The 72,089-nt window shown below is 37.0% G+C and overlaps 1 protein-coding gene across 1 annotated transcript; it reads right to left on the bottom strand.

Moving 5' to 3' along the window:
• Positions 1-12,646: 12,646 nt before the first annotated feature.
• On the bottom strand, positions 12,647-70,696 carry LOC145777569 (uncharacterized). The gene is made up of 7 exons (XM_082589023.1): positions 70,564-70,696; positions 67,262-67,450; positions 63,337-63,381; positions 62,749-62,856; positions 57,935-58,103; positions 41,562-41,672; positions 12,647-12,878 (listed from the first exon to the last, which is right to left on the bottom strand). The coding sequence occupies exons 1-7, from the start codon at positions 70,694-70,696 to the stop codon at positions 12,647-12,649; spliced, it is 987 nt and encodes a 328-aa protein (XP_082445149.1).
• Between the last annotated feature and the right edge of the window lie 1,393 nt (positions 70,697-72,089).

The following is a 72,089-nucleotide window of genomic DNA, read 5'->3' as shown; positions in this document are numbered from 1 at the left end:
TTTTCCAGTTGTTCGACAACTTCGCTTGCAGAAAATTGTTGTCGAGCCATGTTGCGCGTTTGAAGTGTGGTTGTATGTCATGCACAAATTTTTCTCACAAATGAATGTACATGTTAGGTTTTCTGAGTATTTATGTGGAAATTGGTTGCACCATACTGTTTGTAAAAACCAATTAGCCTAGAAACAATTGTAACTTTGCTGGCATTGTTATAGCACAGACAAAGGAATGCATGCAATCAATATGTTCTGAAAACAGCGATGTTTGCACAGCAGCTTGAGCGTTTCTTTTACCTAACCTAATTTTATGCTGGATGTTTGTTCTAAATCATTTCTGAGGAGACTTTGTAACAATTTTATTTTGTTCAAACTGCTGTTTTGCGTGCAGAATAATAAAGAGTGAAGCTTCAAGATTACAAAACAAAGCGATGTTGACTAATCTCGATTGGGTTATTTTGTAGGCTACAGCTTGATGTTACTATTTCATGAAACTCTATTATTACGTTAGGCTGCAATCCTGCTTGCATAAAAAAAAACAAAAAAAAAACAGTTCTATTCAGTGTTTGTAATTTGCAAATTTATATATTAGATAACCTATTAGCATTAGACACAATTGTAACTTCAAACTTCTATTGAAGTTTCAACCCAGGCAGCAAAACCCGTCATTTTTCAATTGATTCAACGTCAACAGACGTTGAATCAACGTAAAAATGACAGATTTTGTTGTTTGGGAACCTCTGTCATTTTCGGTAAAAAAAGCTCCAACAGCTAATGAAACTAACCTTTTCTGTTTTTGTGTAAACTAAAATGTACAGAGCATACTTGAAGACAAGTCACAAAAATGACAAGTTTGACATGACATAAAAGTCTTCTTTTTGACCTTCGTAAAGCCATAAAAATAAACTAAAAGTATGCAGTAAAATTATGGTTACATTTAATCTTTGTATTTATTTATTATACCAACGTTATATTTCTTTACATTTTTATATTATTTATCAACCATGTTGTTTATCATAAAATTTAGAGGTTTTTTTGTTCTGTAGCCTAATTTTTTACATAGAGAAATTGTTGCTAGAAACCGATTACAAAATTGTGACAAAGTTGAGTTGTAAACTTCATGCACTTTTGTTTGCGAAAACACAATTCCCACGAGATCAACTACATTTGTTCATAAATGCAAGTCTACTTGTCATGGTTCACTGATTTTTCTGAACAATACATTGCAACACATCTGATATCAAGCAGAGCGAAGATTTGACGTCGTGACCTATTTTCTTTCGACAACTGCTGACGCAAAATCCAGCAGTGGAGTTAATCCCTCTTAATCCCTCTTCAATTTCACGCTGATTAATTTTTTACTAGTTTTGCAGATAATTTTGGGAGTAGGGTGTCAAAAACTGCTGATAACTAAAAAACTATATTACACAAAAATGTCATTCTTTTACTAAATCAAAGATGAATAATTTTTAGGAAAAGTCATAAAATTTCAGTTAATTTGAGCCAGTAGCTTTTATGTAATCGATGAAAGTTATAGGTATGGATGGAACCCGTCCACCCGTTAGTCCGAATAGGGTTAATATTTATATCTAAACAAATAATATATCTAAAAAAATAAAAAAATAAAAAATACTGTGCTTTTGGTTTATTTGAAGATTTGTTAAAAAAAACTCTAGAATTTATAACTAGGCTTATACAATTTTAAACAAATTCCGCAGCGCCATCCATCTATCACGCAATTAGCAGTTTATTGCACAGAAAGAGGAACAGTAGGCTGCATGGTTGAAATGTGCAGATTATACTTTGACAAAGAGACAATATAACAACTATTCAGTCATGAAGGACATAAATGATACAGGTCATGGCGAGTAGGCTACCAGCAAATTAAACACATGCGCTTTAACGTTTCAGATATAACTTAGTTAAGCTTTTAAGAAGTGACATAATTTTCCATGATGTCAAAGAAATTTTTGTATAACTCACCACTAAACACGGCCATAAAAGGCAAATTATAATCATCTTTTTGCTCGTTTTTTTGCAAGACTTAGATGTGGTCGTAACACATTAAATTTCGAAATTTTCCAAGTTGAGATGAGTTGACTTACAATTATGTCATTGAGGAGTTGGATATGTTAATAGCCGTTAGTTACTCGCAAGTGATCCATTTATTGCGTTTTATATTAACTTAATCTCAAGCAATTGACTTTGAAAAGTTGGCTTATCAATGTTTAAAATGCTTTCTTTACTCTATGGAGTAAAGAAATGAAAATATATTATTGCAAATTTTCAATTAGGCCTTACTAGGGTTTTTTTCTGTAATGGCTGTGAATCAATAATACAAAATTCGAAAAAACTTATTTCAACACGAATCAACTGAATGCCAACACAAAATAATCTATTCGTGCGCTTTTAGTGATTTATGTATTTGGAATAAACGAATTGAAAATAAACTTTGAAAATTAATTATCCAAAGATACGAAAACTAATTAATCATTTGCATGTAAACTTCTTTTTCAATTAAGCTCTGTTTATCTCTCATTCAGTCATTATACAAAGAATATTTAAAATAACGTTGAATTACTGTCACCTGTTTCAAGAACGACTGAACTGACACAGCAGCAGAGAGGCCGAGGTTAAGGGATACTTCAAAAACTTTCAATTCCGAACAAATGCATTATCGAAAAATATTTATCTTACTCTCCTACAAATTAGGGTGATAGACATACTTCAACAACAGCCCCAGAGTATTTTGAGTCTTGCAGAAGGTAGTTCACGAAGGATTGCCAAGTAAGCTTAGGGAAGATATAAGCTAGTCTACTTGCCCAGTGGGTTACCCGTTCAAAACGAAATTTTTATTCCAAAAAATAAGGACCTTGAAAACAACAAGTAGAACACGAATTAGGCATTTTAGTTTAAATTATAAAGTTTTGTCAATTTCATCACCGAATGATCGAAAAACGCACTAAACGGAGAACTCATATGCAGTGCCGGATTATGGGTCTGCTGGCCTGTAGACACATTTTATAAGTGGCTCGAAAATCAGGGTTGTCAACTAAAAAAAGTTAGAATTATCAGTGTTGCCAAATCATTGTCACAAAGATCGTTGTTGCAACTATAACACAGGGTAGCTTACCGTGCAAAAACTTGGTCATGTGCCTAGTTAAATAACACCTTTGCGTGTTTTTGCGATTGAAACGCGTTAACTAGTTTTTGGAGGCCAATCGAACGGAGTAGGTCGCTTTCAATGCACTAAAGTTCCAGTCCACCAAGACGTTGTTGACACATTGTTGAACGTTCAACGTCTTTAATGCGTTTCAGTTGTGAAAACGAACGTTCCACGAGCAATTCGCAGCCATTAGAGACAAGTACATTCTAAGTGCTACTTCAGTGTTCGGAAATGTATCATAAACACCAGTAGTGTGTAGCATTTTAAACATCTTCTGGGCACTTTTTGTTGCTGCTGTTTCATCGCGTCTTTGCTCTTTGTAGTCTTTATACCTGTCATAAACTGACGAAATTTGCAACATTTAATTCATCTGGAAAAACAGAGCTATTAAGATAAATACTTATTAGTTCGATGACATTATCAAGATATTCCACAAAATTGAAAAGTTTTAGATATGTCCCGTTGCCTTGATGGCGGTAATGGTGGGCTGAGACATCCAAATATAGAGGAAGTTGCAAGGATGCAGACCGCTTTAGATGCGTTCGACAATGAGGTGAACGTTTTTTTGAGTGTGTCTTGAAGGATTGTGTTGATGCCATCTAAGGCACATTTGTTAAACTCGAAAGCATTTCAAACTGTATAGGCTTACTTGAATTGTTTGCCAGGAATGTATTCTCGCATTTTATAATGAAATTAATAATTATCTTGTAGCTTCGTCTGAACGAGCAAGACTTTTTGTTTTGTTGATTTTGCATTAAAATGCTAAGCTAGTCAAGCGTTAAATGTAAAACTATCGTCATTGCACAAGTAAACTTGTGCTTTCTTTTATAGAAGTTGAAGATCAAAGTTAGTTTCGAAAGCTGGCTCACGCACAAAGAGTGTTGATTACAGACATTCCTGCCCATTCGCTGTCATGTTGCATTTTGTATGTTATTGTGACGTAAGCTTATTGTGCACTATCATAGAACCTGATTGGCAAAAAAAGTTAAATAAGTGAAATACACATGCTGACAATTATTTTTTGTTTACCACACACGCGCATAAATTGTTAATAACGAATCTTGTCATCCTTTTAAATGGACGTCAATAGCTTAACCTTTGTTTTACCGCGCATAGTTTTACTCATTGAAGTTTAATGAATTTTATTCTGTTGTGATAAAAAGTTGATTTGTGAAGTTTTAGGGTCGTGACATGTCTCATGCGGAAGTTAGGTCATGTTCCCTTTATGGAACATTAGCAGTTTCCAGTACAAAATTTTCAACGTTTTACTCCAGTGATTTAGTAATACGTCTCTCTAATAAGCATCAGTGGAAAAACATCCATTTATTTGTGATTATGCACTGACGAGTGTGAAAATCTTTCAAACAAATTTTACCACGCTCATTGGTTTGGTTTGGTTTTGAATAATTTTTATTCTCGGACTAGCAAAGCCTTGATTGGTTATTCATGGTAGTTTTCGCATACTTGTAGAAGTTTTTGACGCAGGGCCGGTTATCGAGAATGACAGAGTGAAGTTTTCCGATTACTGAAGTCTTGTTACTGGAAAATTATTCCATTTATTAGGTGCCGCTAAACGGAGAGCAGTCCTTAGAATGCGTTGCTTGAGCGCACCCCGACATCGAGTCGAACCAGTGCCGCTAAATCTTGAAGCTTCTTCGTTCACAACGTCACGCGCAAACCGACTGAACTATCATGAAATTGGCGTTTGTAGAAATTTTTGCATAAGCAAGATCGCATAATTTTTAAGCCTTTAAATCAACGTCTGAAAGTTTGGGTGCTCAATGCCGTCTACTTAGTTAATAACTTGTGAATGAGCGAGCAACAAAACTTTGCAAAAAGGTAAAAAAGCACATGCTTTATCCTAAATTTTTTGGGACGCACATGACCAAGTGCCCTCCTGGATCTCTTCCTGTTTATGTGAGCCAATTTAACTGGGCCACCTGCTTCACTTTATTGCAAAAGCTTGTTATGTTGGCAGTTGTCTTAAACTATAGCTGTGTTTCACTTTAAGCTATCTGGGATTTGTGATAGCCTATGTTCTTTTTCATGTCAAAAATGCAACTATTTTGTAGGTTTTGTTGTACACGTGTGTATCTAGTGTGTTACACGTGTGCATCTAGGAACATTCGCATAGGTCTTGCATTGCTATGGGCGAAGTCACCAATATGATGACACAAAGAGAACAAAAAACAAATACTTTTTGAAACGACTTTCAGAAACAAACTCCAAGCAATTAATACAAAAAAAAACAAAATATTGCAAAAATAAACATTTTTCAGAAAAACATAAGTTGCAGCATAAAAACCTGATGTACAGTAATAGGCAAAAACTCTGAATCAGCGCCCCAAAATTATCTCAAATCAAGTGACAAGTTCAATTCAACCAAACTTGTGTCGACCAGTGTAATTATGAAACGATTGTTTATAGAAGTTCCTGATTCAGCATTTCTGAGATCTGTCACTTGGTTTGATTCTTTTATTGCCAAGACGTGTAAGGTAGGTTTTGTTGTTTTTGATGCCACGATCACCGATGCCAAAACAACCACATGAAACGTTTATTGATTAAAACTTCGTGTGTATCAAATAGGAACTAAACGACAAAAATACTACATACTCTACATAAGCTACTTGTAAACTTACATCAAAAACAAATGTTTTAAAAATATGCAGAATTCCGGGCATCACCTGTTTTGTTGAAACTTTTTGACAATTGTTTCCTTCTAACAACGTTGATTGCAAGGGGAACAAACATTTTACTTCGAACTTGCTAATCTAGAAGAGAATAAATTCTTTTCCTCTGATAAAGAATGATTATGATGCAGACCAATGCAATGTTTTATACTTTACAGTCTGTTAATTATAAATTGTTTTCATTCTGCGCTTAAGGTTTAACCCTATCTTAAAACGAGCTGTTTTCGTACGCGGAAAACACGTCACGGGCTATCTTAGCCCCGGGCTAATTAATCGTTTATAACGAGAGCTATGAAAATCGCAGAGCCAAAATATTTCACAAGATAATAGCCATGTGTATTGTGCGTAGCCTATAGACATCAAATTTTTCGTGACGCGACAATTTATCGAAAGACAATTTATCGAACGACAGTTCATCGAACGACAGTTTATCGAAAAACAGTTCATCGAACGACAATTCATCGAAACGACAGTTTATCGAAACGACAGTTCATCGAAACGACAGCTCATCGAACGACAGTTTATCGAAACGACAGTTCATCGACAATTCATCGAAGGGGCTAGGGGCTAGAGGCTGGGGGTTAGGGGCTAGGGTTAGGGTTACAATTAGGGGTTAGAGGTTGGGGGGTAGGGGTTAAGGATTGGGGGTTAGGGGTAGGGGGTTGGGGGTTTAGGGATAGGGTTAGGGGTAGGGTTAGGGGTAGGGTTAGGGTTAGGGATAGGGATAGGGTTAGGGGTAGGGGTAGGGGTAGGGTTAGGGGTAGGGTTAGGGGTAGGGTTAGGGGTAGGGTTAGGGGTAGGGTTAGGGGTAGGGTTAGGGGTAGGGTTAGGGGTAGGGTTAGGGGTAGGGTTAGGGGTAGGGTTAGGGGTAGGGTTAGGGTTAGGGGTAGGATTAGGGGTAGGGTTAGGGGTAGGGTTAGGGGTAGGGTTAGGGGTAGGGTTAGGGGTAGGGTTAGGGGTAGGGTTAGGGGTAAGGTTAGGGTTTAGTGGTTAGGGGTTAGTGGTTAGGGGTTAGTGGTTAGGGGTTAGTGGTTAAGGGTTAGTGGTTAGGGGTTAGTGGTTAGGGGTTAGTGGTTAGTGGTTGGGGTTAAGGGTTAGGGGTAGGGTTACGGTAGGGGTTAGTGGTTAGGGGTTAGGGGTTGGGGGTTAGGGTTAGGTTTTAGGTTAGGGGTTAGGTTTTCGATTAACTGTCGTTCAAGGCCCGTAGCCAGCCGGGGGCCAGGGGGGGCCTCGCCCCCCTTGAAAAAAATTTTGCCCTTCCTGGTAAAATCCCAACAATTCAAGAGCAACAGCTTCAATTATAATGATTTTACCCATTTACATTTTTTCGGCCCCCCCCTAAAAAAAGGTACCCCCCCTTGCTCTGCGGTCTGGCTACGGCCCTGTGTCGTTCGATAAATTGTCGTTCGATAAACTGTCGTTCGATAAACTGTCGTTTCGATAAACTGTCGTTTCGATAAACTGTCTTTCGATGAATTGTCGTTCGATAAACTGTCGTTTCGATAAACTGTCGTTCGAAAAACTGTCGTTCGATAAACTGTCGTTCGATAAACTGTCGTAGTACCAAATTTTTACCCAACAAAATTATTGGAATAAAGTGTTTGAGATGAAAAGACCTCAGACAGTCGGTTTTTATTCTACTTTCCTAAAAATAGCTTCAAAATTGAAATTTTTGAATTATATCATAAACTAATACTAAACTAAACAAAAAGTTACTTTTGCTCATATATATCAGGCATTTTTGGGCGTTTTTACATTTCAAAGTAATTGCACTAACATTAATATTGCACTTAGGCCTACATTAAATTATAATATACGATTATCGTATCTAGCATTGCACGAAAATGTTTAGCTACCTGAGACGAAATGCTTATTGTGAAGGGCAGGAAGGTAAAAAAATGACCAGTGTGGTTTTAGAAAATTGGCAAAGACCAAAACTAAAAGTCAAGAAATTTCACATTTTAGCATATTTCCTTCTGAGAAATATTTCACTATTAGAGTGGGGCGTCCTCATAAAGCCCCGTGTCGCTACAGATAGGGTTAACTGCATTTCATTTATTGTACTTTGTCACGTTTGTTGTGTTTTACTCTGCGCGTCATTGAGGGAGCGTCAGACACACAATTATTGCGTTTCCATGACCAGTTTTTCTTTGCTGTGGCACCCAGGGCCGTCGAGAGGATAATTAGGGCCCGGTACCAATCAGATCATTGGGGCTCAAATCAAAACACTTTAAAGTTTAAGGAAAAACGCAAAATCCAAAGAATACCCGGTGATTTCTTGATTCCTGGCCCTTTTTTTTTAAAGGCAGGGGCTCCTAAAATAATCCCGGGACTGGGTCCAAAAGTAGGCTACCTCCTGGACCTCTGTCAACGTACTGGTGGTCCGTAGCAACACAAACGTTGAGCGAGTTATTCACTGATACGGAGTCAGTGGACAAAATAAATAAATAAAGGGCCTTTGAAAAGATGAAAAGAATTTTAACGCTTCAGCACAACTTCAAAGACATGTCTTGTTGGGATTTCTATGCATTCTTGAAGTTAAAGAAACATTAAATCTTCGGAAAAATATGAGCAAAGAGAGAGTAGGCTATTGCTTATAAACTGTACAATTTTCTTGGAGCGTGTTACAAAATAATCCTTTGACATTTTGTTTTTCATAACTGTTAATGTTTAGCTGAAAACTGGCATTTGGTGTAGGCTAGTAAAATGCAACAATTTTTGCTGTATTTGTAGTGCTTTTTTTTTTCCTTTCACAAAAACGATGGCGACAATGTGGTTTGGAAGTATTCAAAATTTATACCACAATAAACGTGTTTGGCAAGCAAAATTTCGTCAATGCGATTGAGACGAATTTGTCAGGGATTGTGCATCATCAAATATAGTAACTCTAAGTTAGACTCCTGACTTCACAAACGAAAAAATTGTAAGATCAAACTGCGCTGATTCGACTCTCCGGGTGTGTGCAATGCATTTTAAGGACTCTTCTCCATTCTGCGGCTACTAATGGATGAAATAATTTACAGACAACAACAAAAATATTTCAACAATCGAAAACATCATTCTGTTAAACTCAGCAGCCTAACCGGGCACGCGTCAGCGGTTCAAGGCCTCAACAATTGCGCGAAACTACCATGATTAAACTCTCAAAAGCTTCCTCATTTCGAAAATACAAATTCCTACAATCAATCAACCTATGACGTTGTGAAGGAAACCATACTAAACTACCGGTTGGTGAAGGACAACCCAGCTTGCCACTTAACATCTGCGTTCTCGTCAGGTAAATGTCATGACTATAGGGTAGACATTCAAGGAACATATCTGTCAATGTTTAGTGTGTGTATTTGTGCTTAAGATCGTGCATCGAAAGAGAGTGTGAGAATTAGAAAGTTGTGAGACTGTTCTTAGATTTAGATCAGTGGTTTCCAACTTTTTTTGCACTCCGACCCCCTTAGAGCAATCCAATGTAGCCTCGCGACCGTCCATAAAAGTATTCAATAAAAGTATATTAGGCTAAATGAAAAATTTAACCAAATTTGATTCATGCCGGCATCCAGTCCAAGGATATCTAGAGAAGGGGATACGGAGGCTAGCAGCGATTGCCTTGTTCTCATGACACTACCAGGGCGATAGTTTGTAGTGCTTTAAACATGTGGTTCTTTTTAAAGTCGTAGAAAGTTTTGTAGTGCAGCTGGTACAAATGAGCTACAGAAGGCAGTTAGCAAATGTTACGTAGAGCATATTTAAAGAATACTTGTTAAAAAAGTTAGTTGAAAAGTTACCAGTAAGCTGTTTTTTTAACAAAGCCTTTGTGGTAGGCTAGATGTAAAGCAAGTATATAGATAGTTGAATCAACAAGCAGCCATGAGCATGCTTTGATTATCCAGGCCTGATGCTAATAGCGCAATGCAAGTTGTCATAACAAGATTTATTAAACTACCATAGGTGCCAATTGTCATTTTACGATAAACACAGATTATTTACGATAAACAAAAGCCCTTCTATAAAAAATAAAAGCCTTCATATCCCCTTCTTTAAATACCCCTGATCCAGTGTATGTCGCCTTTGGCTGTTTTAATGTAAACTTCTGAAATTAAAAACGTCTTTTGCGTTGTTATCACTGCTTTTATTAAATTTCTTTCAATTACAGTTTCCATTTTCTATCCAATTTGGCTAGATCACAGAAAAAAAATATTGAATAAAAGCTACACTTTCGCATTTTCACCAGCTGAATTTATGACAATCTTTTAGGTATCTATGAATTTATAAAAATCAGTTTCAATGAGGTGGTTGGTGGTATACATCCTTTTAACAAGCTTGCCAATGCGTAGAACTGTTGTTGAAAGAACTTGCATACAAAGCACACACTGAGGTTTTTCTATGCCATTGGAAACGATACTGACAAATCTATATTTGATATAGAGCCTATATGTCATATAGGACTATTGTCTGTGAGGCCTATATGTCATATAGACTGTATATCCAGCGGCTACGGCCACTTTTTTACTTTTACTCATAATTTTGGTAGATTATTCATGTTTGTGGACTCGCTTTGTTTGACAAACAAAGATTTTGCAGTAAATGGAATTTAGTGTTGTGTTAGCCTATCTATATGTTTATGTACTTCAAACTCTTAAATAAATACGCAGCAAACAAACTAACCATGGTAAAAGTTACTTGTGGAATCTATGTCTATTTCCAAAAGCAGATACGGTACTCACGTTATGCCCGTTTGCTCAGTGGTTTAGCGCCGGACTCAAGATCAATCGGCGCAAGTGCGACACTCAGCGTGTGCGCTTAAGCAACGCATGTCAGGACTGTTTTCCATTCAGCGGCACCTAGTGGACGAAATAATTTCCCGGCAGCAACACTTCAACAATAGGAAAACGTCACTCTATCAATTTCGGTGACCAGGCCTGCGTCAGTGGTTCAAACCATCTACATGTCTGCAATTATGCGAAACTTCCAGGATTAAGCTCTTAAAGAAGCTTTCCAGTCCGAGGATAAATATCAAATCCATCAATCATTCAATAATTGTGTTTGCATAAACATACCGACATTGTTAGCATATTTTTGATCAATGATTCTCAATGTAATATTTCCGTCCCTTAGTGGTCAGTAAAGGAGTTTTTATGACAATAGGAATGTGCTTAAAAGTATCTATAAAGTCTTTTTTTGTTGGTGCTACATCGATTAACATTTTAATTGTAACGTTAAATGAGCTCTTAGCAACGCTCCTCGCAACACCACAATGCCTAAATACTGAAAACTACTTAAGAAAGGTGTCAAACAAAATTACTTTTTATAACCCAATCGGCAGTGCTGTATTCGTAAAAAAAGCACAGGGTATACTATCAGATTTGCCAAAATGATAAATAATACACAACTTGCAAAATACTAATCTTTATTTTACCATAACATGAATTATTATCAACATCAAAATTGGCCGAGAGGTACAAAATTGTTTTTGTACCTTGGTACAGAATCAAGTTCATGGTACACCACACCCGCGTGCCATTGGTCCTCAAATGGGTATTTAGTTAGTAGTTGTCAAGAATCAGTAAGGATAGCATAGGCACTCTCTTTGGAAAACCAGAGGGTATACTATAGTTGCTCAATACAGCACTGCCAATCGGCCAGATCAATCTATCAAGGTGAGTGATAGGATAAACTGCTTCATCAAAATCTGTTCTGGTTTGCGCTTCCTTCTTCAGTTACTTTTCGACTATTAAGTATGTGAGTGTGAAAAATTATATTTTGTAACGGAACTTGATTTTGGTGATAACCTTTTACCTTGGCTTAGTTTTACTTCTCAATTTAAAAATTATTTTCATGAATTTTGTTTTAAAATCTCCACTCGCTATCAATCCATTGTTACAAAAGAGGCTGAGTTTATCTTATGATAATAATTTCCCAATAACAATATATTTTATTTACATGATACCTATTTGAAATGAGAAGAAATTAAAAGAAGAATTACACTTGGTTGGCAGGCATTTGGAAGAGCGAGTTCAATATTTAAAAGTAAATTACCGATCTCAATGAAAAGAAAAGTATATAATCAATGCATTCTCCCAACAATGACATACGGAGCAGAAACATGGAACTTATCGAAAGCAGTCACACTCAAACTACGCACTGCACAAAGATCACATGAAAAAGTACTCTTAGGCATTACATGGAAAGACAGGAAACCAGCCAAATGGATACGACAACAAACACAAATCAAAGATATTATTGAAACAATAAAAAGTTTAATGTGGAATTGGGCAGGACATATCATGCGAACAACCGACAACAGATGGACAAGAAAAGCTACTGACTGGATACCGCTTGACAGTAAACGCAAACGAGGGAAACAGAAAACAAGATGGCGAGACGAACTCTACCAATTCGACAAACACTGGACACAAACATGCAAAGACAGACAAAATTATAAAGATATGGGGAAGGCCTTCATCCTGCAGTGGAATAAAAATGGCTGACAATGATGATGATTTGAAATGATAGATATGCAAATTTGGGCCAACCAATCAAGTTGGCGGCAAACAAAATGTAACATTCTGATCATTCGTTTCAAATTTTTCAAAAATCCAAAATTCACAAAACTTTCAAGTCACTGAACTTTTAAGAAAAAACTTGATTTCTAGCTGTAGTTATTCGAATATTGTTACATCCGTTACATTTGGTAACAATTGTTTCGTAACAAGAACTACACATGATTTAAGTTAAAATGGATAAGATATTCGAATCTGGATTTTTAGCATTTTCCATGAATAGTTCGTAGTAGGTGACTTGTTTACATCCATCGCTTTTCGCATAATGCGTATGCGATAAAATAGCATGGCACGTCATAACTGAACAGCTTGTCTCTACGCAAGACAGCACAATCATCTCCATCTGGTTCTACACCTCCCCACAAGGCATCAGTTACAGGATCACCATTAATCCATCTCCATGTTCCCTCTACGTCGATATCATTCATTCCAATGTACATATAATTGTTGGGATTCAAAGCTTTTTTTAAGATCCTGAAAACACAGTTAACAATCATTTACATTAACTACGTCTATATCATTCATTCTGATGTGCACATGGTTCTTACTTGATTTCAAAGAATTTGCGATGATCCTGAAAACACAGTAAACAAAAGACATTCATCGCAAAAACATTATTTATGTAATTAACTAATGGTTTTCAAATACTGCTTTCAGGGTTGCATGGTCATAAAGTACATTTTGTGATTTCAGACAAATTGGTAAAAAGAATCCTCTCAATGACGTTATCTGCTACAATAAAAGCGAAATACTTTTCGACAATTTTTTGAATCGACACTTGACAATAGTTTTTAATCATATAACGGTATCTCTTTACTACCCAATTGGACGAATTTGTCCAGTAATATAAATTTTGCATTTACATTAGTTTCGACCACTTTTTTTCCAACTTATTAATTTTATCCGGGAACCAGTTTTCCGCTTTCGAAAAATTATATATTTGCCGTTTTTCCGCATTGCTGGTGTTTTTTGCGACGTTGAAGTTCGGTCTTCAGCTGCGTATAATTTTGCTCAAAGTTATCTTCTTTGGGAAGTCATGGAAAAATATCTAGGTAAGTTATACTTTTGAAATAATTGTACGGATGAACAATGTGCTAGAGTATCTTCAGTCAAATTTTAGTTGATTTTTTTTTCAGGTACAAAATTTGGCTACGTTTTATGGACTCAACGTATTCGTCTATTCGTAGAGTAGCGGCTTGCATATTTTGAGTGATTTTGGATGTTTGTGACGTCATTGCAATTACAATATAAGCCATGCAACTTGTCGAAACTTATGTAACAGAAATATTTCTATCAATATTGGATAGTTTGGTATTATCATTTTTGGTTGTTTGATTCCATAAGCTAGGGTAAAAGTGGTTCATGCACCCTAATTATAAACAAGTTCGGTTTAGCTTAGGCTTTTTAATAAACATTACCAATGGTCAATATTTGACAACATCAAAGTAATAAATGCTAATTACTTGTCAAAAATATTACATTTATACAGGTTATAGGGCTTTTACATTTTATAAAAAAGGGTTTAAACAACTTATTACCCAGCAAGGCAATGGTTTTGATGCAGTTTACCTTGGTAATATAAACAAATACAGTATGATTCAGTCATTGATCATACCAAAATTTTGCGCTTCAGACGCTGAATGGTTAGATTTAAAAGATCAAAAGCTTTAACCCATTTGTGCCGAAAGTGAAAATACTTAAAAAAAAATTTTGAAAATTTAAGTATTGCATAATCATGACCTAAAAAACATTTCACAATTAATTTTTTTTTAATTATGTTAGTACCGGACGAGAAAAAGACCGTCCTACATATAGGACGCTAGGCAAATCCGCTATCAAATTTCGCAAGTTTCTTGTGCGTAATGCGTAGGCCTAATCGTTATCGCTCAAAGTGATAAATAGGAAATCTCTTGCCATCGAGCATTTTACTGAAACGAAAGTTCACAAAATACGAAACTGAAAATTAGCAAAGCAACACATCACTGAAATAAGTCATTTAGCGGATCGAAATCACTTTGAGGCCGAATTCGCCTACGTCAAGATGCCCTCGATGTAAAAACGCAAAGAGAAAACTAAAAAATTATCAAAAATTTTAGTAAATTACGATAATTATGTTATTGTTCTAAAAACAAACACAACTACTTTGTTATACAGCATAGAAATCATAGGGAATCGCTGTTTGGTACCACTTGATGCGTGGGAACCGATTGTCGCTTTTGCTTCATTTTGCTAACACGTGTGCCTGGCGACCTATATATAGGACACCAATCTTTTGAACCAATTTTCTCGAAAATGTTGCTGCCAATTAAATTTAAACATTTGCTGTAAAATATGTTGATACATAACGAATAAAGACAATTATAAATATTTTTGGAAGCTTATTTGCATATATAATTCGACATGATATAATTCGACATGCATCTTCAAAATTTCAGATTTAGCAAAATCGGGAAAATTGAAAATGATGTCAGGTCTCAACAAAAAAAGCAATTTTCGAAAAAAGTTGTGATATATGCTGCAAAAACACTCATAAACGTATTTTGACTTCATCTAAATCTAAAAACTGAACGTGCGAAGAAAATTTTGATTTGATTAGGTGTCCTACATATAGGACGCTAGGCATAAATGGGTTAAAGTCAAAGCTTTCCATAACTTAATTTACAATTGCATGAATACAACGCGATAACCTGTGCCATAACATCCGCAGTGAAAGAAAAATTTTCAGCATCTAGGGCAGGGCTACCCAACTGGTGGACCGCGGTCCGAATCCGGACCTTCTGGGTGTTGATGATGGACCTTGAGGTTTTTGAAGAATAACCTCATTGCTACTCTTCAGGGCTTTTTTTAAACCGGTTTCTACTGGGAGGAAGCAATTTTTGCTGTGGTTATCCTAGTTGCTGTGGGCAAAGACTTCCCAACACTTTCTCAGTAATCCAAGTCGAGTTACATTTAACCTAAAAGTGGTTTGGTACAGATAGTTTAACTTTCATGGTTTGTGTGAAATAACTTATTCACCTGACCGCTAAAAATATTCAACTTGACAAACTGGACCTTTGTTAACATTAGTTGAGTAACCCTGATCCAGGATCTAGGCCTACATTCAATTCAGAAAAAAATAAAAGCTAAAATAAAAAGAAATTTGTTTTCACACGAGTCAGTTCAATCGTAATTATATAGCTAATATATTTTAGCTATATATGATTGAACTGATTCGTGTGAAAATAAATTTATTTGCATTACAAGACATGTAACGTTCATATCAAGCATTGTTATGTGTTTGACACCGGTCAGAAGATACTTCATTTTGTTGAAGCTAAAATGCATTAACTTTTACAACAACGAAAATATAAAGACATTGAAACAGTGCAACTGTAGTGTGTTTCTTTCGTGAGTGGTAAAAGCGAAATCAAACTGTTTGTAGCAGTGAGAAACTATGACGTCACACATAGTCCATTGTGACGCGATATGTATATTTTTGACAGGATACATAGTCTGGCCATAGATGACTTGGCGTTGTCTTGCGACTTGCGGCGAGTGGGAGTTTCCAAGTAAAAACCTCAATAGTTGTGCGACAAAATAAAAACATAAAAATAAAACACAAAAGTAAAAAATAAATTAAATGAAATTTTTATCTCTACATTAGTGGGGGGTGGGGTAATTTTGCATTAGTTACCCTCCCACTCCGACTGGTGGAGGTAATCACCCCCCGCGGCCCCCTCTAACGGAGCCCATGATGAATGATGATTCGTACGATTTCTTAATTTTTCACTTCAAGAATATTTTAGGTTTTAAAGGAACGTATCCAGTGCAGTTTTAGTAAACTGCAAAAAACAATAAATCTTTGAAAAAAGCAACCGCTTGTACCAACTCCGACCAAACTTTGATCCACCAATTGCATCTAGGAAGCATTTGGTGTCATCCGTAACTAACGACGCCCACCCAGGATGACGTAACACCACTAAAGTCGTCCCAAAGTAGTGAAATATGGACTTTCGCCCGTGCTGGCGCTGCGGAGCGGTCGTTGATATAAATTTCGCCCTAACCAGTCAATCTTCGAGGTTAAGATTAAAAAGTTCACTAAGCATAATTCTGCGCTAGGAAATATTTAAAAAAGTTACTATACTTGGATCCAACCTGTCATGGGCACTGTTTAAGAACTCTTGATCGTAAGATGGCCTAATCGCATTCTGGCAAGTGCTGCATAGCAGTGGCTTATCCTGGTGAGTTGAGCAAGGGAAGCAATGAAAGTCGCGGGGGTTAAGGTCGTATTGTAGGGGGTCCGGGAGCGTGCCCCACGGATTTTTTTATGAAAAATTACACTCAAGTAATGGATTATAGTGCTTTCTGGAAACGCTTTTAGGGTAATATTTGTATGAAATTTATTAGCAGATAAACAGCTATTAATTTATTAAAGGTAGCTCTTACACATAAACGGGCATAAAGTGCGGCTAAAAGTAGAGAAACACCAAAAAATCAGCTATAAACTGCGAAGCTACAGCTACCTACTGGTGTGGTAGCTTAAGCCAGCATTCATTTCAGTCAAGTTTAGCCTAGACCTCACATATCCTGTCTTATGCCAAAGTATATCCAGCCAGGATACCAGTGTAAAGCCAACATTAGGCTCAAACTTTTCTTTATGAAGCCGATTTAACCCTAACAATACCTTAGATTTTCTGATTACGTGGCCTACTGGTACAATGCGGCAGGATGGCGGAGCGGATAAGGCGCTCGATTTCCAAATATACAATCCTGGTTCGACTCCCGGCTTAAGCTGGTTATTGAAAACACCGCTCACCTCTATCCAGGGTGTAAGATCAAGTGCTAGATCAAGTAGATCAAGATGAGGTTGATTGAACATCCAATCAAATTTATTCTTCATATACGGAGAATATAGTTTACCTTCTGCTTTTGTAAAGCTGTAGGCTACAGTGTACACCAGGAACAAGCTTGCTGGCAAACACTACTTTGGATATGAAGTTGGTGATGAAACAAAAGTTGTACTCTACATATTGCAACAGATATAGCGCAGAGCTTCTGTTGTGGCTTGACGAAAACAAAAGGCAATGCCTTCTGTTCTGTAGATGGTATGGCACGAGTAAACTTCTATCAATAAGAATAGTTGTTTTTGCATGACAAAAGTAAGAGATTTGTCAGCAGAAAGAAATCTGAATTTGAATGTCCAGCTTGCCTTTTAATTCTTCATCCCATATCCATGGTTCTGAATTATTTAGGTTCCTTAATCTAGAGATGAAAAGGTCTTTGATTGCTAAACCGGCAAGTTTCGTGCAATGCTGTAAAAAATTTGCCATCAAGGGAAAATCCTACAATCAGAAGGAAGAGTAGGCTACAGTACAGGTCTACTGTAATTTGCCGAAAAATGGAAACCTGCCTTCGATTCTTCTTGAGGTTGGCTTGATGAAACAATTGTGAAAACTATGAGTTTAGAAGGAGAGAGGTTTGTTTATTTGTAAGAAATCTTTGTTGCTAGCAAAACTGATGTCAAACTGTTTTGATAAAGTATTTATTAGACCAGGGGTCACCAAACTACGGCCCGCGAACTGATTTCATCCTGCCCGCCACCGCCACGTGCTGAGGAAATAACAGCTGCACTACAACTGTTAAGGAAAAAAGTTACCAAACTTTTTGTAAAGGTCTGACGGTGCTGTTTATGACTAGGCCACCACAAATGGGAACAGCCTAGGCTAAATTTGGAAAGATGTAATGTTATTTCAAGAGCACGATGCCTTGTAGTGTATAGCACGTGCTAGCAACATGGGTTAGATTAAATTTTCGTTATTAAATTTAGGTTAGATTAAAATTAGGTTAGTAGTTGACAATATTTTTGAAAAATTTAAGCATAAGCAGTTTAGTGACATTGTGGAGAACATACTGAAAGCATTATTTAGCTTTCTAACATTCTTGTTGCTTTTTTAGCATAGTTTGTGGTTCTCAAATTTTTGTTATAACGAAAATTACCAAATATGGTGCTTACTGATATTTCAAAAACTTGACGTGATGGAGAAAATCTGACTTCAGATTTGAAATCAACGGGCAAAATTGAGCCAAAAAAATATTTTCATGATGTGCATCAAATTTTGTTTTGTGAACTAGTGTTATTACCGTTGTAGACCTAGAAGTCTAAAACAAAGGTTCTTAACTTTTTTGTACTCGCAACCCTTGAGATGTCTAGTCTACAAATGAATTATGTGACATAATATAAACCAAGCTATCTTAACCCTTTGCTTTTCAACGTTTTTTTGGAAGTTAACTGCTCAAGGGGGGGCCGTTTTTAGATCAAATTCAGTCAGCTGTTACGTGTTATCCGCTGGTGCTATTTCAACAGAAGTTGCACTGGTGTGAAAACAAATCATTTGTCTATAAGTTTGAAAAGTCATTATTTTAAAATTTTATATGCTAAAACTTGATATTTCAATTTTTGCAAAGGTACCCAAAAACGACAATTTTGATTTATCTTGCCGCTATTTAATTACCATGCTAATCCGATTTCATGCAAAGTTCTGAATAACAAAGAGCTCAATCGACTGCACGAAGTGTGTGTGCGGTGTGCCGAATCATTGCATTGATAAAGATTTGCGACCAAATCTTATTGTAAGCTACTCATTGATTCTAAAATAGTTACAATCAGAGTAATATTGTTACACGAATTTGAAAAAAAAAAAAAACTGCGTTTGTTGTCTTACATTTTTGTCCTAAACTAATGCATTCCGAAACTCATGGCTAGCTTCTAGTTTTATGGAACCAAATTTCTCATAAGTAACACCTTAGCCTGCTTGAATAGCTGTTTACATCTTCGTTTGTGTATTTTAGGTCTACAATTGAGTTTGTAGTATGAATATTTTTAGTAGAGAGAAAACAATTGAACAAGTTGTTGAAATTATCTGAAATTTCTAAGTTCAAATTAGGTGCTTTTGAAATTGTGGATTTGTGTCAAGTCGCATCACAAATATCATGCAGGCTCCATCATAAGTCATTTTGCTTACGGGTGTTTGTAAACATGACTCATAAATTACATCCACAAAAAATACAGCATTTACATCAACAAAGCTAAGTTCGAAGCCCACTTTTTATTGAAGATTGCGTCAATCAATTTGAAAATACACTTTTAGTCCGCCAGCGTCGAAACAATGCAACAGCGAATTGAGGAACATGCGGAAACAAAGGAAATGTGAAATAACCCACAGTCAGCAAATCTACATAAATTTAACGTTTACAAATGTTGAATCAATGTAAATAGACTGGATTGCTGACTGGGTCCTTATTGTTTGAAGCACAAAAAATACGCGTAAAGGCGACAACATCAGCAAGGCAGTGATTATGTTTCTGGCCAAAAAAAAATTAACTTTTGACTTCAAAGATAAAAATGATTACAACAAAGCTTCAAAGTTTGTCGTAAAACATTTTGCAGAGATACAATAAACATAATCACTTTGTGCCAGATTGTGAGAAGACTTCCTAGATTCTTTCCAACCATTTGCATGATTGCAAATTATTTTCTATACAGTAACTTTATATTGCCAAAAAATGGTTTCTTTGTTGAAACAACGTGGCTACAATTCTATAAAAAATTCTTAGGCGTACTACATTGAAGTAATGACAATTTTTTTTGTGATTTTGCTGATGACGTTTTACAATATCCGAGAAGTAAAAAATAATAATGATGAATTATTTTACAAAACCGTGGTTTGCAAGCGCTTCACAAAAAATTGTTGGGGAAAAATTTACTATTAGACGTAAAACGTTTGTAAAAGAAAATTGTCGGTTTACGTATTTATAATGTTTATTGCGCTGTTATCGAATTATAAACTGCCTGTGTTGTCTACCTTTGTGGTTGCCGGCCAGCTTAGAGCAGCATGCAAACTAAGCGTTTATGGTATTTGCATCGTGTTATGATTCTCGAAAATTTCCCGCAAGGTCTTTATTTTTATCGTGATATTTTTTGCCTCTTCTGTCCTAAACTTGAAGTTATTGTGCAGCACAATCCACATCGGTTTTTAGACTCAGTCTTCATTGAAAATCTTTTGTGTGGTGCATCATTTCAAGTAGTGTCTTCCCCTAAACTGTTACACAAATCGTCCAGAACCAGGTTGATTATTATGTATCTTACAGCCGCTGAGAGCCCGTTATTGTATGTGTGGAATTATTACTGTAGATGTCTGACTAAATTCATGCCAAAGTCGAGCAAATTCTGCTTTCGGGATCCTTGCCGTTATTTACGGTATTTTTTGTTGATAAGTTTAGACAGCATTTTTCCAAGATAAATGAAGACATCGGTATTGTTCGTCACTTAGATTTAGTTTTCTCAGCATTGTTTATTCATTCTTTGATCCACTAGTTTGTCCCACTTTTGGTATAATCGGATCGTTTATAAATGGCGGGTCTTCACAATAGCCGGCCTCTTATACATTGGGGCAACGTATTCAGATGTTGAATCAATGAAGAAGAAAGCTGATTTGTTGTTTGTCTTATGTGACGCCTAACTTTATGCCTCGTCTACATTACAAAATATTTTGTAATGTACATTGTGCATTTTGTTTGTACATTACAAAATATTTTGTAATGTAGATGAGACATTATCATCTTTATTTTGCGCTCTTTGGAACAAAACACAGTGCACTGTGAAACAAAAATACAGGACATAACAACAAGTAGGCAACATAAAGCAGGGAAGGGACGCCATCGAGTTAGCTGCTACGTGTAAATGGAGCCTATCTCACAATTTTGAGTGTATCTCACAATTACTGTTTGCAAAAACGCTATTTCTTCGGCTTCTCCCAAAAGCATTTGCAGTGATACATTTCCTCAATTGCAAGTTTTGTCAATGAGAGCATTTCCATAGAACGTTTATTTCGAAACCAGGTTTTCATGTCTTTACCCAAGAGAAGATTTCTTATTGTAACGTTTTTTATTCGTCAATAAATATTATCTGCTTGAAACAACTGTTTTGAATAGTTTGTGGCCTCCATAGCCTACTATTTTGATCGTGGATTGCTATTCTTCTTTGTAGAGATGATAACGCAAAAAACGTTTGCTATTATTGTTTCTAATTAACAGCTTTGCGATCACTGGCTTTTCTTTGTAGCATAAGAAATAACGCGCTTTGTATTATTGAGGTCAAACCAAACAAAGGAAAGCAAGAGGATGCTTCTCTCTGCTCGCGCATATCGATGCACGAAGCAATTATGAGCTTATGGCTTGTTATCGCAATGTAATCCATTTCACGCTTTGCTGGAAATTAGCTAGAAATAGCAAAAATTCACCAAAATCTTGAATTTACAAGAAAACTACACAACTTTTAGCATCAAATTTAATATCACCAGATCCGCCTGGCAATTTTAGGAAAAGTCAAGAAAAACCAAGTGCATGGCGTTACTGTGCTTCAAATAATTAAAGGAAATTTGATGGGGGGGCCAAATCTGGCCTCCCTTTGAGGAGCAAAGTGTTAATACTACCGATAAAGATGTTTGCTTTGCCACAGTAACTTTTTGGTGTATCACATTGAATAGATATGAAAAGGTAATTGGATTATGAAAAACTAAAGGTAGACGAACCTCTGATTTAGAACATGATCTACATGCTTAGGCTACTTGGTGCGAAAAATCAATTTATTTTTAAGAAATTTACAATTGTTTCTATCAAATCTTTTTGTACTCAGATCACTTACTACTTTCACTAATTGACAATGACATGAAAGTAAAAGGTCATTCTAAATTCTCTTTTCCATGGATTGTTATAAAGTATGACAGAGGCCAATAGTAAAGAATGTAGAACTTTGTGCATCCCATCAGACTGTTAGTAGAAAAAAAGGACTGCATGGTTTTATCAATCGTTCACATTTGAGCAGTATCAGCAGCTAATTGCACTGATTCAAATTGCTTGGTGTATTATCGTGCATATTGTCATTCATATTGCAACTGCATTTGAGAACGTAATAAGCCATTGTGTTTATATTGACTTTGATGTTACAAATCTTATAAATCATCACTGTATTTTACTTGCAAGTATGCTTTTCATATGATGTTATGGCGGTTTCATTGCTGTTTGCAGGCTTACTCATTGTTTGCAAATATACAAATTCACTGGTTGAATTATTTATTGATGGACGAATTCGTCCATCAATAAAAAAAACAAGGAAATGTTTTATTTAAATTAAACCGAAATAATATTTAATAGACTAAAAACAGAGAGAGACTGTTCACCAGGCATTTGGTAATAAAATTAATTTGCGTTCTTCTGGTGACTGTTTACTAGGTTACCTCGTGATGTTAAAGATGATAACTAGCTTTTTTTCCGGACGTTTCGTCAGTCAGCACGACTGACTTGATAAAAAAATTATAACATGTATACTAGGGTGTTGCAGGCGCCCCGACACTCTCGGATTTTGCTTACCTTTTTTGTGGTACTGTGTTTAGATCAGTACACCACATATATGAAGTTTTATAAATTTTCATCGTCATTTACCCACTTTTTGAAACTTTTCATGTTTTTTGCCACTAGAGGGCAGTGTATAAATTTTGCAATATTTGGGTATAAGTAAAAGATGCCCTATGATGTTCTAAATTGCAAAAAAAAATTGGAGGAATGAGATAAGTATATCCAAATACATTCAAGTTTTGTCACTAATTTTTTGCACAATACCGCCCCTAGTGGTGAAAAGGAAAGTTAAAAATATCTCAAAAACTACTCATCATATTGTTTTGGAACTTGCATGCACCCCCCAATTTCATGGGTAAGAAATTTGATTTTAGCGATATTTTTGCAAACTATTACCACTTGAGGATGGTAATTCTAATTTTGAACTATTTTTCTGTAAATAGACGATACGGTTGCACTTCTTGAACTGTGCTATCTCAAGAATACAATTTCATGACTTATGCATAACAAAACTTATTCAATTGTAAAGAAACTACATGCATGCACTATATTAATAAATCCAAACAGGCAATGTGAGTCTTAGTTAACACAATTTCTGCAAATGCAGTTGTGCATCTTCATTGTGTTGATAAAAGACGTTTTCTAAGATTTGATAGCTTTCTTCGATGAAGAAAGTCGGATACCAGTTTTACCCCTCTCTCTGTTGAATCATTGCAGACTGTGAGTGCACTTATGATAACAATAGCAGAAGCATAGCCATCATCTATTTCCCACTCTTTCGGGTGTTTGGCAAGAAAAGTGGTTGTTTTGTGCAAAAGTTCAAAAAGATTTTGCTGGTAGAATTTGCATAGGAGCTTTGACAATGAGTTATCATTAACAATGTTTGGCAGCTATGGCTTTCCATATCCATTACCAAACCTGTTTGTAACCTGGCCATCGAAACTTGCATTTAAACGCTGCAGAGTTCCAGTTAAAAGCTTCCTTTTCATCCATAGTGACTTGTTCGTCCCATAGAGGTGAGGTAATGGGATCAGCTTCCCAGTTACATGCCACGTGTGCTTACCTATAAAGCTTTTAAAGCAGCAACACTGATAGTTTTGTCTACTGCAGCATAGCTTTTGATGTTACTTACCAGTTGCAAATCTTGTCGGGGTGCAGATGCAGCAATTGGACAGTTGAACCACCATCCATTAAATACAAAAGTGCAAAAGTCAACAAATCGGTCTATTTTTTTGTATTTGTGACTTGGAAACGACTCCTTGTGGTAAAAAGTCTTGCAGCATTACTATCTTATAGCCATTACTCGATGGACTTCAACACATTTCATAAAGTTGTACTGACCACTGTTGATTCCAATGTACACCGCTTTCAAGTCTAAAATTTCTTTGTAATCACCCCTCTGATAATTTTGCATAACTCTCTCAAAATTTACAAGTCCTTCCCTTTTTCTGCTTTGAGTTGTTCCAAATTTTCCCAACTCTTGAGCATCTTTGGTGTGCAGTACAGCTGCAACATGTGGGGTTGTCATCGAATGCTTTGTTCTGAAATCTTTTGAATAGTTTTATGTCTGGAGATCTTGACATTTCCATTTTCAGGGCTTCCCACAAATGAGAAAGTATAACATCGGCAATATGTTTTCTGCATGCTAGGCAAAGAAGTGGTTTGTCTAGCTTTATTTGAAGAGAAATGCTTGCAGCAGAGAGATGGCCGGAAGAAAAAAAAAAATTTAAAACAACAACACCTAAAAATTTTTTTATTGTAGTCTGTTGGAAGAAACAGTAAAAGCGTTCTTGTTAAAATTTAGTCATCTATGAATAATGTAGACACCAATTGAAATTAATTCTAGTGTTGTGTATCCCGTTATAGCTCATTGGATAAATACCCAACTTATTACAGAATGTCAAACAAAAATCGAGCAAAGATGGTTCGACTCTCGGCGTGTGTAGTTGAGCAACTTGTTGCAAAGTAGCTTTCACTCAGTCCCCCCAGGAAATAACACAACTTAAAATAATTCGGCACTTTACAACAAGTAAAAATTCATACCATCAACATCAGAAACCGGACTGACAGCAGTCTTTTAAAGGAACTTTTTGCGTCATTGATATAGTCAGCAATTTGGACTATTCCTTTATTTTCCATTTTTTTGTTATAGGCCTAGAGTTGTCATCACAAATTGTAAAACGACTAAAGGCATTGGAAATGTGGGTTTATAGAAGAATGCCTAAAAATTCATGGAATAATAAAATCACAAACGAAGATGTACTACAGTATTTCGAATGCAAACCAACGTGGAAATTCTACAAACAATTAAAACAAGAAAACTGAAGTATGATCCGCAATAACTTTATTCAAAGACCACTATTCAAGGAAAAATGAATCGAAAACGAAATAGGGGCAAACTACCAAAAATTTGGACTAACGATATTAAAAACTGGTCAGTGGTCAGGACGATTACAAAACATGGACAGTTCGCCCCGATAGATCAGTTCAAAGCAGTCCGCCCCGATAGCTCAATTGGTTAGCGCGTCACTTCTGAAACGAAGAAACTTCAAGATCAAGCGGCGCTGGTTCGACTCTGGGGGTGTGCACTAGAGCAACGCACGTTAAGGACTGCTCTCCATTCAGAGGTATCTACTGTCATGGATGGAATAATTCCCCGGCAACATGACTTCAACAATCGGAAACTTCATTCTGTCAAACTCGGTGACCGGGCATGCGTCAGTCATTCAAAGCCTCTACAAGTATGCGAAACTGCCAGGATTAAGCTCTGCAAGTAGCTTTCGCAGTCCGAGGATAAAGATTCAATCAATCAATCAAAACTACAAAATAAAAATCTCACAACAGAGAAACTTGTCGATTCATTGCTTCGAACCCTGGACGAGAGGAAGGAACTTAACGATGATATTTTTCTATTGTGAATAACAAACTTGTATATTTCTGATTACAGTATACATCGCATTACTGTAGTTGTTTTAAAAACTTTCCTTTTCGAAAAGATAATATTTACCAACATAAAGCCCGGCTAGTAAAAAACAAGAAATGTTTGTTTCTTTTAATTTGAAGTGGGAATCTCAGTTCTCGTCAGGCCATCAGTAAGTTTCAAATCAGTTTTACAAAATTGTATTAAGGACACAGTATTGTGAAATAAACAATATTGAGTGTTGGAGATGTATTGGAAAGCAAACTTATACAATTTTTATTTTTTATTTTGCAGCATTAAACTATGTTAGAACTATATTTTCTAAGCAATGATTTTGAAACAAATTCACTATTTTTGTTCAAAAACTTGCCGAAGCATTATTATTGCTACTATTTTGTGGAAAATTATTTAGAATTGAATAGTGCCATGTGTAGGATACTGTGTGGTGAGAATAGTGACAGTACATTACGGGACCCGCAACTCCGTTGTTCCGCCAACATTAGAAGGGTCAAGTGCCAATTTGACAATTTTTACGCTTTGCTGCTGGCTTGTTTTCAACTAAAAACCTTAAATTACTTTAAAACTAACTTCACTCCATATAACCTATAAAAAGTACAATATTTTGTAAATAAATGAAAAAACGTAACCCTACTAGTGTTGCGGATAAGCCAAAAGCGGATGTAGTTTCGGATCTCTATAATCTACAATCCCTAGGTAAGAATCACTACCTGGCGGAATAAAGACTAAGCTTGTCCGCTAGAAGTCAGCATTGAGAAATCTGTAGTGGAAATTAAAATTCCTGTCAAGGCTGAAAAGAGGGAAAGTGAATACAACTAATCTGTTTCATTGAAATAGAGGAGTGACGTAAACGTTAAAATGACTCAAGTTGTCTTTTTCGTAAACAAGGATCATGCTGCTAAAAGCATAATTTGACTTATCGTTTTTAGTTATATAATTATTAAAAATGTGTTACCTTTACACTTAAAGCATGAAATGCAATAAAATATTATTAAAAGCTTCGACAATACTATATCTGCAATAAAGATAGCGTTGAACAAAACACACACAATCATTTTTCATAGATGGAATTGTTTTAAAATTTCTCACGATATTGCTGCAATAGGAAGTAAAGCAATTTCTTAATCTACTTCTTACGCGGAATTCCTTCTGTTCTCACGCCTGCGCAATTTGTCAATTAACCCTTTGCTTTTCAACGTTTTTTTGGAAGTTAACTGCTCAAGGGGGGGCCGTTTTTGGATCAAATTCAATCAGCTGTTACGTGTTATCCGCTGATGCTATTTGAACAGAAGTTGCACTGGTGTGAAAGCAAATCATTTGTATATAAGTTTGAAAAGTCATTATTTTAAAATTTTATATGTTAAACTTGATATTTCAATTTTTGCAAAGGTACCCAAAAACGACAATTTTGATTTAACTTGCCGCTATTTAATTACCGTGCTAATCCGATTTCATGCAAACTTCTGAATAACAAAGAGCTCGATCGAACGCACGAAGTGTGTGTGCGGTGTGCCGAATCATTGCATTGATTAGAATTTACGACTTGCGAGCAAATCTTATTGTAAGCTACTCACTGATTCTAAAATAGTTACAATCAAAGTAACATTGTTACACGAATTTGAAAAAAAAACAAAACTGCGTTTGTTGTCTTACATTTTTATCCTAAACTAATGCATTCCCAAACTCATGGCTAGCTTCTAGTTTTATGGAACCAAATTTCTCATAAGTAACACCTTAGCCTGCTTGAATAGCTGTTTACATCTTCGTTTGTGTATTTAGGTCTACAATTGAGTTTGTAGTATGAATATTTTTAGTAGAGAGAAGACAGTTGAACAAGTTGTTGAAATTATCTGAAATTTCTAAGTTCAAATTAGGTGCTTTTGAAATTGTGGATTTGTGTCAAGTCGCATCACAAATATCATGCAGGCCACATCATAAGTCATTTCGCTTACGGGTGTTTATAAACATGACTCATAAATTACATCCACAAAAAATACAGCATTTATATCAACAAAGCTAAGTTCGAAGCTCACTTTTTATTGAAGATTGTGTCAATCAATTCGAAATAATGCAACAGCGAATTGCCGCCAGCGTCGAAATAATGCAACAGCGAATTGAGGAACGTGCGTAAACAAAGGAAATGTGAAATAACCCACAGTCAGCAAATCTACATAAATTTAACGTTTACAAATGTTGAATCAATGTAAAAGGACTGGATTGCTGACTGGGTCCTTATTGTTTGAAGCACTAAAAATACGCGTAATATCGACAACATCAGCAAGGCAGTGATTATGTTTCTGGCCAAAAAAAAAAAAATAACTTTTGACTTCAAAGATAAAAATGATTATAACGAAGCTTCAAAGTTTGTCGTAAAACATTTTACAGAGATACAATAAACATAATCATTTTGTGCCAGATTGTGAGAAGACTTCCTAGATTCTTTCCAACCATTTGCATGATTGCAAATTATTTTCTATAACTCTATATTGCTAAAAAATGGCTTCTTTGTTGAAACAACGTGGCTACAATTCTATAAGAAATTCTTAGGCCTACTACATTGAAGTAATGAAATTTTTTTTGTGATTTTGCTGATGACGTTTTACAATATCCGAGAAGTAAAAAATAATAATGATGAATTATTTTATAAAACCGTGGTTTGCAAGTGCTTCACAAAAAATTGTTGAGGGAAAATTTACTATTAGACGTAAAACGTTTGTAAAAGAAAATTGTCGGTTTACGTATTTATAATGTTTATTGCGCTGTTATCGAATTATAAACTGCCTGTATTGTCTACCTTTGTGGTTGCCGGCCAGCTTAGAGCAGCATGCAAACCATGCGTTTTTGGTATTTGCATCGTGTTATGATTCTCGAAAATCTCCCACAAGGTCTTTATTTTTATCGTGATATTTTTGTGCCTTGTCTGTCCTGAACTTGAAGTCATTGTGCAGCACAATCCACATCGGTTTTTAGACTCAGTCTTCATTGAAAATCTTTTGTGTGGTGCATCATTTCAAGTAGTGTCTTCCCCTAAACTGTTACACAAATCGCCCAGAACCAGAACCATCGTGTTATCTTACAGCAGTTGAGAGCCCGTTATTGTATGTGTGGAATTATTACTGTAGATGTCTGACTAAATTCATGCCAAAGTTGAGCAAATTCTGCTTTCGGGATCCTTGCCGTTATTTACGGTATTTTTTGTTGATAAGTTTGGGCAGCATTTTTCCAAGATAAATGAAGACATCGGTATTGTTCGTCACTTAGATTTAGTTTTCTCAGCATTGTTTATTCATTCTTTGATCCACTAGTTTGTCCCACTTTTGGTATAATCGGATCGTTTATAGCCTAAATGGCGGGTCTTCACAATAGCCGGCCTCTTATACATTGGCGCAACGTATTCAGATGTTGAATCAATGATGAAGAAAGCTGATTTGTTGTTTGTCTTATGTGACGCCTAACTTTATGCCTCGTCTACAGTACAAAATATTTTGTAATGTACATTGTGTACATTGTACATTTTGTTTGTAGGCCTACATTACAAAATATTTTGTAATGTAGATGAAGCATTATCATCTTTATTTTGCGCTCTTTGGAACAAAACACAGTGCACTGTGAAACAAAAATACAGGACATAACAACAAGTAGGCGACATAAATCAGTGAAGGGACGCCATCGAGTTAGCTGCTACGTGTAAATGAAGCCTATCTCATAATTTTGAGTATCTCACAATTACTGTTTGCAAAAACGCTATTTCTCCGGCTTCTCCCAAAAGCATTTGCAGTGATACATTTCCTCAATTGCAAGTTTTGTCAATGAGAGCATTTCCATAGAACGTTTATTTCGAAACCAAGTTTTCGTGTCTTTATCCAAGAGAAGATTTCTTATTGTAACGTTTTTTATTCGTCAATGAATATTATCTGCTTGAAACAACTGTTTTGAATAGTTTGTGGCCTCCATAGTCTACTATTTTGATCGTGGATTGCTATTCTTCTTTGTAGAGCTGATAACGCAAAAAACGTTTGCTATTATTGTTTCTAATTAACAGCTTTGCGATCACTGGCTTTTCTTTGTAGCATAAGAAATAACGCGCTTTGTATTATTGAGGTCAAACCAAACAAAAGAAAGCAAGAGAATGCTTCTCTCTGCTCGCGCATATCGATGCACGAAGCAATTATGAGCTTATGGCTTGTCATCGCAATGTAATCCATTTCACGCTTTGCTGGAAGTTAGCTAGAAATAGCAAAAATTCACCAAAATCTTGAATTTACAAGAAAACTACACAACTTTTAGCATCAAATTTAATATCATCAGATCCGCCTGGCAATTTTAGGAAAAGTCAAGAAAAACCAAGTGCATGGCGTTACTGTGCTTCAAATAATTAAAGGAAATATGAGGGGGGGGGCCAAATCCGGCCTCCCTTTGAGGAGCAAAGTGTTAAAACAAGATGATGCAGTGCCTTCGTGCCTTTTCTCTACTTCCAGTTGCCTGTTATATTACTAATGTAGATGCTGCGGTGCACTGTATGTGGTCGCAATGGAACAATAAAATCATTATTATTAACAGAAACAGATGGAATTGATTGAATTTGACTAATTGGACTGTCAGGTTGCCAAAAATTAACAATATGGACGCCACCAAATCCCAGCCAGCAATGATAACTGAGGCCCTTTTGTTTACCAAGTGGGCGATGTATTGGGCCCAACTGTGCTGCCCAATTGGGTCCCCAATTATATTTGTCCGCGTGCTCAAGTTCCTACCCAGCTGGGCACTGAGCAGCCCAGTTTGAAAATGTTTGAAGAAAAATGATTCTTAACGGTGTTGAACTGATGTCTTTGGAATGTGGATTCCAGACGGATACGATACACCACTGAACCTCACGCCAAAAACTTCCAGTTCTCAGGTAATGAAAGCAGCTTTTCTTTGTAGTTGAAGGGAAGATGAAAGAAGAAAATGTGTAAAAATATCTATGTTGCCATTATAACAAATGGTGCATTAATTTAAATTACTAATATTCTAAATCTAAACTAATGTGGGAAATTCAACTAAGACTAAATCTTCTAAAATGTTTTTGTGCAAATGGGCTGCCTAGACTGAACACACATGAAGTCTCACACTAACCCTTGTAATAATTATTGGCTGTATCAGAACAACACTGACAAAGTTGTTTTCATACAGCCAATAAAAATATTTTTGTTTTATAAAAACATTTCTTTAATATTGGGCAACCCACTTTCCACCCATGTTCGGATGATTTCACAACTGGGCTGCCCAAATTCAGCCCACAATAGTGCTCATATTTTCTACATTCTTTTTCAAACGAAAAGAAAATAATAAGAAGTTGAAATTAAAAGTTGGGGCTCGGTTTGGGGCAAACTATTTAACAAGACAATTAATTAAACAAACATGAAAAACTGGACTTGTGTTAACCCATTATTGATCCATAAATAACCCATATGGTATGCCCACAAGCCCAAGTGCCCACTTGAATTTTTTATTGAGCCCCAGTCTGGCTTGCTGGCTGGGATGACAAATTTGAGTAAATATTTTTATTAATTGTTACAAAACAAAGTCTCGAAGACCACACTTTGTTTAAACTTTGACCCTAAGCAGACCACAAAATGTTGGCTTATGGGCCACGGTTTACAAAGCCTCTGATTAAAGATTCAGAATCTGAATAAAATTTGCTTAAAAGTTACCTACTTGAAGCGCAAATATAAAATCATCACGGCGTTGATATCGTCTTGCTGGTTACTTTTTAATAAAAATCCGGCCCTTTATACAAATTACAATACTTTAGTTCGCGTTCCTCAGTATGCACGGTTTCGTCGCTATAATAGCATCTGGATTGGCAACCAAACGCTGCGACCCAAGATGATGCTCAAACAGGATGGCTATATTGGCGGTTTTTATGCTAGTTTAAGAAATATGGCGTTTTTTAATGGATTGTTAGGTTAAACCATTGCACAGTAGCAACACCTTAAGGCTTATGCTATGGAAATAATCATGTTGTTGACTAAATCAGCTGAAAATGCAATGTTAAAGCATCATCAGTGTTTTGGAAAGGCTCCCCTTTTAAACCTAATATTTTGTAAATAGGCTAATGCAAATTGATAAAACAGAGTTTTTTTTAACTATGTGAAATGCTAAAAAAAATAAAAAAACGCCAAAAACATGTCAAAATGCCAAACTCAAAGTAGCATGCTAAACATATTAAAAAAACGCCAATATGACAGTCTGTTTGAGCCTCATCTTGGGCCGGAGCGTTTGGCTTCCAGTCTAGATGCTATTATAGCAACGTCCACAATCTATCCCTGCACTAGTTTATGTTGCAAAAGTAATTTGCCACATCACCTCTTAGGAGGCTGAAATTAGCCTTATCTCTTATTTGCAGAGCTGGCATTTTTATTTCAAAGAAATGATCACATGTAACCTATTGACCAATCTAAACATATCAAACATAAAAATAAAACAAATAAAAAATCTAAGTAACTTTTTATCGCACTTGTGTGTTTTATATACCAAATACCTTGCTAACGAAGAAGTATGGCTTGCTATGATGCGAAGCACGAACTTAAAACTAGCAATTAAAAATATACAGTACAAGGAAAAGAAACAGGCATTTATTTGGCAGACATTTTTGAATTTAATTCAATTTGTCGCTGAATAAGCAATATTGCACGATATGTTTGCTGCCCCTGGTGCAATATTAGGTTAGCTCTCCTTTTGAAGATTCTTTATTAATTACATTTTATATAAAGCATGTAATTAATTTCCAGCTGAATTATGTAACGTCTGTGAGTAATGTTATCTAAACTAAACCTGCGACATTCTTCTATCTCCAAATGACTCAAGCAATCTGACCTTTCAGAATGATACACGTGAAGTATGGTTGCAGCAAAAGTTCTATCTCGAAAAAATATTCAAAAAAGTATTGTTATATGTTGTTTGTCATGGCCAATTTGTTTTTCAACTAAAAGTTGTGCTGTGTGTTTTTTTCATCATCATCATCATCATAATCCATCGTCGGTTTGTTCCCCACTAGTGGGGGTGGCCGATTGTTTCCGCGCAGCAATTGTTTTAATCCCTTTTCTCTATTTCACCCTGTCCCTTGCATCTTCCTCCTTCAGTCCGACTTTTTTAAATTCATCCTTCACTTGTTGTTTCCACGTTCTTCTTGGACGACCGCGTTTTCTCTTCCCATCCACCCTTAGATCTAATGCCTTTCTAAGAAAACTTCCTTCCTCCCTCCTTATCACATGTCCATACCATCTTACTCCATTTGCCCTTGCCAGTTGGTCTATGGTCTCTCTCATTTCTAGCATATCCAACAATTCTTCAGTCCTTTTTTCCCTTCTCGTTTTCACCCCACACATTGTTCTCACCATTGACCTTTCCGTTCTTCTCAGGATTGCCAGTTCACTCTCTCTCAATATCCATGTTTTTATAATTCAAAATTACGACAATATTAAAGTTTTGTTTCTTATTATTTTCTATTTCCTTTTTTGCTTATCTCATTGACCAACGAGCATACTGGACTTTAAAGATAATGCTAAGTATGAAGCCTATGCTATAAAAACTTGTAAGCAATTCAAAAAAATACCGATACACTCAAAAATTTTTCGCACTTGTTACGCTCGCCAGGTGCGCCATCATATTTTCACAGTGTTGCAGATGCACCCAGAGATAAAAAAAAGTTTAAGAAACACTGCTATATCCTATAAACCTTCTTGTGCTGGTAGATCTGAGATCGATTCCAGGTCGGGTCAAACCGAAGACTTTGACATCGTAAACTTGATACAACATTTAAAATGAGCCATGTCGCTAAAAGATCTTAGGTGTTGTAGAGCGACAATAAATAGAACCATAAAATTATTATTATCCAATCAACTTCTTTCATCAGCAGATGAAGAGGTGAACACAAAAATTACCTATGTCACATTTGAATAATATAAACTTAGTGTGCTATAAGCAATAACTGTATGTTACCATATGAACCCAAAAGTAGAAGCAAATATCTACATATTAAGAAAAAATGCTTTTGGAGACTTAGGTACCCATTTTTGTTATTTTTATTTTTCGTCTGTTTTTCTTGTAAGTTACAACATCAAATGAATTTAAATCCCAACAAAATTGCAATATTTTACAAGTTTTATGAGCTGTGTTCAGGTGGCAATATTATCAAAAAATAAATTTTCATAAAGTCTGATTTCGTACATCACAGCTGGGGTGCACTCTTGTTAAACATGCAGATAGATGCAGTAGATGCAATGACAGAAACGAGCTCAACAGAGCTTGAAATATAATATAATGCATTATCTTTTGGGATCATACTTCCAACAGTACAAAAAGCAGAAGACATATTTTATGTTTTCAACTTTTATTTCTTCGGCTTGGAGCAAATTTGCTACTTTTTGCAAAACAAGGAAGTGTTTGTTTAACCTGATATCTGTGCCCAGCCAAAAACGTTATTCTGAGCTTTTTTGTCTTATATGGTTTGGAGTTCTTTCTGGAAAACACTATTCCGAGGAAAAGAATAATTCAAATCCTTGATAATCACGCAACGAGTATTTATAGAAGTTCTTCATTCGGCCTTTCTTATTTGGGTCACTTTTTGTAATGCTTTCATTGCCAAGACGTGTAAGGTACATTTTGTTGTTTTTAAAACCACGATTGCCGATGCCAAAAAATGCAGACAAACTTTTTGTTGATTGAACTTTCGTGTGCATAAAACAGGAACCAAAACACTAACATGCCGCGTGTAGTCGATTTAATCAACTTGCAAACTTACAGTTGAAAACTAAAATGCCGTTACAATTATGCAGAATAAGCGACAGATTTCCTTATAAAGAAAAATACACTAGGCTATGGTTGTTTTATGCTTAGATTGTCCTAAAGCGGCCGTTTCAAACCAGGGACGAGCGGTCCGCGTGCGTGGCCCAGATATTATCTAATTTACTTTCATAAATTAGATTTGAATTCTATTAAATCAATTTTTTCCGGAGAAAATTTATACAACTTTCAACGCGTTTTATCAATTCCAACTAATAAATCTTATCATTTACAACAACACAGTAAGAGAGTAAATTATAAATGGGAACCATAAAAAGCCTTCAATTTCCACTACGAACCAACGGTTTTACTTTTGTTTGACATTTCACTGTAAGCTTCAAAATAACATTTAAATTGCGTTATGTGAAGATTTGTTAAAGAATTCCAGAATTTATAACTATAGAATTTTAAACAAATTCCAAAGCACCATACATCAACCAAGCTATTGACAGTTTATACCCCAGAAAGAGGAACAGTAGGCTGCAATGCTGCATGTTTGAAATGTGCAGGTTATATAACAACTGCAAACGTTGAGCAAAGTTCCCATAGTGACAAGGAAACAATAAAACAACCATTCGGTCATGAAGGAGATAAATGATGCAGACCATGGCGAGTAGACCACCAGTAAATTATAAACATGCGCTTTAACGTGTCAAATACAGTTAACCCTTAGAAGGTTGGGCTCCTGGAGTCTTACTCAGTTTGGAGGGGCGGGGCTGTCGAACCTTCTTCTGCTTTAAGAGTGATATCTCTGTTATTTTTTAAGGCACGGTTTCAAAATTTGGAAATTACTTTGTAAAATCATTCACGCTGAGCATAATTATCTTTTAGAACTAATCATATACGTTGAAATGTTGAGGTGACTTATGACTGTAATTGTAGCGTGAATGTACACAATATTTTTTGGTAGAGTAATGAAGAACATGCATTGCAATGCTGTGATTAAAATTTTTTTACACAATTTTACATACAACCTAATTTTTGTATAGTCACCACTAAACACAACCATGAAATGTGAATTTTGATCACATTGATTAAAAGCTGAAAATTTCAACTTTTACTGAATGTTTGCTTGCTCATCTTTTTATACGATTTGGAAGTTGTCGTAACACATTAAGTAGCGAAGTTTTCCAGTTGGGATGAGGTGACTTACAATTATGTCATTACGGTAATAGCCATGAGCCCGTGACGTTAGTTACTCGCAAGTGATCCATTTATTGCGTTTTATATTAACTTAATCTCAAGCAATTGACTTTGAAAAGTTGGCCTATTAATGTTTAAAATGCTTTCTTTACTGTAGCCTATGTAGTAACGAAATGAAAATAGATCATTGCAAATTTTGACTACTTGGGATTTTTTAAAAATATTCAAAAATATATTGTTATATTTTGTTGGTCATGGTCAATTTGCTTTTGAACCAAAAGTTGTGCTGTGTGTTTTTATGATTTAAAATTGTAACAATATTAAAGTTTTGTTTCTTATTATTTCTTTTTTTGCTTAGGCTATCTTATTGGGCAACCAACATACAGAACTTTAAAGATAGTGCTACTACGAAGCTAATGTAATAAAAACTTGTTACCAATTCAAAAATTATAGCCTATCGGCATACTCAAAACATTTTCTTCCTTGTTTCGTTTGCCTGGTGCGCCACAACATTTTCGCAGATTTTTAGATGCGCCCTAAACTAAAAAAGGTTAAGAAACGCTGCTATGTCATATAAACCTTTTTGTGCTAGTAGATCTGAGATCGAATTCAGGTCGGGTCAATCCACACAATTTAAAAACGGCAGCGAATGTGTCATTTCTTGCATAGCGCAGAGAGAATAAGTTGGGTAATGATGTGCTGACATGGTAAACTTGATATAACATTTAAAATGGGCCAGGTCTGTAAAAGATCTTATAGATGTTGTAGAGCTACAATAAATACAACCATAAAATTATTATTATCCAATCAACTTTTTTCATAAGCAAATGAAGACAGGAATTATTCTGTATTAAAATCAACATGCGTTTTTTCTTGCCTCAGGCTTGCATTGAATCCTTCATACACTTCGTGGACTTTCACTACTGTTGCTTCTCGCAGGACCGTTGAAAGAATAACTTGGGCCCTGTACCAATGAGATCGTGGGGCTCAACATAAATTTTTTTTTATAAAAAAACGCACCATATCTCAAGGATACGAGGTGGTTTCTTCAAACACCAGAGGCCCTTGGAAAGGTTTCAGGTCCCTAAATCATGCCGGCCCAAGTTTAAAAGTACCCCCTTAAACCCCCTGTCAACGCTAATGGCTACTCGGGGTTCCCTTCTTTCATCTTGACAAGTGATCTTATCCACATATTCAGCTTTGTCCAAACTTTGTTCTGTGCAAACTTTTGTCCAAACTTTGTTTCCTTCATTTTGATTTTCTGTGCTTGAAACAAACTGTTCAAGTAAACTACTTTTTTGCTGAGAAAGAACTTAGAGCTTCGAAATTTTTATAAGAAGTCAAAATAATTAACTTAACAATAACACAATCCTACAACAGATAAAATGTAGGCTGACTTCTCCAACATATAAACCCAGCTGTATTATTTTGTATAAAAACTGCTACATCAACTTTCTTATTATTGACTGACAAAGGCCTTGTACTTCAAACTGTGCTACCGAAAATCAGCAAAACATGTATAGAAAACTGCCATTGTTTCACAAAGGGAACGTAAATGTTTGAACTAAATTTTACCCCCCCACAACAGCCTTACATCAATTCTTTTTATAAGTGGAGAAGTGATTATGTATGTCTGGTAAAACTTCAGGTAGACTTGGAAACATTTCAAAACGAGAATTGTTTTTTGGATTCACAAGTTTACCCAAGCCCGAAACTGCAATTTTCATGAAATTGGGGTTTGTAGAAATTTTCGAATAAGCAAGATATATTTTATTCAATTAGTCAGAAGAGCATAACGACGCCTTAACATGGCACAAAATAAATTATGATATCAATACTATAAATTAAAGGTGTTTAAACAGCACCGAAAAAAATTGTTCCTTTTGTGGAACAATGTCAGGAAAAATGTTATAAGTTTTATTGATTTTTTTAGGCTATATCTGTGCACCTTCACATATCCAATTGATGTATTTATAAAGTAACCTAATATTTTATTTAAACATTTTCTAATTCACCTGCTTCAAAGTCTTTTGTAAATATCAGTGTCTATTGGTAGTTCGTATTGTCCAGGATTTTGACACTCAAACTACCAAGCTCGTCAATTGACGCACTTCAAGTTTCATTTTATTTCATTTTCCTCATTGCGCTTCCATGCCCATTTTTTCTTTGCTGTGGCACCCAGAGCCGCCGGGAGTATAATTTAGGCCGGGTACCAATGAGATCACATGAATAATTTATACAGAGTCTCAGTAGACAAATTAAATAAATAAATGGCGTTTGAGACGATGAAAGGAATTTTAACGCTTCAGCACAACTTCACAGACATGTCTTGTGGGGATTTTTATGCATTTTTGAAGTCAAAGTGTAAAGCTAGTTATAAAACATCAAATCTTCGGAAAAATGTGAGCAAAGAGAGAGATGAAGCTATTGTTTATAAATTGTATAATTTTCTTGGAGAGTGATACAAAGTAAGCCTTTGGGATATTATAGGCTATTGTTTATGAACTGTATAACTTCCTTGGAGCATGTTACAAAATCATTCTTTACCATTTTTTTTATAAATGTTAATGTTTAGCTGAAAACTGGTATTTGGTGTAATAAAACGCAACGATTCTTGCTGTAGGCTATTTGTATTGTTTCTTATTTTTCCACTCTTTAAAAAAGCGATGGCGGTAACGTGGTTTGGAAGTATTCCAAATTAAAACCACAATAAACGTGTTTGGCACGCAAAAATTCGTTAATGCGACTGAGACGAATTTGTCAGAGATTGTGCATCATCAAATATGGTAACTCTAAATTAGACTCTTGACTTTATAATACAATTTTAGTAAAAAGGTTACTTTCTTCAGCCACAGACATATACAACCAAGCAACCACATGGCATTTAACATAATGGATTAAAATTGAACATAAACTATAAGCTACAAACATTTTCGGCCATACACACGTTAGCCCTTATCAAGTAACAAAAAATAACTGCTTATCATATCTACAATGAAAATGAATAACTGATGTAAACACTGAATTAACTATGTTCTGCCGTTTCATTTTGCATTTCGTTTTTCAATTCAGTGTTTAGATCAGTTATTCATTTTCATTGTAGATATGATAAGCAGTTATTTTTTGTTACTTGATAAGGGCTAACGTGTGTATGGCCGAAAACGTTTGTAGCTTATAGTTTATGTTCAATTTTAATCCATTATGTTAAATGCCGTGTGGTTACTCTTGACTTGACAAACGAAAAATTTGTAAGATCAAGCTGCGCTGGTTCGACTCTCGGGGTGTGTGTGCAAGGCATTTTAAGGACTCCTCTCCATTCTGCGGCTATTAATGGATGAAATAATTTACATACAACAATAAAAGCATTTCAAAATCGGAAAGTTCATTCTGTTAAACTCAGTAGCCTAACCTGTCCCGCGTCAGCGGTTCAAAGCCTCAACAATTACGCGAAACTACCAGGATTAAACTCTCAAAAGCTTTCTCATTCCGAAAATACAGATTCCCACAATCAATCAACTTATGACGTTGTGAGGAAACCATACTAAACTACCGGTTGGTGAAGGACAAGCCAGCTTGTCACTTAACATATGCGTTCTCATCAGGTAAATTTCATGACTAGGGTAGACAGACATTCAAGGAACATGTCGGTCAATGTGTAGTGTGTGTTTGTGTATTTAAGATCGTGCATCGAAGGAAGAGTGTGAGAATTAGAAAGTTGTGAGACTGTTCTTAGATTTAGATCAGTGGTTTTCAACTTTTTTTAAATCTGACCCCCTTGGAGCAATTCAATGGAGCCTCGTGACCGCCGTGAAAGCTAAATGAAAAATTTAACCAAATTTGAGTCAAACCGACACCCAGTCTATGTCGCGTTTCGCTGTTTTAATGTAGGCTAAACTTCTGAATGCAAAACCTCTTTTTGCAGTGTTATCAGTGTTTTTATTTAATTTCCTCCAATTAGTTCCATTTCCTTAGCTAGATCATAGGAAAAAGATATTGAATAAAAACTACATTTTCGCATTTTCACCAGCTGAATTCATAACAATCTTTTAGGTATCTATAAATTTATTGAAAATTTGGTGATTGGTGCTATATCCTTTTAACCAGCTTGCCAATGCGTATAAATGTTGTTGAAAGAACTTGCATACAAAACACACACTGAGGTTTTTCAATGCCATTGGAAACGATACTGACAAATCCATATTTGATATACTGTAGAACCGGTATGTCATGTACGACCTTTGTCTGTGAGGCCTATATGTCATATAGAATATAACATGCAGTGGCTATGGGCTGCTTTTTAACTTTTAATCATTTATTTGGCAGAATATTCATGTTTGTGGGCTCGCCTTGTTTGACAAACTTAAAGCTTTTGCAATAAAGGTTTTTAGTGTCATCAGTCTACTGTATATGTTTATGTACTTCAAACTCTTAAATAAACACGCAGCAAACAAACTACTCATGGTAAAAGTCATTTTAAGAATCTATGTCTGTTTCCTAAAGCAGATTCTCAAGTTACACCCGTTTGTTCAGTGGTTTAAGCGCCCGACACGATCTATCGACGCAGGTGCGCCTCTCAGAGTGTGCGCTTGAGCAACGCATTCAGGACTGCTTTCCATTCAGCGACAACTAGTGGATGAAATAATTCCCCGGCAACAACACTTTAACAATCGGAAAAAGTCACTTTGGTAATTTCGTTGACCAGGCCTGTGTCAGTAGTTCAACCCCTCTACAAGTATGCAAAAATGCCAAGATTAAGCTCTCAAAGAAGCTTTCCCAGTCCGAGGATAAAGATTAAATCCATCAATCATTCAATAATTGTGTGTGCTTAAACATACCGACATTGTTAGCCCACTTTTGATCAATGATACTCAATGTAACATTTGCGCCCTTTAGTGGTCAGTAAAGAAGTTTTTATGGAAATAAGAATGCGCATAAAAGTATTTATAAAGTCTTTTTTGTCGGTACTACATCGATTAACATTTTAATTCCAACGTTAAATGAGCTCTTAGTAATATTCTTCGCAACACCACAATGCCTAATACTGTAAACCACTTAAGAAAGGTGTCAAACAATATTACTTTATCTAGCCCAATCGGCCTGATCAGTCTATAAAGGTAAGCGATAGGGCTACATTTCTTCATTAAAATCTAGTACCTTCGTAAATTGCACGGGTTTGCGTTTTCTTCTTCAGTACCGTAGCCTTTCTGCTATTAAGTATGTGACTGTGAAAAATTATATTATGTAACGGAACTTGATTTTGATGATAACTTTTTACCTTGGCTTAGTTTTACTTCTTAATATAAAAATTATTTTCATTAAAAAAAAAAAATTAAAAATCCCCGATCGCTTATCAAGCTTACCATTGTTACAAAAGAGACCAAGTTTGACTCATGATAATTATTTCCCAATAACAATATATTTTATTTACATGATATGCCGTTGAAATGATAGATATACAAGTTCATGCCAATCAAAGCAGTTGGCAGCAATCAAAATGTAACATTTTGACAATTCGTTTCAAAATTCACAAAACTTTTAAGCCACTGAGCGTATAAGAAAAAAGTTAAATTTCTAATTGCAGTTATTCGAATATTGTTACATTCGTTAAATATTGGTAACAATTGTTTCGTGACAATAACTACACATGATTCACGTTAAAATGGATAATATATTAGACTCTGGATTTGTAGCATTTTCCAAGAAAAGTTCATAGTGGGCAAATTGTTTACATCCATCGCTTTTCGCATAATGCGTAGTAGGTACCATATCTGCATGACTCGTCATAACTGAGTATGTTGAATGTATACAAAAAAGCACAATCTTGTCTATCCCCCCCATTTGGTTGTCCACGTGCCCACAAGGCGTCACTTACAAGGTCACCATTAATCCATCTCCATGTTCCCTCTACGTCGATATCATTCATACCAATCCACACATTGTAGTTGGCATTCAAAGCTTTTTTCAAGATCCTGAGAACACAGTTAACAATCGTTAACATTAACTATAACTATTTATATTATTCATTCCGATGTATACATGGTTGTTACTTGATTTCAAAGCATTTGCGATGATCCTGAAAACACAGAGAATAAAAGACAGTCATTGCAAAAAGCACTATTTAAGTAATTAACTAATGGTTTTCAATTAGTGCTTTCAGGGTTGCATGGTCATAAAGTACATTTTGTGATCTCAGACAAATTGGTAAAAACGTATCTTCTCAATAATGTTATCTGCAACAATAAAAGAGAAATACTTTTCGACATTTTCATGAATCGATACTTCACAATATTTTTTAATCATATAGCGGTATCCCTTTACTACCCTATTGGACGAACTCGTCTAGTAAAATAAATTTTGCATTTACGTTAGTCTCGACTACTTTTTTCCAACTCATTAATTTTATCCGGAAACCAGTTTTCCGCTTTCGAAAAATTATATATTTGCCGTTTTTCCACATTGCATGTTTTTTGCAACGCTGAAGTTTGGTCTTCCGCTGCGTATAAGTTTGCTCAAAGTTATTTTCTTTGGGAAGTCATGGAAAAATATCTAGGTAAGTTATACTTATGAAATAGTTGTACTGATGAACAATGTGTTAGAGTATGTTCAGTCAAATTTTGGTTGATTTTTCTTTTTATTCAAGTACAAAGTTAGGTTACGTTTTATTGACAGGACGTATTCGTCTATTTGGGCAGTAGCTGCCAGCATATTTTGAGTGATTTTGGATGTTTGTGACGTCATTGCAATTACAATTTAAGCAATGCCATGCAACTTGTCGAAACTTATGTAAAAGAGATATTTCTATCAATATTGGATAGTTTGGTATTATCATTTTTGGTTGTTTGATTCCATAGTCTAGGTCAAAAGTAAACATTACAATTGGTCAATATTTGACAACATCAAAGTAATAAATGCTAATTACTTGTCACAAATATTCCATTTACACAGGTTATATGGCTTTTACATTTTATAAAAAAGGGTTTAAACAACTTATAATAATAAGATAATTATCCATCAAGGAAATGGTTTTGATGCAGTCCACCTTGATAATATAAACACATACAGCATGTTTCAGACATTGATCATTTCTAAAAGCATCATATTTTGGTTCTTAGATATGACAATGGCAAAGGCAATATGCAGCAAGACACATAGCCAAGGTGGGTATAACATCTAGGCCTATATTGAGAAATGTTGTAAGAGTAGCCTAATAATTTTGCAAAAATATGTAGACAAATGTTAGCAGCTGAAACCATTATCAACAGCTTTCTATTATAAATAACATAGTCTTGTTTATATAAATGTTCATACTTTTGAAGCATTTCATGCGTTTTGTATATGCGGTTCCGGTTTGTGTAAAGCGCTGGACTGATGTAATACACAAACTGTTGTGTTAAATATTTTTGTAGAAAATATTTGAAAACTTCCTGTGATCTGTCGTTTGAATCTGATGACTGCACTTGAACTCAATCAAGAAAGTTTTTTAGACATGATGTTGATACGTCACGCGCTTCGCTCCACTGGCGTCGCGTCAGAATCCTGGAATACACTTGACTTGTACAAATACCGTGGACTTACAGCACAACTCCTTATTCCACGTCTGGTATAGAAATCTAGGAAATTCAATTTAGGGGATTGTAAGCAATGAATTTTTGTAAGAATGCCTAAACGCATTCTGGCTAGTGCTGCATGCACTTGTAGAATTGCCGTCATGTTACATTGTGTGGTTGCGTACAGCGATTGTAATGCTTACTTAAGAACTCTTGATCGTAAGATGACCTAATCGCATTCTGGCAAGTGCTGCATAGCAGTGGCGTATCCTGGTGAGTTGAGCAAGGGAAGCAATAAAAGTCGCGGGGGTTAAGGTCGTATAGTAGGGGGACCGGGAGCGTGCCCTCCGGACAATTTTGCAAAATTAAACTCAAATAATGGATTATAGTGCTTTCTGGAAACACTTTTAGGGTAATATTTGTATGAAATTTATTAGAAGATAAACAGCTATTAACACTCAAATTCTTATTTAACTAATTCACCCCAACGTACTTCATCCATTACTAAGCAATCCAGCGGCGATGAGGAAACGGCGACAATGAAACCTACAGTTTCTAACCGATTCACAAAGAGCACGTGTTTTTTTTGTGGAGGTAATTTCCATGCCGGTGGCAGATACTTCTGTCCAGCGAAAGACAAGCCTTGCAATGCTTGTGGCAAGATTGGTCATTTCCAACATGTTTGCCAAAAACAACCTTCGGAAAGCAGCTGCAATACCATTTGCAAGCCACAAGTCCCCACTTGATGATGACAACACAGCCCATGATGAGGCTGAAAAATCTCACTTATATTCTGTTCTTGGCACAGTCTCAGAATACTTGAACAAAACTACACTACGTACACAAATAAATGGGGTGGATTTCGATTGCTTGCTGGACACAGGTGCATTCGACAACTTCATGAGCGCCTAAGCTGCAAAATTTATTAAACTGCAACCTCAAGGCAAGCCATCTAAAGTTTCAATGGCTTCGGACCAACTGACTGCACAAGTGCTGGGGAAAGTGTGTACTAACGTCAAACTTCAAGAGAGAAAGTATGCCAACGTCGTCTTTGGAGTAGTACCAAAAATTTGTGCCGACATCATACTAGGCCTAGGTTTTCTGAACCAGCATGAAGAAGTTGTGTTCAAACTTGATGGATCACGAAGAAAGTTAGTGACCGGAGACTGTTACTGCGGGGTATCTGCCTCAAACATGGAATCTCCTCGTTTATTCCAAAGTTTGGAACCTAACTCCAAGCCCATCGCTACTAAGTCTCGGAATTTCAATCAAGAAGATCGTAAATTCATCCGGGAGGAGTAAACTATTGTCCGAGAATATTATCGAACCGTCTTATTCACCTTGGCGAGAGCAAGTGCTGGTTGCAGCAAGAGATGGACGACATAAACCAAGAATGGTTGTCGATTATTCACAAACTAATAGCAATAGGTAACGTAGTAGGCATACAACACAAACTTCTACTGTGACATATAGTTTCAAACACAAGACTGCGATGCTGTGGCAATGCAGTTGAAAGGAAAGATTGCTTGTGGTGCCAGAGGCATCGCGCTTCTTAATCAAGCAGCAGATGACGTAACTACCAAACACAAATTCCAGACGTTGTCAAGACGTAAATACCACATTATTAAAGGTAGATCTTACACATAAACGGGCATAAACTGCGGCTAAAAGTAGAGAACACCAAAAACTCAGCCATAAACAGCGAAGCTACAGCTACCTACTGATGTAGTAGCTTAAGCCAGTACTCATTTCAGTCAAATCTAGCCTAGACCTCACATATCATGTCTTTTGCCAAAGTCTATTCAGCCAGGATACCAGTGTAAAGCCAACATTAGGTTCAAACTTTTCCTTATGAGACCAATTTAACCCTAACAGTGCCTTAGATTTTCTCATTACGTGGCCTACTGGTACAATGCGGTAGGATGGCGCAGCGGATAAGGCGCTCGATTTCCAAACTTACAATCCTGGTTCGACTCCCGGCTTAAGCTGATTTTTAAAAACACCCCTCACCTCTATCCAGGGTGTAAGATCAAGTAGATCAAGATGAGGTTGATTGAACATCCAATCAAATTTATTCTTCATATACGGAGAATATAGTTTACCTTCTGCTTCTGTAAAGCTGTACAGTGTACACCAGGCACAAGCGTGCTGGCAAACACTACTTTGGATGTGAAGTTGGTGATGAAACAAAAGTTATACTCTACATATTGCAATAGATATAACACAGAGCTGCTGTTGTGGCTTGACGATGAATGGAAAGCAGTGCCTTCTGTTCTGTAGATGTTAAGGCATGAGTAAACTTCTATCAATAAGAATAGTTGTTTTTGCATGACAAAAGTAAGAGATTTACGAGCAGAAAGAAGTCTGAAGTTGAATATTCCAGCGTTGCATCACCATCAGGTTAAATTGGTACCAGTAATTGATTTTTATATTTAAAAGTGAAAACACCGATTTTGTACAATGACTGATTTTGTTGTAAAATGTGCTTATTACTGCTTGAAGACTGAAGTCAACTAACAAAGAAGCTTACTGTTACCTAACGTTTCAATATACTTTCTAAATCATATATATGCCTGTGCTGAGTATTCTTAGACAGTCTACAAACACAACATATAAACTGGCGACGAGGATTGGATTTTGAAACCACATTACAATGAGTAACAAAGAACTTGTTGAGCTACTGAAAACACATTTACAACAGCAAAAGCTTCAAATTGAAGAACAGAATAAGCAAAGTAAAGAACAAATGGATATATATTTCTTAAAACTATTCAGAAAATGGGAGAAAATACCAGTGGAACTTCTACACACACTGAATATATAAGTTCTGTTTCCAATATAATGCCTAACTTTAGTGCATTTGGTCCATCAATGGAGCTATGGACTGACTACTACTCTCGATTTCAAACATTTGTTAATTCTGTTCCAGAAGTTAAAATTCCTCAAGTCTTTCTTACAAACCAGTCTCCTATGCCTGGTATACAAATTACTTCAAAATTTAGCCTTGAAACAACAACCATCAGTTGATGTCAACAAGCTAAACATAAATAACATTGTTACTTTCATGTCAGAACAATATGACCCTAAAAGATTTGTAATTCGTGAAAGATATAAATTCTGGAGCGATATGAAACGTCGACCAAATGAATCTATCAATGATCTAGTTGCTCGGATCAGAAAAGATGCAATTACTTGTGACTTTTCCTCTATTAGAAACCCTCAAGATGAGGCTATGTGTACCAAATTTATTTGCTCCATCAAAAATGAAACAATTTTGAAAGCAATTTTCAAAGAAAAAAGTGATCAATTGACTTTTGCGAAGGCAGTTCAAATTGCTGTTGAGATAGAAGAGGCAGCTCAAGTTGCAAAAGAAACTGTATATGGCTCAAATGTTTTTCAACAAAGCCAAACCAACGTTGTTAAGCATCGCCAAGGGTATAAAGGCCCAGAAAAGAACCGCTTTTCTAGTAAATATTCAGGTGCTGTTAAAAACCAAAGTGAAATGGGTTTTGGCCTAACTTGCATTCGCTGCGTCAAGAAAGGACATCTGCCAAAAGTTTGTCGGTATAAAAATGCTAAATGTCACTACTGTGATGAAATCGTTGTCGTCGTCGGCTCCAGCTCGTGTCCGAGCATTGGTTTTGTCTTCAAGTTGAATTTGGTTTTGGATGGTGATGTCGTATGTGGCTTTGGAGGCCCAGTCTATGATGGAAAAGACGAGGGCAAAAGTCACATTTTATGGAGGGTGGGAGACGTGGTAGTTTTAGCTTTTCTTTTCTAGTGTTTCGTTTTTCTTGGGCTTTTTGTATCCTGTTTTTTTTCAAAAATTTCCGTGCCTTCTCTAATTCTTTTTCTCCAAAGTGATCTGTCGCTAGCAAGTAGTTCCCATGAATCCACATCGATATTTGCATGGTTGAGGGAGACTTTCAGCTGATCTTTGTATCTCATTTTTGGTCTTCCGGGGGGTCTCTTTCCTGTCTCTAGTTCACCATAACGCATTATTTTTGGAAGCCTTGTTGGGTCCATTCGTATGACATGTCCTGTCCAGCGAAGGCGGTGTTTTAATATGGTGGCTTCTAAACTGGGCAACCTAGCGTGATCAAGGATTGCATCGTTGGTAAGATAATCTTCCCAACGAGTACCTAGCATTTGCCTCAGTTTCCTCTGCTGGAAATTCTCAAGACGTTTGATGTCACGGCGGTATAATGTCCAGGTTTCACAAGCATAGAAAAGGGTAGATAGAACGACTGCCCGGAAGACCATAATTTTTGTGCGGATAAATATGGCATGGTTATTGAAAACACGATGGTTAAGTCTTCCATAGGCACAGTGAGCTGCTTTTATACGCTGTTCAATATCCTTTGCACATGTTGGTGCTGTTGAAAGTATGCTACCAAGGTAAGAGAAGTAGTCTACTTCACCTAAAGGTGTTTCGTTGATATTGATCTCTGGGAAGGTGTGGTCAGGTGGCGTTTGGTTGAGTATCCTAGTTTTATCAGTGTTAACTTCCATTCCAAAATGCGATTCCAAAATGTGATGAAATAGGTCACATTGAATCAGCCTGTTTAACCAAACGAAAAGATCAATCTGTAGCCTAAAGAAAATTACTCCAGCTAAACTACAAACTGTGAAAGCTATTAATGCTGTTCCGCAATTAGAACAAACCATCAAATTGATGGGAAAAACATTTCATTTGAAGTTGATACTGGAGCAGGTGAAAACTTTTGGTCAAAAACAAATTGGTTGAAGTTAGGAAAACCATGTCTGCAGAACATTGACACTAATTTTGAGTCAGCTTCTGGACACAAGCTTCCTATACTGGGATTGTACTGCCCACAGCAAGCCAACCTTATCCTAGATGGTAAGAAGCTGAATACTGACAACAACAAGGATGTGACTTTCATCATTGCTGAGGTACCACATTTGAATCTTTTAGGTAGAGATGCAATTAAAACATTAAAACTATCAATTGATTTCTTAATTTTTCCTCACAAATCAAGTAGCCTACTTCTGTGAACCATGTTTTTGATTCATTGAGTCCTGATACATCATTGCAAAAAGCATGCCAACAACTGTGTCAAGCATTCCCTGAATTGTTTGAACCAGGACTAGGGTGTTTAAAAGATTTTGAGTTAAACATCAATTTCAAGAATGATGCAAAACCAATATTTTGTAAACCACGCCCTGTACCTTTTGCATTACAACATGAGCTAACTCAAGTCTACGATGCAGGTATAGCCAAAGGTGTCTGGAAAATGACCCAATTTAATGACTATGGTACTCCAGTTGTACCTGTACGCAAAGCCAAACTTCCTGGCCACAAAACTGCATCTATTCGTGTATGTGGTGACTACTCAGTTACTGTTAATTTTCAACTAGAGACGCATAGGCAACCACTGCCACTCCCAGAAGAATTGATGCAAAAGCTAGGAGGAGGCCATGGTTTTACAAAAGTAGATCTATCTGATGCCTACAATCAAATTCCATTGACCCCTGAGAGTCAAAAACGTCTTGCCTTGAGCACACACAAAGGTGTACTGTTACAAATGTGGCTTCCATTCAGTATCACTTCTGCTCCTGGTAAATTTTCAGGAAATAATGTCTAAACTAACTGCTGATCTTAAAGGAGTTGCCGTATATTTCGATGATATATTGGTGGTTCAAATGCCGAGGAGCACCTGCAGAACCATCGAGCACTTCTGCAGCGACTTCAAGAGAATGGTTTGAAATGTCGTTTAGAAAAATGTGTATTCGCTCAGCCTAGTGTCGAATACCTTGGACATCGGCTATTAAAATCGGGGATAGCCAAAGGTGAAAAGGTGGATGCCGTATTACAAATGCCACCACCTCATGATGTTTCTACATTGAAATCATTCCTTGGATCTGTACAATTCTATGGTAAGTTCTTACCTAATCTCTCAACTGTTACTGAACCACTCTTCAAATTAACTCATACAGGCATTGCATGGGAGTGGAATCATGTACATGATAAAGTTTTTCGAAACCTTGAAACATGTTTTGGCACATTTTGATCCATCATTGCCTCTGGGAAATTCTTGTGAATCTTCAAGTGTTGGAATTGGTGCAATTTTATTTCATCGCTTGCCAAATCGCTAACGCGTCAAAAACCCTAACGGGAACACAACGACGATACAGTCAAATACAGAAAGAGGCACTTTCCATAATTTTCGCATTGCAGAAATTTCATCAATATTTATACGGACGAAATTTTATCTTGGTTACAGATCATAAACCGTTACTATCCGTTTTCGGTCCTTCTAAAGCAACTCCAGCTTTAGCAGCTAACCGCCTGGCTCGGTGGGCTTTAATATTGAGTCAGTATGATTACTCTATTGAATATAGAAAAACTGGAGATCATGGCAATGCCGATCAATGTACGGATCACGGCTCGTGATCCTACAAACACTTCACAAACAAGTGCTGCAACTGTTGCACCTTGGGCATTTTGGAATGCAACGTATGAAGCAATTGGCTCGGACAGCGGTATACTGGCCGAGAATTGAAGAAGACATTATGCAGGCTTGTCGCAAATGCATTAGCTGCGCTGAACATCAGAACAAACCTGATAAGCCAATCAATCATCCATGGATGCTACCTGAAAAGCCATGGAGCAGAGTTCATACAGACCATGCGATCAGTTTCATGGGGAGGAACTGGCTTGTTTTAATCGACGCTTTCTCAAAATATCTTTGTGTCCATTCCACAACCTGTGTAGGTACTGAAGCCACAACTCAACTTATTGAGCAAGACTTTGCGCACTTCGGGTATCCCCATATCATTGTGTCGGACAATGCTACAGCATTTAAGTCCGATGAATTCAAAAATTGGTGCAAAGAACGATGAATCGTGCATTTAACTGGTGCACCTTACCACCCAGCCACCAATGGTGCAGCTGAGAGGTTAGTGCAATCTTTCAAACAAGCCTTGAAGAAATCCAGCTTGCCACCACAGCAAGCCCTGCAAGAATTCCTCATTCAATACAGAAGAACTCCTTTACCAGGAGGGTATTCACCATCGGAACTTCTAAACGGAAGAATCATTCGTACGAAGATAGATGCTTTGATGCCTTCACCAGCTCATGCTGCACAAGGCAAACAAATGAACAACAACCGACGAGACCAACGTGACGTCGTCGTCAATGAACGGTATCCAGTGGGCACACCTTGCTATGCGTTGACTTATGGAATGCGAAATTCAAATTCTAAATGGGTTCCTGCCACGGTAGTAAAAGAGTACGGTACCCGAACTGTGAACGTGCGAGTCCAACCTCGAGGTCCGGTGTGGCAACGGCACCTGGATCAACTCCGACCACGATACGAGACGCCAAATGACAATGATCTCGCAATCGACAATGACGTATTCGACATTTCTAATGATAACTTTGTTTCAAAGAATGCATAAATTTACCCGGTGTTTCCCCAGCTAGTGCTCAAATGCCTTTACAACAGACGATCTACAAGACGTCGTAAGCCACGAGCTATACATGATTGTTGACTCTTTCAATTCTTTTCAAGAGTGGATGTGAGGTGTTGCATCGCCATCAGTGGTAATTGGTTTTTATATTTAAAAGTGGAAACACCGATTTTGTACAATGACTGATTTTGTTGTAAAATGTGCTTATTACTGCTTGAAGACTGAAGTCAACTAACAAAGAAGCTTACTGTTACCTAACGTTTCAATATACTTTCTAAATCATATATAGGCTATGCTTGTGCTGAGTATTCTTAGACAGTATACAAACACAACATCCAGCTTGCCTTTTAATTCTTCATCCCATATCCATAGTTCTGAGCTATTAAGCTTCCTTCATCTAGAGAAGAAGAAAAGGTCTTATTGATTGCTAAACCAGGAAAAGTGCTCAATGCCACCAAACTCGAAAAGTGCTCAATGCCACCAAGGGAAAATCCTATAATCAGAAGGAAGAGTAGGCTACATGTCTACTGTAATTTGCCGAAAAATGGTATACCTGCCTGATTCTTCTTGAGGTTGGCTTGATGAAACAATTGTGAAAACTACGAGTTTAGACGGAGAGAGTTTGTTTATTTGTAAGAAAACTTTGTTGGTAGCAAAACTGATGTCAAACTGTTTTGATACAGCATTTATTAGACCAGGGGTCACCAAACTACGGCCCGCGAACTGATTTCATCCGGCCGGCCACGTGCTGAGGAAATAACAGCTGCACTACAACTGTTAAGGAAAATAGTCATCATCCTTTTTGTAAAGGAGTGAGGTTGCTGTTTATCATTAGGCCACCACAAATGGGGACAGCCAAGGCCAAATTTGGAAAGATGTAATGATTTTTCTGGAGCACGATGCCTTGTAGTGTATCACAGCAGGGAATAATTTTCCAGCAGCCTTTCGATTTTCACCACAACTTTGCTATTTCACCGCTGAATTTGTTATTTTTTGTGCTCAATTCAAGTCAATGAAGATTCTAAATAGTTGTATATCTTTTCGCAATTTGCATCCGGCCCGCAGCTGTTAATCTCGCAGCGATCAGGCCCTCAGAGAAAAAAGTTTGGTGAACCCTGCATTAGACCAAAAATTAAGCACCTCCATTTGCTTAATGATGGCTTCAAAGAATGGCAAAGCCTCCCGTCAACCGTCTCCGTACGGGCGTCGGGCTTTTCCGCTCAACCATGCACCAATGGGGAATGGCCTCTTCCTCCTCTTGTGAATGTGGTGCGGAGGAACAGGCCGCAGACCACATCATCAATGACTGTTCCATCTTCAAGACACCTAACGGAGTGGAAGGTCTGCGTGTCATGGATGATGAAACCAAAGACTGGCTGCTCTCTAGTAGCCTTCCAGTGTAGTCCTGGAACATCGTGAATCTGAAGTGGTAAAAGGATAGACCCTCGGCCCCAGAGGCTCATACGACTACGACGACGACGACTAGCAACAGGGGTTAGATTAAATTTGGGTTAGATTAAATTTAGGTTCGATTAAAATTAGATTAGTAGTTGACAATATTTTGAAAAATTTAAGCATGAGCAGTTTAGTGACATTGTTGAGAACATAAATAGTTGTTGATGAAACGAAAGTTGTACTCTACATATTGCAATAGATGTAACGCAAAGCTTCTGTTGTGGCTCGACGATAAATGGAAGGCAATGCCTTCTGTTCTGTAGATGTTAAGGCATGAGTAAACTTCCGTCACTAAGAACAGTTGTTTTTTTATGACAAAAGTAAGAGATTTGTGAACAGAAAAAGTCTGTTGAAAATCCAGCTTGCTTTTTAATTCTTCACCTCAAACTCATGGTTCTGAGCTTTTAAGCTTCCTTCACTGAGACATGAAGAGATCTTATTGATTGCTAAACTGGCAAGTTTAGTGCAATGCTGAAAATATTTTTCCACCGAGGGAAAATCCTGCAATGAGAAGGAAGAGTAGGCTAAAAGTCTACTGTAATTTACCGAAAAATGGTATATATGCCTTTGATTCTTAATGAGATTGGTTTGAAACAATTGTGAAAACTATGAATTTAGACGGAGAGAGGTTTGTTTATTTGTAAGAAAACATTGTTGCTAGCAAAACTGATGTCAAACTGTTTTTTGATATTTATCAGACAAGAAATTAAGCACCTCTAATTGCTTGATGATGGCTTCAAAGAATGGCTAAGCCTCTCGTACTCGCAAATAAAATTTAACCATTAGCAGTTTAGTGACATTGTTGAGAACATACTGAAAGCATTGTTTTGCTTGCTAACATTCTTGTTGCTTTTCTAGCATTGTTTGTGGTTCTCGAATTTTTGTTGCATAACAAAAATAACCAAATATGGTGCTTAATGATATTTTAAAAACTTGACGTGATAGAGAAAATCTGACTTCAGATTTGAAATGAGCGCTCAAATCCAGCTAAAAACACCTATTTTCATGATCAGTATCAATTTTTTTTTTGCGGACTGGTACTACGACAGTTTATTGAACGACAGTTTATCGAACGACTATTGATCGAACGACAGTTAATCGAAACGACAGTTGAGCGGCTGGCACGAATGGGTGTCTTGATTTCATTCGACGGGAGCGCTCGTTTGGGAGAGCAGAGATCTTGTTGTGGAGAAGGTGGTTAGGCTCCATTGCCCGTCGACCGAGGGACAGAGTGGCTTCTCCGCGACGAAGCTCAGCAGGTTGGATGCCAGCGAGAATAGGAAGATTGTCCAATGGTGTGGGACGCAGGCATCCGGTCACTGTGCGCAGGCCGCTGTTTGTCGATGCTATGGCAATGAGCACTGCGACACCAGACAGGTCCACAGTACTTTGCTGAAGAGTAAACAAGGGCTAAGGCTACTATTCGAAAAGTGTCAGCCCTCCCCCCCTGCTAGAGCATGTCAGGCGCTTGAGTCGCGCAGCGCGGGATGTGAGTTTCTTGCGCAGTGACACTAAATGGTGGCGGTATGTGAGCGATCCGTCCAATGTCACCCCAAGATATCTTGGTTCGGGCAGAAGGATAGAGATTTTCTGTTGTTCTGGACGTGTAGCCCACGATCAGCTTCCCGATTGTGGAGGTGGAAAGTTGTTGCCACAGTTTTGGTTTCGCTGAGTTTCAGTAGCCAGTTCTGGAGATAAGCTGAGAGAGTTTTCATGTCCTGGCTCAAAGTATCTTCTAGATTTTCCCACGACTTTGTGGAGTGGAGAATTGCCATTTCGTTCGCATAAGCGTACTTTGCGGAGACCGTAGTTGGCAGGTCGTGGGTGTAGGTGTTGAAAAGAAGTGGAGCCAAAACCGATCCCTGTGGGACGCCGTTTTCCTGGCGTCTCAGTCTGCTTCGCCGTGAGCTACCGGTGGTGAGGGTGGAGCTTCGATTCCTGACAAGTTCCATAATCATATGAACCATATGTCGGTCAGGAAGCAGGCGAAGCAGTTTGCAAGTAAGGCCTCGATGCCATACGGTGTCGTAGGCAGCTGTGAGATCTAGAAAGACAGCGCCGACCTTCTGTTTTTTCCTCAAAGCAATCCTCGATATGTTGGGTTAAGAGTGTGACCTGATATACGGTAGATTTTCCTCGCCGAAACCCAGCTTGCTCTTTTGGAAGGAGCTGGTCGATGGTTGACGCGGGCATAGATCATTCTTTCGAGGATCTTGAAAGGAACACAGAGGAGGGATATTGGACGATAACTCTTTGGGTCCTCTGGTGGCTTGTGAGGCTTAGGGATCGCAAATACTAAAGCTCTTCTCCAGATTTTTGGCATTGTGAGGTGGTGCAGGCAGGAAAAGAGGAATCTACGTAACCAAGACTTTAGGGCATGGCCAGCATGGAGCACAAGCTCAGGGCAGATCTTATCTGACCCTGGAGACTTGTGTGGTTTCACTAGGCGGAGGGCGGTGGCGAATTCCTCTGGAGTGAAGTCTCCAGAGATTGTTTCTTCTTGTGATGCTTCCACTCGCCACAGGGCAGATACTTCCTTGGCAACAAGGCGGGATGCCTTGCGGTCCTTTGTCTTGTAGACCCCGTTCTGCACTAGCTGGGAAGCGATGGCATTAGCAGAAACGGGGCACTGACGAGGGGAGTTTGCTGAGCGCCCAGTGAGGTTGTTGATGATGCTCCATGCTTTGCGGCTTGAGTGTGAAAATTCGATGGTTTTGACAGCTTTGTTCCATCGTTCAAGCTTCTTTGTGTCCAGCCGCTCAAGTAGTCTGGTGGTGGCAGTGTTAGAAGCAGCACCACTTGTGGCACCTAGGTAGGAGCAATAGAGAGCTTCACACGCAGAGTCCCAGCATGGTGTGTACCTGGTTCGATGGCCACGTGGTATTGTGGCCTTTGCCGCAGTTATTATGGCATTGCAGAAGTCCTGGTATGCCTCGTTTGCGTGGAATGTTTCAGTCGATGGTAACTTTGCAGCAGACTCATTGGTCAGGAGGCTGTATTTATTCCAATCGGCTTTTTTGAAGTTCCATCGCTTCACCGGTGAATTCGGGACAGGAGCCACAAGTTTTGGGGCGATAGTGAGGGATGGCCGGTGTTGGGACCGCGGGAACTTCTCAAGCACACGTCTGTCTGGAAGAGAGCTGTCGACACTCGCGAAGGCCAAGTCAGGGTTTGTCCCTGCTCCCCAGCGGCCGGAGTGGAAACTGGCTGGTTCATTTGGGTTGAACAAGAGGGCAACATGGTTTGTAGAGGCCCAGTCAGCCAGAAATTCTCCGTCGCTGCTTGTGCTGCTGTAGCCCCAGTCGATGTGCTGGCAGTTGAAATCGCCAGCGTAGAGATTGGGTGAGGAGAACGTTGGAAGGGATGGTGGCAACATTCGTGAGGGTGGGGGCTTGTAGATGTTGTAGTCTGAGATACAAATGCACACCCACTCAATCTCGGCATCAGTTGGAGATTGGTCGACAAAGGTCCACTTCAGGCTCTCATGCACAAACGTGGCAATGACGTGTTCCTGCTTGATGATGTGCGCCCTTCGTTTCCGAAGATGGCCAAAGCTTAAGGTAGCCTAATAATAATAACAATAATAACATGTTTTATATTGCGCCCATTGCGACAACATACAGTACACTGCGATTAACAGACCACTGGAAGCAGCGAAGGAACTACACAGTTATCGAGTCAGCTGCTCCCATCATTTTTGCATGCCTTTAAGTGTCTTGCCGAGACACAGCCGCGTGCCTTACAGCGGTGTCGAACCAACGTCCTTTCGAACGTCGCGCAGACGCTCTCACCACTCGGCAACGCAAGCCGGCAAGCGTGTAGTTGGAATAGCTAGCCAATCTGCAGAGGTGCAGTGGGTCTCATGGAGGAGGATGACGAGTGCCCGGTTGGTATGGGCAAGCTGCCCCACAACTTTGATCTTGCTTGTTGGGTAGCCTTCTATGTTGAGCTGCAGAATGGTGGGGTGTCTGAACTTGTCCATTGCCCCTTGCAGCTGTGCCGTCCGGGTGGAGGCTCTTGGTTGACAAGTTTCGTTTGGCATCTGCTTGAATGCAGATGTTACTCACAGGATGGGGCACGAGGAGCCACTTGTCGTCCATTCCCGTCGGTTCGATGAACTGTCGTTTCGATAAATTGTCTTTCGATAAATTGTCGCGTCAAGAATATTACCACTGCTGCCGACCTAGAAGTCGTGAACAAAGTTTTTTTAGATTTTAGTACTCACAACCCCTGAGATGTCTAGTCTACATATGAATTATGTGACGTAATATAAACCAAGACATCACCTACTACCAATCAAGCTAATTGTTTCGCTACAGTAACTTTTGTGTATAACGTAGAATAGATATGAAGAGGTAATTGGTTATCAAGTACTAAATGGAAGGCGAACCTCTGATCTAGAACATGATGTACATGCTTACTTGGTGCAACAAATCAATTTATTTTTAAGACATTTACAATTGTTTTTATCAAATCTATTTGTACTCAAATCGCTCACTACTTTCACTAATTGACAATAACATGAAAGTAAAAGGTCATTTAAAACTCTCTTTTCCATGTATTGTTACAAAGTATGACAGAAGCCAACAGTAAAAGAATGTAGTAGCCTACCTTGTGCATCCAATCAGACTGTTAGTAGAAGAACAGGACTGCATGTTTTTATCACTTGTTCACATTTGAGCAGTATCAGCTGCTTCAAAAAAAATCAGATTCAAATTGCATCCAATTCAAATGGCTTGGTATACTGTATTATCGTGCATATTGTAATTCGTATTACAACTGCATTTGAGAAAGTAATAAGCTATTATGTTTATATTGATTTTAATGTTACAAATCTTGTAAGTCATCACTGTACTTTACTTGCAAGTTATGGATGCTTTTGATATGATATCATAGTGGTTTTATTGTTGTTTTTTAGGTTGCTTACTCATTTTGGAAATATACAAATTCACTGGTTGAAGTTATTTTTCATCATGTCCGAATGGATGAATTCGTCCATCAATAAAAAAGAATAAGAAAAATTCTTTTTTTTCAAAAAATTAAACCAAAATGAAATTTAATAACATTATAAAAAAACATGTCACCAAAAATAATAAATTATAGCCAAGAGAATAAATTGGGCGGTAAAGGGATATAAGATATCAAATAAATATGATGCCAAGTGTCAAGTCAGTTGAATGGCCGAGTTGTCATAGCACCGTCAATATGTGGCTTTCGAGAGTATGTGACTGCGCCTTTGACATGGAACTCAATGAAGTACTTAGTGGTAAACACGAAGATTGCTTTCTCGTCCACTTAATCTCAACTTTCAAATCTGCAATCTTCAAACCTTCAAATTTGTATGACTCAAAGTTAAACACGCAAGAGCCTGATGTAATAGTTAAAAAAACACTGCATGAGCAGTGTAGTTTATGACGGGCTGCTCTTAAATACCTTAACTCCATCAAGAGCAAAGAAAACACGGAAAGGTTGGATGAAGCTCTATCGTTTTCGCACTGGAGTGAGACGATTTACAGTAATATGTTTCTCTGTGGTCTTGCAAATCGCCATCATGCGTACAGTATTGTGTAAGTAGACCATATTTTCAGGCCTCGCTACGTATTATTCATTACTTCCTTATCTACCGACCTCCAGATTAAAATTTATCTCATTTCGCTTGATAGCAAACTATTCTAGTTGAATGTATGCAGCGACTGGACGTAACAATTTACCACTTTATTTGCAAGAAAAATATCTTGGTTTGATAAAATATTAGGTTCTGCTATGATTATTGTAAGTATTGTTTGCAGCCTCACCTTTTATTGCTCATGTCTTGGACGCCGTAAACAGCCAAATCAGCTCCAATTCCTTGACAAAACTGTCTGCTTGCTTCATAATTTTTGTAAGTAGTTGATAGTTGATACTGATATCCATTCGCTAATTTAATCCATCCGTCGTCTAATCTTGGAAAGCCATCTCGGATTGCTAAGAAATGAGATATGTTTTGATATTTAATATTGATCTACAAGTTGTTCATTAAAGTAAATTACACTTGTTTCTCATTACGCTTGCTTCTTAGAGTTTACTGATATATTAGAACATCTTTGTCAAAATTATAAAAAATCGAGTTAGCTACATATGAGTTAAGGTAAAAACAACACTAAGTTATAAACAAGTGAAACAAACTTTTAAAATTTATTACAAAAACTAAAAGGCATTTACGTAATTTTAAAATGCTCAATCGTTAGTAATCTCTAGATAGAAGGTGGTCCCATACTCGGTTATTGAGCTTCGGGGAATGAGAAGATAAGGTTCTCATCATACTATGTCTTCGGTATAAACGAGAGTAGGGTTGCCAGTTCCTTTATCACGAGTGCCTTTTTTCAGCAACTTTACGCTCACCCAATCTATTATACCCTGCTGGGTATAAGTGAGCGGTGTTAATCAACAGCCAGTTTAACTCGAGTGTCGAATCAGGCTTTCATTGCTGGAAAGCCGACACCTTATCCACTGCGCCATCCCACCGTTTAAACTCTTTAAATGCAACAGTTGTCGACAATTGTTACAGGTGTGATAGCATAGGCCTACCGTATTTTCATCGCCTAAAATGAGGACACGATTCGCCAGCAACTAGAAGTTACGCTTGAAGAATCTTTTACATGTTTTAGATCATTACAGTATAGGCCGAGCCGCCTACGCAACAAAAGTTACCAAAAAAAAAACAAGAAAGCAGATTGACTGAACGTTTAATTTATTTTTTTTTCAATTTCTAGTGCTTCTTTAATGGCCTACTAAATGAAAATGCCAAACGGGAATTAAGCATTAAAATGCGTAAACTGAATATTCAAGGATACCTTTCAAGAAAAATTACCGAAAAAAATGTTTTCAATGGCGCTGGCAAGGCCTAAAGTCCAATGTTTCATTTATTTTCATTTGTTTTCAAAATAACCAAAACGTGCAAACACTGCTCGAGAATACGTCACAAAAGACAGCAATTACAAAAGCCACGTTACCACATCTGATGTTTTGAGCAATCTGTCTGATGTTTTGATGTTGAAAGGCGATATTTTGATGTACATACATACATAGCCTATAGTCAAATCGCCCGCAGATTATTGCGAGATCAGTTGATTGCTAGTCTCTAGTGACGCAGACTGTACAGTTGCACGCTTCGCTGCTCAGGCCCAATCTCGTTTTGAAAGCTCTGACAAAAGCACACGCGCAATGGTGGTCAGACCGCAATGGGGCAAAATTTTATTGAAAATCGTTTTATGGTAGCATGTTAAACAGAAAGAACGTGGAAAATCGCCAAGTCAGGTTTTTCCTTTAGTATCCCTTTAAGACAACACATGATTTTATATTTTTAAGTGTCAGCAAGTTGTTCAAGCTATCAAGTAAAAGCGTTCTCTTTTACATTGATTCGATTGGCTCAATATGAGATGGCTACTTCTAAACTACACTTATGAAGGCAGAGTCTGTAATTACTTGAGTTTTTGCAGGTGTTACCTACAATGAATAATGCGATTAATTGAATACAATTCTCACACAACTCGGCCAAATCGTGAATATGTCTAGTCAATCAGTGCTGACGTAATGCTGGGTGATGCATTATTGTTTATTGGATAAGTTAGTAAATATGCGTCACTTCATCTGTTTGTTATTGTGAGACGAATCTAGGAAGAATGGAAATAGAAATGGATAAAATAAAGGTATTTTTATTCAATGTAAACGCGCTGTCGATTGTCATTATCTAACTAAAATATCTCTCGCCGCTGCGTCAATTCACCGTTTTCTGACGTCACGTTCATTCGAGAATAAACGATATCTTTCATGCATTCTCAGTTCAGGTTGGCAGTTACCCGCCTTTCCGTCCATTCAACGTTTCAAGACGTCGCAAAAGTTCATATCTTTAGTTTGGTAAACGGAGATAAGATTTCATTGTGACATTGCTATGTAAACTTATGTTTCACATGAGACAACTTGACAAGGAAATACACAAGTTTTCACAATTTATGACGAGTTATAGCACAAGGAAATGTTACGCTACAATTGCTTTGCGAGGTACTGCATTGCGGTTTAGTTTATCAGTGACAGTGAACCTGGTACAAGAAGCCTCGAATATATTAATTCAACTAAGCCGCATCACGTATAAACGTGGTGGAACGATCGTTCTTTTCACAAAAGCGTGATGTTCTGGTTTATCCTACACAAATGAGAAGCGTATTGCATTTCAAACATGTCGACTTGGGAATAAATGTTTACAAGCATAGTTATTACTAGCTGAAGCCTTACAGCCTGTTTCACTTAACGGATCATCAGAAGGTCTTATTCAAATAGAATCGTTGAATTGAAAGATTCTATTTGAATAAGACCATCTGATGATCCGTTAGGTGAAACAGGCTGTAAGGCTTCAGATAGTAATAACTATATTTGATTTAATTCGCTCTGCTTTGTTATTTTGCTTAGCATTGAGCACTTTTTGTAGTATTAATATTTTTATTGTTTTAATGTTTACAAGTATATGTGAGAAGCTTTGGAAACATCGACGCCTTTTCTGCTTTTGATAGTGTGTCGGACAGAAGGAAAGATTTGAAACCAAAATCATGATATGTTACAGCGAAGCTTCTACAGTAGCTAAATTTCAAATTATTCATAAAAGCGTTGTGGCCCAAACAGAGCAATCTAAAAACAGTCCACAACGTTGAATATGTTACGAGAAATGAAAGAGAAACCAAAAGAAACAAGTCGATCACTTTCAATAGGGGTACTTATCTCACATTTTACATCAAATCTACTCCAAATGACGCTGAGTCATTGCAATAACGTTGTAGTCTATGCTTTGTTTGATTGAAAGGACACTATCGTTTGCGAAAAACAATTGTCGCTCAAGATGCATTGGCACAATTTTACGCAATTTCAACCGCATGCGATGGTAACTCATCGTATCAAAGTTGAAGCTTTTCCTGTATCGACGTCGCTTATAAGCCGTGGTGAGAACAAAAGGTCCACGCATACAGCCAATTTCCTTCACGCTGTGAATCAGTTAGAATTAACGAGACATGGTCCAAATTAATTACTTTCATCCAGCTGGTGGAAAAATTTTGAACAATAGAATATGAAATATTTCAGAGGATGTGCTGAGAAATGCCTTATATCTCTCAATTTACAACATTTATTCGCTCAAAATTTCAGCTCAATGTAGGTGAATAAAAGTTAGAAAAAATCAAGAAATCTCGTAGTCGCAGCCTTAGTGGTTTTAGAGATACAACACGTGTTGATGCAAAAAAGTTGAATTGACAGCCCTCCCAACCTTCAAAGAGTTAATATGCTAAAAACGGCGTGAACTAAAAAGCTGTTTCTTTCCTTGCAAAGCTGTATTGGCCTATCTATGCCACGATTTCTTTTTGCTGTAACTTTGGTGTTATACACATTGCACTCTTGGACATTCGTTTCAATTGGTTTCCAGTAACAAACGAACCAAACTGAGTTGGCATTCAACAACGTCTACAAGCGTTGTATCAATATAAAACGTATGAAGTTAAAAGAATAACTTTTTGTGGAAGTGTGAGCATGGTCTTTGAAATGTCGTTTAATATCTTACATGGATATCTAGAGAATGGGGATGTGAAGGTTCATTGCCTTATTCTTATGACACTAGCAGTTCTTCTCAAAATTGCAGAAAGTTTTATAATGTAGCTGGTACAATCAGCTAGAGAAGACGGTTAGTGAATGTTGCATAGAGCATATTCAAAGAATACTTCTTTAAAAAGACAGTTGAAAAGTTACCAGTAGGCTGTTTTTCTTAACAAAGCCTTTGCAGTAGGCTAAATGTAAAACAAGTATATGGGTAGTTGAATTAACAAGTAACCACGAGCATGCAATTAGTACCAATGACTGATGCTAATAGCGCAATGCAGGTTATCATAACAAGATTTATTAAACTACTATCGGTGCCTATTGTCATTTCACGATAAACAGAGATTATTTACGATAAACAGTAGCCCTTCTATTGTCAGGCGTATTAAAAGCCTTCATATCCCTGATATCTTATAGCGAACCAGGCAATGAACGTTCAACAACAGTTCCATAAAATGCGCCAATTTCTTGTAGAATTTATAAATCAGCATGTTACATTGGGTATACAGAAGGTTAGAAAAACAAATAGCCTACAAGCCGTCGCTGAAACGTCATCAAGCAATATAATCCCGTTGAAACTATAAGCATTAAAACCCAAACTGTCAAAAACGAGGACATTTGAGCGTTTTTTTAGTGTCCTCGGAGGACAATTCATTTTTCTTGAAAAAAGAGGACAAATCCTCGTAAAAGAGGACGTATGGTAGCCCTACGATAGCACGAATGACTGAATGATAGAAAAAGTTATATTCTTGGCCTCTGATTCAAGACATACTGCAAATGATCATCTAAAATTTTGTAATTGCGTACGGTAAATTTGACAAGGAGTATTTTTGCAACAGAAATCAAGCTAATAGCCTTTTTTTTGGAGCTGCTTTTTTCTTTGTCAAAGGGCGCCTAGATATTCGTTTGGTACTTGGCTAACCTTTTTTTCCAATGGCCCTAATTATTACATGTCATACCCATTACAAAAACAATTTTGTGCTTCAATGCTCACTTCTAGTGGTAGTTGCACGGCTTGTTGTTGTCTCAGGAAGTCTGACTCTTGCTTGGTCTATTTGCTCGGACAAACGATTGAGCTTAGTCGTAAAATTCCTGGCAAACTCTGAAACGATTTTCAATGTTAAACTTTTTATTAACTGTTTCCTATTAGATTATCAAAGTGCAATCTATTGGCTACTTAAAGTCATATCTACATTTATATTTAGACACAGCATTGTAGCCTAGCCTATGGTTTTAATTTGTCAATTACAGAATAAAATCGTATTGAAGAGTTCTAAGAAATGATTGTGAGTTAATTTTATTTATAACTATTAGATAACCAATCGTTTGAATTTTTAAAGTCAAATTCACAATTCAACATCAAAGTCAAGTAGAACAAATACAGTTTAGCTTTTACTTTCATATGTTAAGTTTGATTAGTTAGTTAAATTAGTTAGTTAGTTAAGTTAGTTAGTTAGTTAAGTTAGTTAGATTATTTAAGTAAATTGCCAAGATCTTGCTCGCAACGTCTGTTGTCTACATCAATTATTATTTATTTAAAACTAGCACCAACAAACAAACATGCTATTTTGTTTACATTCACCTGACAATTTTACATCCAATCGTTTTTCCAGAGCTGATATTTTACCTGGAAAATAATCTATGTACTACAAATTGTAAAACTGGGCACATTAAAAATGGTCATATTTATACGATTCAATGAACCAACAGCGAATCTTTCTGTCACAATCAAGGTGCAATGCCTCGCGATGTCTTGCTTTGTATCTTCAACGAGCGTGTTGTTTTGGTTGTAGAATTTTGAGCGATGTGTTATTATCGGTTATGACCTGAAGTAACCTTTGAATGAGAAATCTGTATTATGTAACGTATTTCTAGAATCGTCTGTAAGCATGCAAATCTGGAAGGTTCTGTTGTTTTTCATAATTTCTGAGCGTCGTTTGTCATGACGTCATAACGGTGTTTATCAGTAAATGTCCGATTGCGAAATATTTATTATGTAAGAATCTTCTACACCACGTGACATTCTTTAAACTTCTTTGAGCTTCTGTTGTTTACATTAATTCAACTTGACAGAATAATGAGTGGTGTGACATTACGTAACCTTCTCGAAGTTACTATACCGAGAAACTTTTTATAAATTGTGGTGTAATTTGCGTAATGATTATTATAATGAAATTATTATGAGTTGGTTATGAGAGTTGTGTTATGAGTTGTGGATTGGTAGTTGGTGCAGAAATTATTGTTGATTGAGAGTTGAAGTAATCGAATACAAGTAGATGAGAATTGGTGCTGATATAAATTGTGTTCGAAATTAGAGTTATTTGAAAAGCCGTTCGTTAAAGTCCTTCAAGAAGTTAGATTATCATTTCACTAGTGGAACCATTCGACATTTAATTGATTGCTTTTCGGTTTAACCCATTAAACTACGTCATTGAACCTTTCCAAGTCTTTTCCCTGGTAAGAGATAGAAAGAAATCGTGACACTTTCAAGTGACTGATGAAGCTAATCGTCCGATTAGATAACCGAGCATCAGTTTACCCAAACTTTATCGAGAATCAGTAATTAGCGATTCAAATAAGCGGCAAATAGTAATTCGTGCATAAGAACAAATGTAACTTAGTCCGATGCTTAATTTGCTTGATCGGTGCTGTGCATCCAATCTTTATTGTACTCATACAATTCAATGCTGTGCAGTGTGCATCCAATCTTTATTGTACTAAGAGAATTAATGGAGCGATAGTAAATCGAACAATTGTTCATTGAAAAACCAGTTGATCGAATAGTAGAATTCGAGCATAAATTCAAATTTTCTTGATCAACTTTAATCCCTACAGTTAAAATCCCCTGGTATCAATATTCTTTTATATACAATACAAAAACCTCCAAATTTCGTGAATCCTTAACGCTCATTCTACCAACACCTTTTGCACCTTAACCTTACCAAGTGGAGTCCATTGGAACTCAGTGGAAATATCGTAATTATATGCGATGATCATTGCAAATTTGAGCTTCTTTTGTTACAAGAGGTTGTATTCTAATATAGGCCTACAGCACAGAAGGAAAGAATGACTCAGCGGTGATCTTAATAAGAGGCTTGGGCTTACTTAATAGAATGGAGAGAAAAATTGGTTTTAACCGTTTCTGTCACTGCTTCCATTTGGCGGCAAGAGTCACTGGCCGAGACCATCAGGTCTACGTCTCTCTTGTTGCTAATTACTCCTCGGCTTATATCAAATAACAACGGGAAAAAGTATGCCGTTGGTCAAAAGCCTTATCTATCACTTCAATCAATTTATTTCGCAAAATATATTCGTGATTGTGTATTTTAGGTAAAAAAGGTGATAATGACTCGGTTTTTGACCTATTTTCGCCATTTCTTGGTCAAATTTCTCAGTTGACATTTTATTTTGAAAGTCTTCTTACATTGAACACATAATTTCACCAATTTTGTATTTCCGTTTCTGTGCAAACAGTTTTCCATGCACTTTTTCCACTACAAAGCAATTTGCGCAAATATCAAATTACCTTCCTAATTATTGTCTGCCAGCAAAGAATGACTCATATCGCGTCAGAGACTGACTCTCTACCCAGACAGCAAAATCGAGGTTGAATCAATGTAAAAATGACGGATTATTGCTGTATGGGTGATGAATGGAATCTTAGCGCCGTCAAAATGAAACCGCACGCTAATAGTAAACTGTCAATTAAGCTATTGAATATCAGCAAATTTCTTGCATTTCATAACTGGCTGTGACAAAAGGTTTATTGTGCACTTCACAATTATCTGATACCAACATAATCGGGATTAAAAGTTGGGGCAAGAAAAAAAAGTAAAAGTCAAGAAATCTCAGGATTCTAGCGTCACTGCTTCTATGTGAAATTGTTGAATTAGCAGAGGGCGAGACCCTAGGGTCTACACCACGGTTAAAAGTAACGGTTAAAAGTACGGTTAAAAGTAATGAAAGCTTGATGATGATAATAATAATAAGCATGCTTTTATTTGCGCCCATTGCGATAACATACATAATACTGCGATCACAGATGCGATACAACAGACGACAGGAAGCAGCGAAGTGACATATAGTCTTCGAGTCAGCTGCTCCCCTTATTTTGGCTTGCCTTTAAGTGTCTTTCGCCGAGACACAGCCGCGTGCTCTGGAGTGGTGTCGAACCCACGTCCTTTCGAACGTCGCGCAGACGTTCTCACCACTCGGAGGCACTTTTGTCTAGAAATATGCACTTTGCTCTTAGAATTCAATCAAGTTAAAATGTTTCTTGAATAATTACACACTACTTTGAGTCAATTATTCTTTTGATACCGTCAGTTTTGCTGACAATCAACACAGACTAACCTAGGCTACTATTTGTTGTTTGCTATGTATGCAGCAATACATGTTTGTTGCAAAATTCGCAACACTGCGAATTTGTTATCAACTACATATGGCAAAAGCTGCATTTTTTATTTTTGTCTAACTAGTGGTTGGTTTTGCCAAATTCTATCATTTTTACAAACAAATTTGTTTTAAGTTTGGTCAGAATTGCATCTACTTGCACGGTTGTATCACTTCGCTTTAGCCTTAATCTTTTACATGACTATTACGGTTTCATAGGCCTTTTTTTGGACTAGCTCATCATCATTGGTAGAAAAATTACGACTTAAATCTTTTCAATGTCATTATATTAGAGACTTCAGATGTAATTTTCCTCGTTTTTTGAAAGGTTAGGATCTTCAACTACTGAGTTCTCTACTCTTCGAAAGATAACATTTGGTGATTTAGAAGCAGTATCTTGTGCATGTCAATCCCTAGTAGCCATTTAGTAGTTTACAATAATTTAAGACAGTAAAATAAAACACAAAGCGGATGGAAAAAAACTGACAAAAATACACGATAATAGCTGGGCTCCAAGTGGACCTCAAGCAAATATAAATCTCAGTGCATTAGAACAGCTTTCAATCTAAAACTAAGACAAGGACTAGAAAGGGCATTCATAGCCAAACAAACTCCTGGGATCCCTAACCCTTGGAAGCACAATTACATTTTTGGTGTGCATTAATATACTGCTGGAGTCAGATCGGACCCCACTTGATAAGATGAAGGGTATCCTTATCTCCCAAACATCAAACAAGAACTAAAATTGGCATACAAATATTAAGTTTGTAACCGTACACCGGATGCCGTCCCAATGCATTGCATAATACATACACAAGCCTATGCATCGAAAACTCTTTCAGAATCTGTTCAAAATGTTCTGATAATAATAATGTTATGGTTTCATTAATTGTCGCTCCACAACAGCTGAGGTCTTTTAGGGACAGGGCTGATTTAAAATTTTGTATCAGAGTTGTGTGTGTGTAGTAGCCTATGTAACAAGATGGTTGCAAAATTGTAAGTGAAAGTCACTGTAATAAGTATGGCATTTTATCTTCAATCAAATCATTTCCAACACATCAAACCATCACATGCAATCAGTAAATAGCATTAGTTTTGTAGTAAAAATAACTTACTTCGGAGCTGATCCACAACTGAATTATTCGGGATGCCAGGATTGCCTTTCTGTCCTTTGATTCCTCTTTCTCCTCTTGCTCCAACCACACCTTTCTTCCCAGGAGGACCTTGTATACGCTGTCTACTTGCCTCATTGTTAACGATGAATGACCCAGTAGATGACGCTGATCGCAAGCATGTCAGTTGCTCTTGAGCGCAACATAACAGGACAAGGAACAGAAACAACACTAAAGTTTTGAACAACATGTTTCTCTGCATAAAATATTCTTTAAAAAATTCAGTTTAAAAGTTGTAACAATATATTTCAATGTGCAGTGCACCCATACTCATGATATATCTGATATAATTTTAAACTAAGTTATTTATGAGACATAGTTCTATGAACGCATATAGGTTATAATTACGCATAACCTTTATTCACTTTCATAGCCATTGGACTTAATCACTTCACTCGCATGTTCGGTCAATGAGAACTTGGTGGGTTTACTACGCTTTGTTTGGCATTCACTTTTTGGTTTACACCCTTCTACCCAGGGTGCAATAAATAGTGTGAGCGTAATTATTGAAGGAAGTGAAGGAAAAGCGCCCGAGAGAAGCGAACTGCCCACTAGGGTGGCTCGTTTTTGAACTTTTTTTAAAATTCTCTCGGGGTAGTGGGGAAATGGTGCCAATGAGTGAGAAAACGCTCATGACAAAATTTGAGATTTGTAAAAAATTGTCTTCAGCCTCCTCATGGGGCTTAAAAAACGAAAAATGGGGTCAAAAACGTAATTTTTTCAAAAAATTTAAAAACTATTTTGCAAAAATAATTTTAGTTTGGGTAGATACAATATTGTTTAGAATTAGATATATCTAATTTACCTACGAAAAAAAATTGGAGCCATTTGAACTATTCCTTCAGCTTCCTCACAGCTTCTGAAAATTTCCATTTTTCTGAAAATTTCGAAAAATTATCCACTCAGAGCAGACACTCCTTTGTACCAAAACAAACTACAAAATATTTAAAATCAAGGAAATAAGCTACTTGATATTGCTGCTTGTAAATGTTTGGATTTTACATCTTGCACATGTTCTGCTCCTAAAAAAGTGCGCTGTAAGGAGCAGGACTTCTTCATCGACCAGCGCACGAATAGAAAAATGATTATTTTTGGTATTGACCACCGTGAAACGATCAGAGTTAGAAAAATGAATCAGCGGAGAAACAAACAAAAACAGTGCCAAGCAGCACAGCCAAATCAATACGTTGAACGCAGGATTGAACTGGCTTCATCATCGTCTGAATATGACACAGACACATCGGTAACATGTGAAGATAGTGATGCATTAACTTGTAAAGAAGAACTTGCTGACTCTTGAGAATATTTTCGGTGAAAGCAACCAAAGGAGAAATTGGAGTCTCTCATCTGTAGCTCAAGCGTGCGACAGAGCGGGTGTGTCTGACAGAACAGCAGCCTTTATTGCAAACTCATTGTTACTGGACATTGGGGTGACAAGTAAAAATGATAACAGCTCTGTTGTAGATCGACATAAAATTCGTCAAGAAACAAAAAAGGTTCGCAGAGAAGCACAAAGCTCCAGTGATGCAGATTATGATTTCCGATTTGCTATTTATTTTGATGGGCATTTGCTATTTATTTTGATATATTTGATTGATGAAACACTTACAAACGTAAAAAAGGCAGCAAGTTTTCAAGCAAGTGGACCTGGTGGATTCACGGGAGAAATTGGCCAAGCTTTGCGAACAAGTTGCTGTTAACGTTAAATTTCGCACAATTGTAACAGAAACTATAGAAATGGATTGTGATGACCTAAGTAGGCCTACTGACCAAAAGTATTTATTTAAAATCCGCCGAGCAGTAGCCTATCAAAAACCACTGTGAATGATCCTGTATTTCAACGTAATCCTGGAACAATATGTCATTTGCGCCGGCTGACGACAGCAAACAGAATTTTGCGTATCTATGTGACGAAATCCAACCCATTTGGCACTTTAATTTTTCTGGTGGAATTTATTATGAATGTATATACACCTATGCGGTTCAAAATAAAATGCAATCCACTTGCTACACATGGTGCTGAGCACATGTATGAAACAATTATGAGAACACGCTGCCTGCCAATAGAAGTCAAACAAATCGTTCTTCCAGCGATGCAAAGAAATGGATATAATGCTCATCCAGAAAGTGTTTTGTTATCCATGGTTGCTGACGACAGTAAAATTATCCGGGAACTTGGATTGAGAAGGGTTTTGCGTGCCCGAAAACTGATAGCAAAACAAAACAACAGTGTGAGAGGTTTTGAAATTCCAATCATATATTTTGATACCACGTCATTTCATGAATTAATTCATTGGCAAAACGTTGATCTCACACCACCACCTTTGCTGCAAGATGTAACAGATGACGTAATGTGCAAAGCAATCAGTCAAGGAACTCCACTACCGGTGCCAAGTGAGCTCTTCAAAATTCCCTGCACACACAAGCATAGATACTTTTGGTCAGTACTTAGGTCATCACAATCCACTTCTATAGTTTCTGTTACAATTGCGCAAAATTTAACGTTAACAGCAACTTGTTCGCAATTTCCCAATGCTTGGCCAATTTCTCCCGTGAATCCACCTGGTCCACTTGTTTTCCTATCAAGTTTTTGAATTAAATGCCGAAAAGGCAATTCATTCCCATGAAGTTGGCAAATTAACCACTGTAATGGCCTGCCAACCGCTCTTTCCAACAGTGCAACAGCTCCATTTTTGTGCCTATATTTATATTTGTTCCGTCGCAACCAATTGTTCACAAGCATGTTAAATGTAGATTGGATGTGTTGGAAGTAAAGAATTTTATAATAGCTCTCAAAATATTTTGTGAAGAACTGGATTCCGGAGGGACATGGCCAATGAACTTTGATCCAGACTCTTGCAACATACATATATATTCTTCTTTAACCAGTGATTTTGAAAACTTGCTGCCTTTTTTACATTTGTAAGTGTTTCATCAATGCGCCCATCAAAATAAATAGCAAATGTGGAATAAAAATCTGCATCACTGAAGCTTTGTGCTTCTCTGCGGATCTTTTTTCTTTCTCGACGAATTTTATGTCGATCTATAACAGAGCTGTCATCATTTTCACTCATCACCCCAATGTCCAGTAACAATGAGCTTGCAATAAAGGCTGCTGTTCTGTCAGACACACCCGCTCTGTCGCACGCTTGAGCTACAGTTGAGAGACTCCGATTTCTCTTTTGGTTGCTTTTACCGAAAATATTCTCAAGAGTCAGCAAGCTCTTCTTCACAAGTTAATGCACCACTATCTTCACATGTTACCGATGTGTCTGTGTCATATTCAGACGATGATGAAGCCAGTTCAATCCTGCGTTCAACGTATTGATTTGGCTGTGCTGCTTGGCACTGTTTTCGTTTGTTTCTCCGCTGATTCATTTTTCTAATTCTGATCGTTTCACGGTGGTCAATACCAAAAATAATCATTTTTCTATTCGTGCGCTGGTCGATGAAGAAGTCCTGCTCCTTACAGCGCACTTTTTTAGGAGCAGAACATGTGCAAGATGTAAAATCCAAACATTCACAGGCATAGATATCAAATAGCTTATTTCCTTGATTTTGAATATTTTGTAGTTTGTTTTGGTACAAAGGAGTGTCTGCTCTGAGTGGATAATTTTTCGAAATTTTCAGAAAAATGGAAATTTTCAGAAGCTGTGAGGAAGCTGAAGGAATAGTTCAAATGGCTCCAATTTTTTTTCGTAGGTAAATTAGATATATCTAATTCTAAACAATATTGTATCTACCCAAACTAAAATTATTTTTGCAAAATAGTTTTTAAATTTTTTGAAAAAATTACGTTTTTGACCCCATTTTTCGTTTTTTAAGCCCCATGAGGAGGCTGAAGACAATTTTTTACAAATCTCAAATTTTGTCATGAGCGTTTTCTCACTCATTGGCACCATTTCCCCACTACCCCGAGAGAATTTTAAAAAAAGTTCAAAAACGAGCCACCCTACTGCCCACCCTACTATCATTAGTGCCGAAAGCTTACTGGGCTAATGCATATGCTTGGATGCTAATGATAGAATACTTTACTAATGATATAATGTGCAGTGCACCCAATACTCATGAATTATCTGATATAATTTTAAACTAAGTTATTTATGAGACATAGTTCTATGAACGCATATAGGTTATAATTACGCATAACCTTTATTCACTTTCATAGCCATTGGACTTAATCACTTCACTCGCATGTTCGGTCAATGAGAACTTGGTGGGTTTACTACGCTTTGTTTGGCTTTCACTTTTTGGTTTACAACCTTCTACCCAGGGTGCAATAAATAGTGTGAGCGTAATTATTGAAGGAAAAGCGCCCGAGAGAAACGAACTGCCCACTCTACTATCACTAGTGCCGAAAGCTTACTGGGCTAATGCATATGCTTGGATCAAGTATGAAACAAACCTCGGCTTTACTACTACACTGCTAGAGATCGCTGAGAGAAACATGCAGCATTTCTAGTTTGACATATCAGCTATTCTTTCTAAAGTTTATCGATATAATTTAAAATAGAAGAAGTTTTGTACATACTGCACAGTTTTGTTTTATTGTCAATGTGGATACTTACATTCTTTAGATACTTACTCAATGAAAAGAAAATTCAAGCAATGGAAATATACGCTCAAATAAACAAAGAAAGACTATATTGTTTCAAACAGAATGGGACATAATTATTGTGTTTGACGGGTTTAAGCGATAAAACATAACCAAGCCTGATGTCTCCTTTCGAACAAAGGATTCAACCGAACTCAAAATGATTCAATGTTCTGC

This window comes from Aplidium turbinatum, chromosome 1 (genome assembly GCF_918807975.1).
Source record: "Aplidium turbinatum chromosome 1, kaAplTurb1.1, whole genome shotgun sequence".
Lineage (NCBI taxonomy): Eukaryota > Metazoa > Chordata > Ascidiacea > Aplousobranchia > Polyclinidae > Aplidium > Aplidium turbinatum.
The sequence above is the reverse complement of the archived record's forward strand: the minus strand, read 5'-3'. Positions and strand labels throughout refer to the sequence as shown.

Coding starts and splice junctions, on each gene's coding strand:
- LOC145777569 (XM_082589023.1), bottom strand. CDS start 70,696: ATGAATCAGCGGAGAAACAAACGAAAACAGTGCCAAGCAGCACAGCCA. Junction 63,382..67,261: donor AGTTGTGGATCAGCTCCGAA/GTAAGTTATTTT, acceptor ATTATTTTCCAG/GTAAAATATCAGCTCTGGAA. Junction 62,857..63,336: donor ATTGGATGTAAAATTGTCAG/GTGAATGTAAAC, acceptor AAATCGTTTCAG/AGTTTGCCAGGAATTTTACG.